The sequence below is a fragment of the Salvia miltiorrhiza genome, chromosome 3 (assembly GCF_028751815.1).
Source record: "Salvia miltiorrhiza cultivar Shanhuang (shh) chromosome 3, IMPLAD_Smil_shh, whole genome shotgun sequence".
Lineage (NCBI taxonomy): Eukaryota > Viridiplantae > Streptophyta > Magnoliopsida > Lamiales > Lamiaceae > Salvia > Salvia miltiorrhiza.
This window is the reverse complement of record NC_080389.1, coordinates 52,645,102-52,704,099: the sequence shown is the minus strand read 5'-3', so window position 1 is coordinate 52,704,099 and position 58,998 is coordinate 52,645,102. Positions and strand designations below refer to the sequence as shown.

General features: G+C 37.9%; 4 protein-coding genes and 1 long non-coding RNA gene across 9 annotated transcripts in view; 1 reads left to right on the top strand and 4 right to left on the bottom strand.

The window, feature by feature from the left end:
• Window positions 1-3,739: 3,739 nt before the first annotated feature.
• On the bottom strand, window positions 3,740-5,470 carry LOC131018981 (uncharacterized). Its single transcript, XM_057947666.1, has 3 exons — window positions 5,240-5,470; window positions 4,866-5,122; window positions 3,740-4,820 (listed from the first exon to the last, which is right to left on the bottom strand). The coding sequence occupies exons 1-3, from the start codon at window positions 5,468-5,470 to the stop codon at window positions 3,740-3,742; spliced, it is 1,569 nt and encodes a 522-aa protein (XP_057803649.1).
• Window positions 5,471-9,612: 4,142 nt separating this feature from the next.
• LOC131014323 (U-box domain-containing protein 40-like) lies at window positions 9,613-10,279 on the top strand. The gene has a single exon (XM_057942256.1). It carries the CDS (start codon window positions 9,711-9,713, stop codon window positions 10,083-10,085), a length of 375 nt encoding a protein of 124 aa, XP_057798239.1. The 5' UTR covers window positions 9,613-9,710; the 3' UTR covers window positions 10,086-10,279.
• A 2,300-nt stretch (window positions 10,280-12,579) lies between these two features.
• LOC131014321 (DNA-directed RNA polymerase III subunit 2-like) lies at window positions 12,580-37,569 on the bottom strand. Of its 5 annotated transcripts, none has more exons than XM_057942252.1 (39): window positions 37,409-37,568; window positions 37,175-37,236; window positions 36,955-37,036; window positions 36,280-36,401; window positions 36,053-36,145; window positions 35,198-35,270; window positions 35,020-35,110; window positions 34,827-34,879; window positions 31,512-31,576; window positions 30,799-30,904; window positions 30,602-30,712; window positions 30,420-30,479; window positions 29,648-29,683; window positions 29,504-29,575; window positions 29,300-29,398; window positions 27,719-27,778; window positions 27,545-27,637; window positions 26,731-26,832; window positions 26,531-26,641; window positions 26,326-26,442; window positions 25,378-25,494; window positions 25,187-25,267; window positions 24,281-24,385; window positions 24,124-24,204; window positions 23,905-24,036; window positions 23,745-23,789; window positions 21,376-21,453; window positions 21,169-21,308; window positions 20,970-21,060; window positions 20,451-20,581; window positions 20,233-20,368; window positions 20,013-20,143; window positions 16,774-16,899; window positions 16,609-16,664; window positions 15,996-16,066; window positions 14,727-14,811; window positions 14,547-14,650; window positions 13,036-13,164; window positions 12,580-12,823 (listed from the first exon to the last, which is right to left on the bottom strand). In XM_057942252.1, exons 2-39 carry the CDS (start codon window positions 37,225-37,227, stop codon window positions 12,770-12,772), a joined length of 3,492 nt encoding a protein of 1,163 aa, XP_057798235.1. In that variant the 5' UTR covers window positions 37,228-37,236; window positions 37,409-37,568; the 3' UTR covers window positions 12,580-12,769. The 5 variants fall into 5 exon arrangements, 4 of the variants coding, with proteins under 4 accessions (XP_057798235.1, XP_057798236.1, XP_057798237.1 ...); XM_057942253.1 differs by having other exon boundaries at window positions 37,175-37,233; window positions 37,409-37,560; XM_057942254.1 differs by having other exon boundaries at window positions 29,504-29,554; window positions 37,175-37,233; window positions 37,409-37,560.
• LOC131014322 (uncharacterized) lies at window positions 17,145-17,981 on the bottom strand. Its single transcript, XR_009098172.1, has 2 exons — window positions 17,632-17,981; window positions 17,145-17,333 (listed from the first exon to the last, which is right to left on the bottom strand). It is a non-coding gene; the product is annotated as an uncharacterized LOC131014322 (long non-coding RNA).
• Window positions 37,570-58,934: 21,365 nt separating the features above from the next.
• LOC131014320 (uncharacterized) overlaps window positions 58,935-58,998 on the bottom strand; it is a 4,431-nt gene continuing 4,367 nt past the window's right edge. The window contains exon 12 of the mRNA XM_057942250.1: window positions 58,935-58,998. This exon is cut by the window's right edge and continues 866 nt beyond it. The gene's annotated coding sequence lies outside the window, so the exon portion shown is untranslated.

The following is a 58,998-nucleotide window of genomic DNA, read 5'->3' as shown; positions in this document are numbered from 1 at the left end:
GTTTACAATCTTCTCACTTATCTCGTTGATTGTTCACAAGCTGGGTGGTTCCTTCGACTGGATGACCAGAGACCAAAGGTCTCGAACTCTATGTGGTGATGATTTCTTCTTTATAGATCCAGGTTGACGTCGTCCGTGCAGGCGAGTCATCATTAGCGGCTTGTATCTCGCAAGCTGGGACATGTAGATTTGAGGTTGGTGGCTGCACTCCGGAGAGTTGCCTACATACCTCTTGCGAAGATCAAGCCAAATGTAGTTCTTGGGCCGGACTGGGCTCCGTAGAGCCATGCTCCGTAGAGTTGCCTACATACCCTTTGACGGGATCAAGTCCGATGTAGTTCCGACTTGGCCTGGGTAAAATTGTTAGTAATAGTGTGGAAAAAATTATAAACTTAACGAAAAAATAAATAATCAAATGGAAAGTTTAGAAATGATAAGACCGAAGATGGATGGCGTTCCAGCTGTTGCTGATGTCGCGCTCATCTTTGTCCTGCAGCTTGTAAGCGCCATTGCCGAACACCTTGGTGATCAAGTATGGACCCTCCCAGGTTGGACCCAGCTTGCCAGCTCCGATCTCCCTGGTGTTTTGGAATACACGTCGGAGTACCCAATCGCCCAGCTTGAACGTTCGAGTGCGAACATGCCGGTTGTAGTGTCTGGCGACACTCTGCTGGTAGGATGCAAGCCGTCGTCTTGTCGTATCTCTCTTTTCATCCAGTGTGTCTAGCTCGTGACATATTGCTTGGTCGTTCTGGCTGTCTAAGGCGATCTCGGTCCTGACTGTGGGCACTTTGCTTTCGGTTGGAATGACTGCCTCCATCCCGTACTGCTAGTGAGAATGGAGTTTCTCCCGTCGGGGTTCTGGTGGTCGTTCGGTATGACCAAAGCACTCCAGGCAGTTCGGCGGCCCATAAGCCTTTGGCTTTTTCGAGCCTTTTCTTCAAGGGTGCTGACTATCGTCTTGTTGGATGATTCAGCTTGGCCGTTCGCCTGGGGATATCTAGGCGTTGAGAAGCTTAGCTTGATGTTCCAAGATTCACAGAAATCTTGAAAATCGTTGCTGATGAACTGGGAGCCGTTGTCGGTGACAATCTCTTTTGGTATTCCGTATCGGCATATCACATTTTTCCATATGAATCCTCTCACCCCTTTATCACGAACTTTGTGGAACGCCTCGGCTTCTATCCACTTGGTGAAATAATCTGTTACGACCAGCATGTACTCCAGTTGTCCAGGTGCCTTGGGTAGCTTTCCCACGATGTCCATCCCCCACTTCATAAAAGGCCACGGCGACGTGACTGAGATCAATGGTTCAAGTGGAAGGTGAGATAATTGGGCGAACCGCTGGCACTTGTCACATCGTTTGGTGTAGTCGGCCGAATCTGACTTCATTGTGGGCCAATAGTACCCACTCGTTAAAGCTCTGTGAGCTAGGCTCCTCCCGCCAGAGTGATTCCCGCATTCTCCATTATGTAGTTCGGCTAAGACCATTTCTGCTTCTGCATGGTTAATACATTTTAAATATGGACCAGAATATGATCGTTTGTACAACTTACCTCGGATGATGGAGAATCGGGCAGACTGAGCCTTTACTCGGCGTGCTTCATTCTTGTCGTCTGGGAGTATGTCTTGCTCCAGGTATTCTAGTATCGGGGTCATCCAGGTACGTCCGTCTGATATGTTTGACACATGTTCTTCTTCTTGCTTCCAGACTGCCGGCCATTGATGGTAGATAACCGGAATGGTTTTGGAGGTGGTAGTCTGGATAGATGAGCCCAGGTTGGCTAAGGCGTCCGCGTGGCTATTATCTTCTCTGGGTACCTGACTGATTGTGAATTCTGCGAAGCCGGACTGCAACTCCTTCACCTTGGTTAGGTAGGCTGTCATCTTGTTGTCCCGAGCCTGGTAGGTTCCTTGCATTTGATTTACTACCAGTTGAGAGTCGCTAAAGACGTTGATCTTCTTGGCTCCTAACTCCTTGGCCAAGGCAAGACCGGCTAGCATTGCTTCATACTCGGCTTCATTGTTGGTTGCTTTAAATCCACATCTGACTGCTTGTTCCATTTTGTCACCTTGGGGTGATGAAAGGACTATCCCGAGTCCACTTCCATGTCTGTTACTCGACCCATCCACGAAGAGCTTCCACGCCCCTAGCGCTTCGTCCTCGGTGAGGCAACAAATCTCTTTGTCTGCCTGTATCGAGAGGTTAGGCGTAAAATCATTTATAAAATCGACCAATACCTGTGATTTTAGTGAAGTGCGCGGCTTGTAAGATATGTCATATTCGCTTAGCTCGACCGTCCACTTGGTTAGTCTGCCGGACAGCTCCGGTCTGTGGAGGATGGCCTTCAAATGATATGTGGTGAGGACCACTATCGGATGGCACTGAAAATATGGACGGAGTTTCCTTGCTGCATGAACGAGTGCTAGGGCTAACTTCTCCAGCAGGCTGTATCTTATCTCTGCATCCAGTAATGACTTGCTAACATAGTAGACTGGTGACTGCTTGCCCTCATCATCACGAACTAGGACCGCGCTGACTGCTGTTTCTGACACGGCTAGATACATGTACAATATTTCACCGTCTTTTGGTTTGGATAGAAGCGGCGGCTTTGTTAAATACTGCTTCAGCTGGCTGAGTGCTTCCTCACATTCCGGTGTCCATTCAAACGTTTTAGATTTCCTCAACGTGTTGAAAAACGGGTGACATCGCTCTGATGACCTTGAGATGAACCGGCTAAGGGCCGCCACCCTTCCAGTAAGTCTTTGCACATCTTTGATACATGTTGGAGATGCAATTCTTTGTACGAAATCGATTTGGGCCGGGTTGGCTTCTATTCCTCTTTGGGTCACCATGTAGCCAAGAAATTTACCTGCAGTCACACCAAATGAACATTTAGTCGGATTAAGTTTCATGTTATACTCACGAAGTATATCGAAAGATTGTCGGAGGTGGTCGATGTGATCTTCTGCTCGTAGGGACTTCACAAGCATGTCGTCTATGTAGACCTCCATTGTCCTTCCCAATAGTTCTTCAAACATCTTATTGACCAAACGTTGGTAGGTTGCTCCAGCATTTCTTCAGTCCGAATGGCATATATTTGTAACAGTAGATGCCTATGTTGGACATAAATGACGTCTTCTCCTGATCGTCTGGATGCATCAGTATCTGGTGGTACCCGGAGTACGCGTCCATGAAGCTAAGTAACTCGTGCCCGGCTGTAGCATCGACAAGCATGTCTATGTGGGGTAGTGGAAAAGAATCTTTAGGGCACGCCTTGTTCAGATCTGTGAAGTCTATGCACACTCGCCATTTCCCGTTCTTTTTCTTTACGACCACCACGTTGGCTAGCCAGTCTGGGTATTGAACCTCTCTGACCAGCCCATTGTCCACAAGTTGCTTGATTTCATCGTTGATAACTTTATTTCTTTCTGGGGCGAATTTTCTTCGCTTTTGCTTTCTTGGAGGGTAGTCGGGATCGACATTCAACCTGTGCACAATAATATTAGGATCAATACCAGTCATGTCTGCATGGGACCAAGCAAAACAATCATAGTGTTCAGAGAGAAATTGAAGGAGTCTCTCTCTGAGAGAGGGTTCCAGCTGTGCTCCAATCCGGACTTTGTTGTCCGGGAAGTCTGGATGAATGGAGATTTCATCTAACTCCACTGCATCAGGTTGGTCAGGCTGGACGGGCTGACTTGGTTGGGGGTCGGATGATTCTTTTCGCTGTAATTGCTATAAGACAGCTTGCTTTGCTTTCATCGTTGTTTGATAGCACGATCTGGAATCCCTTTGGTCTCCTCGAATCTCCCTAACTCCCCACTTTGTCGGGAACCTCAGGACTTGGTGGTAGGTGGACGGTACAGCCCCCATCTCGTGTATCCATGGTCGACCCAAAATGACATTGTAAGCGGATGAAGAATCCACCACTAGGAACCGCGTGCATAGGTTGACCCCTTCAGCATAGACAGGTAGCTCGATTTCACCAAGCGTGCTTTTTTGCTCTCCGCTGAAGCCAACGAGAACGGTCATCTTCCGTATGATCTTAGTTTCGTCGATTCCCATTTCCCTGAGAGTAGACAAAAATAGGACATTGGCAGAACTACCATTGTCGATTAGTACACGCTTGGTTAAACAGTTTGCAATACAAATTGAAATTACTAAAGCATCATGATGGGGATTAAGTAGCCTGGTGGATTCGGATGTGGTGAAAGAGATGGTTTGTGCCGGCTGGATGGTTGCGTTTCTTTCGGCTTTTCCATGTTCAGCTTGTAAATGTCCAACCTGCCTGGTGTGTCTCCTGGCTGCCGAGTGAGTGATTCCACTAACTTCTGATCCGCCAGTTATCACGTTCACCGTTCGATCAGGTTGCGGTGGTCTAGGCGGGGTGACATCCGTGTTGCTTTGCTGACGATCTTGGCCTTGTTGCAAGGTTTGACGTCCATTGTCGGTAAGGAGGTCAGTCAGGTGACCTTGCTTTAGTAAGTGCGACACTTCTAACTTCAATGCGATGCAATCTTCTGTTCGGTGTCCGTGATCAGCGTGGAAATCGCACCACTTTGACTTGTCCCTCTGATCAGCTGGTGTCCTCATCTTTTCTGGCCATTTGACCTTGTCTCCGAGCCCCTTAAGAGCTTCGACCGCCTCGGCTGGTGAGATAGACAAGTTGTATTCTGGTATATTTGCCCTCTCACGTGGTCGTGACTCATAAGGGTGGTCATACTGTCTCCTTTTGTATTCTTGTCGTGGGGATGGGTAAGGCTCAGACCGCCTGTCACTCGTCCGTCTATCCACCCTGGAATCTCTTCTAGCGTGTCTGCTTGGTGAAGATCGGTGATGGCTGTATTAATCTTCCTCCCACTTGATTTGTGCCCACGCCTTGGCGATGACGTCTTCCATTGTTCTACAAGGGTATTTGGTGAGGTCTTTGTAGAGGTCCGAGTCGGGCAGAAGACCCTTTCGAAAGGCGGTGATCGCTGTCTGGGTGCTGCAATTTGTAATGGACACCTTCTCCTTGTTGAATCGACCTATGTAGTCTCGAAGGGACTCGTCACGTCGTTGGATCACGGCGTAAAGATCCTCTGATATCTTTTCAAGTTTCCTGCTACTAGCATATTGCTGCACAAATATATCGGTTAGTTGAGCAAAACTTGAAATAGAATAATTGGGAAGGTTAGTGTACCACTGGAGGGCCGGTCCTGTCAAACTAGAACCGAACCCCTTACACATGCAGGCCTGCCTCAATTCACGAGGAATTGCAGCAGTGAACATCCGTTGCTTGTATTGAGCTATGTGGTCGGTCGGATCCGTTGTTCCATCAAACATTTGCATGATTGGAAAGTTGAACTTGACGGGCATTTCAACTAGAGCAATTTCATCCACAAATGGCGAGTCGGCGTAGCAATTCTCTGAGCTTTTGTGGATGGGTGCCGGGACACCAGGAATTCGTTGGATCAAGGCCTCCATTTCGGCCAACTTTCTTGCCAGGCCCTCGTCTCTGATTGCATACGGGCCGATCGCGGTTGGTTGGGCGAATTCATTCCCAAACAGCTAGTCTTGGGTGATCTCCCTCTGGCTGGGTCCGTCCGCCTGTTGATTGGCTTGGCTTGGCGCGACCGCCAGGTTGGGCCCCAGTATAGTAGGTTGTGTGCCTCCTACGACGGCATTGCTCATTGCTATGCCCGGGGTGGTGAAGTTGGTTCGGGTGAGTTGTCCTCCGATGGTGGTTGTTCCATCCTGTCGGAGTGTTCCTGCATTCAAAGTAGCACGGCCTGGATCAGTCAGGTTACAAACGACATTGCGGTTTCTTACCGAAGATGACGGATCCATCATGAGATGGTTGGATCCATCCTTGTGAGTGATCGATGTATCTCCCAGGGGTTGCATGGAAGATACTTGGGCTCGGAAGCCGGGAGGTTCGATGATCTCGATAGGCTCCATGGCTTCGAGACGGTCATACAAGTTGGCGTTCTCCTTTTCCAACTTCTTGCACCTCTCCCGTTCCTGATTCATCTGTTCAGTCAGTGCGGAAATCTGGGCGGCTAGGTCAGCCTGAGTAGTTTGAGCAACCACGTGGGGTGCGTCAGGAGTTTCAGATCCGTCGCGACCGTCAGACATGATTGATGCTTGTAGAGATCTACGGAAAGTGCGTTGATTTGCTTGATTGCTAGGGCCCCACGGTGGGCGCCAAATTGTAGAGGCTAAAATCTACAATTGAAGTTGACGTCTGCACGTCCGGATGGATTGGGCACTAGCAACCTGTCAACACAAGAACACGTAAGAGCCCTAGGTTGAGCACCGGGTGGGGGTGTCGACCGTAGAGCCTCCGACGCTCAAGTCAGTATCGGAATACCCAAATAGAATGATAAACGAACTGAGATAGAAAGAAAGGCAGGCTGGAGTGTGCGGTTACTCCAGGCTGTAAGCGGCGTCGGAGGGTGGAAACGGTGACAATGTTGTGAAAATAGAATATGGGAGGCGGAGATAGGCCAAGCTGGCTAGGCGGCGGAGTAGAGAGAATTCAAAGGGTAGAGAGCAAGTAGGATTTCCTCTCCCCTTTGATGACCTAGTCGGGTTGTTTATATAGGAGTCATTCAGTCGCTAGGGTTTTTGCAGCCTGGCTCCGTCAAAACCCCCATCTCTCCAGTTGTTGCGATTTGGACGGGATCATGAAGATTACCCTCTGACTGCGTCAGCTTGGCGGAAGACGTCTTTTTAGGGTTTGACGGCTGGGAGACGTTTTCTAGGGTTTTGACGGCTAGGTCTTATAATCTCGTCAATCCAGGTCGGCTATAATCCTTGGGCCGCATGCAATATATCCAGCTTGGTTGTGGATTTAAGTCGATCTATAGCTTTTCGGGCTAGACGGACCAGTCCGTTTGACTAGTTGGGCTTTTTAGGATTGTGCCAAACTGGCAAAATAGCTTGGTGGGCTTAGGCCGAATGCAGCCCGACTGTTTAGACAATTTGGACCTAAAGTGGATAGTCAACCTGGGTCGGTCCAGGTTGATCTTGTGATGAGTATAATTTCACTTATTGGGCCAGATGACAAGTTTTCTTAAGTAATTGGGCCAACCTGTTAATGATCCAAGTTGGTCCAAGGTTTGTCGGGCTGGACTGGCCGGGTTTGTTCGGCTCATTAGTCCAGCTTGGAATGTTAATTGGGCTTGAGCCAAGTTGACGAATTTTGTCCACTACAGTAATAAAAAAAAATACTGTTACAATGAAAAAATTAAATAGAAAAGCAGAAAAAAAAAAAAAGCAAAAACAAAAAAGTTGAAACTAGAAAAAAAGAAATTTTTTTTTTGAAAAAAGCCAAAAAAAAGAGAAACAAAAGAGCAAAAAAATCGTAAAAAAAAGGCACAAAAAAAGAAGAAGAAAATGCAAAAACAAAAAAATCGAAAAAAAAGAAAAAAAAAACGGAAAAGCTAAAAAAAAAACTGAAAAAAGCCAACAAAAAAGAGAAACAAAAGAACAAGAATAAAAAAAAACTGAAAAAAGCCCCCCCCCCCCCCCCCAAAAAAAAGAAACAAAGAATCAATAATTGTTAAAAGGGGGGGGGAAGGGGTTCGAAGTTCGAACGGTCCCCTTAACCTTTGAAAGGATAAAAGTACACTTCGACCACTGCACCAAACAACATTTTTGAATTCAATTACCAAAAGCTATAATATATAGATGTGTGTCCGGGTGGACCGCATACCATGCGCTAGGAATGTCAATTTATCTCGAAATCCGTGGGCTAGCCGATTAACCCGTCATCCGAGAGGGTTAGGGTTGAATATTTTCAACCGGGTGATTCTATTCATAGCCTCAATTTTACTACATATAGCCTCTAATTTAATAAAATATTAAAAATATTAATAAAAATAGCATTTCATCCTTATAGCCTCTAATTAAAAGCTTCTCTCCTTCCAACCCTCCTCTCTCTCCATGCACGCCGCTGCAGATTTCTCTACCGTCATCTCCAACGTCGCCCTCCACTCCAACATCTTCAATTGGTCCGCCGCCACCACCTCGACCCCCCCCCCCCCCGATTCCCCTCAACTTAGACCCTTCCGAAAAAATCGTCGTCAATTGATGCCCTTGTCGCTGTCGCCGCCCCAATTTAACTTGATCGTCGTCGGTCGTCAGCTCGGAGGAGTCGCGGTCGCGGACTCCTCTCCCCCTAATCAACTCGACTCGCCCTTCGTGCTACTCGTTTTCCTCCTCATCCGGCGAAATCGAGATCATGTCGAATCTGATTCTATTAGGAAAGGAAGAATTGTAGAAGAAGCTGTAAAGAAATCAAATCGACGAGCAGGAGGCGGCCGAAATTGACACGAAACAGAGTGGATACCGCATGTAACGCCCCGATTTTCATAAACTTTTCAATTTAAAAACTTGAAGAACTAATAGATAAAATAAAATTTCTTGACTATCAAAGTTTAAACTAATTTATAAAAATCAATTTGCCAAAACTAAAGTAATAACATAAAAAGAACAATCAAATAAAACTTAACAAGTTCAACTTAAATTCTATGAAAATACTAAATCTCTAGTCATTCTCGACTTCCATGGCCACCTCGACTCCAAAAACTGCAAAACTGAAAAAGGTAAGGGGTGAGCATATTGAAAATATACTCAGTGAGAAATCATGCAAATATTCACATACGCTTAAACATGCAAATAATTCACATTATCATACACATATACTGATAATCTGATGGGCGAACTGAGAGCCCCTGAACATGTATTTCAACATGGCTGAATTTCTGAACATGTATTTCTACATGGCTGAACATGTATAATCAAACATGAACTAAGAGCATATAAAAACATACATGAATATAACCACAAGCATAAAATCCCTCACCTTAAACTTGAAACGCCGACGATGTTAAAGGAAAAAGAATAATCCGACAGAATGAAACTCTTGATATGCATTCAACCTCAACCAAAGGAAAATTTAAATATTCTGCTGAAACTTTTTTTTTTGTTCCCCTCGGTTAAACGAATTAACTCTTATTTATACCAATTCTTGGGATTGTTGATTACTATAAAAAAAATATCTGTGTCAATCCTTTTATACTAAAAAGAAACGTGTACCACAACATAAAAAAATACCTAAAAGTATACTTAAACTAAAACATAGTAATTTGATTTAAAAATGTTAAAAATCGTATTCTATTGTAACTAAGCTACTATTTCCAAAGCAATTATGCTAAGATATTAAAATATATATATATATATATATATATATATATATAACCTAATAATTACAAGAGCACTAACTAAATTGTGTTCACTTCAAAATAAAGAAAAAAATAATTAATCTAATTAAATAAAAAAAATCGAACTTTGGAACTAATATATTTTATGTATATCTCCTACTAGGATAAAGAATAAAGATGGTAAAAGAGTTCTAAATTTAATAGGAATCAAATTTATAATAATAATAATAATAATAATAATAATAATAATAATAATAATAATAATAATAATAATAATAATAATCTAGATAAAATTAATGGTGCATATCTATATGTATCATGCAATTATCTAAAAAAAAAATAAGCTACTAATAATTAAACTTATATAATAAACCTAAATATTTGGGGTGTTACACCGCACTTGCACACCGCGGATGCTAACAGCTCTGAAATTGTTGATTGCCTCGAGATACTCAAACCTGCACATAAACGCAGCGACGGCGCTGGAGTAGCAGAACATGGTGAAAATCATGCGGTCAGGAATCGTGCCGCCGCTGATCGACGTTGTGATGGGCGGACATGGTGAGGCGCAGGACCACGCAGCCGGCTCGCTTTTCAGCTTATCCCTGGACGAGCAAAACAAGAACGCGATTGGGGTTTTGGGGGCGTTGTCGCCGCTTCTCCACACGCTGCGGTTGGACTCGGAGCGGACTCGGTACGACTGGGCCCTGGCATTCTACCATCTGTCGCTGGTGCAGAGCAACCAGGTGAAGATGATCAAGGTCGGGGCGGTGCATATTCTGCTAAGGATGGTCAAGTCGGAGCATATGTTGGGTCTGATTATTGGCTTGTGTAATTGGCGGGGAGCGTGGAAGGGAGGGCAGCTATGCTAGACGGCGGAGCGATGGAGTTGTTTGGGGTTGTTGATGAGTGTTTTTCTTTTTTCAAGAGTCATCCTCTAAATTATTTGAACAATTGTTCACCCTCAACCACAATTTTGATGTTTTTTGTTGTCAATCGACGAATTCTTCATTGTTGGAAGAAAGATTGAAGAATTTGTAATTAATCTCGCCTTTATTTCTGTTCATATTTTCAGAGGCTACGGGACGGGACGTTACATGTAAAATAAATTGGGGGTTATAAGGGTGAAATAGTAATTTTATTAATATTTTTAATATTTTATTAAATTGGAGGCTACATAGAGCAAAATGGGGGCTATGAATAGAATCACCCTTTTCAACCCGATAAAAGATACAGCCCGATTAGCCCGTAACCGAATAGTCCGGCACCCGATAGGGTCGGCCCGACTAACTCGATGGGCTAGCCCGAAACCCGAATACTTAATATTAAATATTTAGATATAAAAATAAAAAAATGATAAAATATTATAAAGTTTCATCATTTCACTTTTCTGTATTTTTGAGATGCTTTGATTCTATGAATTCAAACTATTGTTGAATATTTTATTGCTTTTCGTTAATAAAGTTGAACATTTTATTGTTACCAACTTATTTTATATGTTATATAATCTTGATATTTTTTTCAATATCTTATATTTTTGCATTTCATGCTTGCTATATAATTTATATATTTGATTTCTATATATATTTTATACATTATACATTAGATCATTAAAAATAACAAAATACAAATAATTATTTTATTTTTACGCATTTAAGCCGACTAGCCCGATGGGCTAGCTCGAACGTTTAGGATTATGGTTGAAAATTTATAACCCGACAAAACCTCCAACCCGATTAGTCCGCACCCGATTAACCCGAATCCCGGTGGGCTAGCCCAAAAACATCCCTACCATACCCCTGCGGCTGTGTAGGACACTTTACCGACTTTCCAAGCTACACCTTCCTCACCACCATCTTAGAAGCGATCAAAGCTGATAGCCTAACCCTGCCATGCAGATATCACCCTCCCATCCAATCCACTGGATCTTCCTCTCACCCTCCTTAGCTCCCCACAAAAATTTACCCATTCTCATCAAGGATATTGTTTGGGAGTAAGAAACAACTCATCAACTACGTACGAATAGCTTCTAAAACTGCCTTAATCATAATATCCCTCCCAGCTTTTCATAACTGTTTCTCATTCCACCCTTCGCATTTATTCTGCACTTTCTCAAGCTAAACTATGAATTCTAGTATTGGCTTCACGTCTACAATGCTTAATCCGAAAACTAAGAAGTAAGAACCCTTCTCAAAATCCGACAACTTTCAAAAATAACCCAAAACTCGTAGCTATCCGACTCACTAGAAATAACAACTTCAACTCCACCCGACTTAAGCCCCTATGTTTAATACATTGAAAGCACCTCATGCATAATGCATTCCCATCGCCTCCCCCTCATCAACTCTCAAACACCCCAACAACTATAATTAATAACTGCTAGAATTTACTTAATTGATTTAATTAAGGGAAAAGTGGCAATTTAGCCACTATCATAGACACACTTATGACGTTTTGCACCCTATACGGCTATACTTAAGATTTGATCAATTAGACCCTCCATGTTCCACTATCATAGCCACCCTCCGTCGCGCCTTCGACGAAGTTAATACTCAGAAAAATCACCAATTTACAAAGCAAACCTCTCATTTCACTTTTTCAAATTAGACAGTCCCTCAGTAGTTGAAATGGTTGAGTGAAAACTGTTATAAGCGAATTTTTGGTCTAATTTATTTACTCGCAAACTCAAAACTTCACTAATTAACGCTCAAAATCTCGCCAAACATTAACTCGGATTAATTGAACTCCATTATTATATCAAATATGTTGCAATTCGCTCTTTATCTTCAATGCGTCGAATCGCCATTGTCGTAGTTTCTTAAGTAGAATCTGTGCAACTCGAGACCAAATTCAACCATGTTGCATACCTTGCGTCACTTTTATTTGTATCTTTGATTCTTTATGTTGATAAAATTTCAGATCTATTGATTTTGTTTGTGTGCATATATGAATAATTTAACTTATGTTTGTTACTATCTCTATGATTCTAGATTATGTTTGATTTGTCTAATGTTTGTTTTTGTGTGTCGCTGATCACCTCCCTCTCCTCTTAAATTCTAGCAACACAGAGAGAGTGGAAGTGAAGTGCAATAAAAAAAAATACAAACATCATTAGGTCTCCATGTTCTAGTTTGGATGCAATTAAACTCCTCCATGTAACGGCAAATGAAGGGTTTGATTGATCAAATTTTGAGTATAAGGTGTCAAGCGTCATAGGAGTGTTTATGATAAGGACTAAATTGCTACTTTTCCCTTCAATTAATCTTAAGATTGTAGCATCCAAAGACAATTTATAAAAACCTGATACTAATGCCCTGTGGTTATCTAATTCAAACTAACAATGATAAACAAATATTGAAGCATAGCTTAATTGTTAAGACGCTTTCTTTCTAATCATTAAACAACTTGCCAGATCCCTCAACAATTAACACACATAATTTGATTCTACCCTATTTCATAAATTCGGGAAAAAAGAATCATATCTAAGATCCAACACAAGTTATATCTTCAGAACTGTTATATACAGTGGCGCAATACCATCCACCGCACGCCATGTTCACACCTCCTCTGTTAATTTCAAACGAGGAACAATGTTCATCGACTGGAGCTCCTGAGCCACATACAAATCCACGGAGTTTTAAGTTGGATGAAAATCACAATAATGGCTTCATAGATCATCATATTTATAAATGTTAGATTCAAAATCGAATGCAACAGCAAAGTTTCTATCTATGCCTACTATTATTCAGATTATGCCGAGTAAAATATACAAGCCTGCTTAGTGCTTACTATATTCACAGCAAAACCAATAAGCATTATTACCTGTAATAGAAGTTTGCATGCATAGGGCATTTTCATGGTAGATATATTCTCCCCATTCTTGCACATCGAACAGATTCCTGCTTTTAGCTTCTCGTTGTAATACCCCAAGAGCCCACACTTCCGGCATACCTGCATCATAATTTGACAAACAGCGTAGCATAAATATTTTTAACAGAGATTAATAATACAAACAAAATGCCATATAAGCCCAAAAAATTCCAATCAACTTGAGCAATATTTGTCAGCAGCTAGGACAAAGAGCAGAAAATCGACACAGTTGGGTGGGTCGTCAGTTGAAGTGTGAATTCAGATGGACTGAGTCAGGTTAAAGGCAATCATTTGTCATCTAATTATTGATTGGTCCCGTTGCATAAAATAAAAGTAGACCTTATATCTTCAGTGGGAAAGTGGACTATATTTCAGGATGGAAAAATGAAAATCAATCTATTTTAGTCGGGGGGGGGGGGGAGGTAGTCGTGTCTAATATATATGTATATCTGACTATGTTATATACTAATAACTATGAAATATATCCTCTTCAAAAAAAAAAACTATGAAATATAATAGTGGATTAGAAAAACAAAATTGAGTTTCCGACCCGTCCGCACGCTGGTAAACGAGCATGACGAACGCCCTACGCCCCCTCTGCTGTTTCTCGCGGTCATCAAACGCATAAATAAGGTCGTGCAGCTAAGCACCACGGAGCTGCCTGGTACGGACGGCGAGGACGAAGCTTATGGCGTCCATTAAATTAGACTTCCAGGTGCCGTTGGGCCCGATTATAGCCGTGAAGTTGTAGAACTGGCCGATGATTTGGTGGCCTTTGTAGGATTTGAAATTTTCGAGCTCCAGCCGGATTTTTTTCCCGGTAACTTGCAGAGACGACATTGTTGAAAATTCCAGTGGGAATGGAAGCCCTAGAATTTGAAAGATTGGGAGTTCGGTTCGGAGTAAGAATTAGGGTTTTTTTAGGGGAGAATTGCGGAAGTTTCGCGGTGAATATCTCCTTGCCAAGGTAGCTGTTGGGGGTGAGGATCTCGGTGCTGATGACAACGGCGTTGGAGTTGGGGTAGCGTTGGAGGAGATCTTTAGCCAGATCGACGGAGATCAAGCCGGCGCTGCAGCCCATCCCGGAGAGGTTAAAAGCGAAACAACATCGTTTCTCAGCAAAACGCTGTAGTTTAGATGACCACTCTCAAAACGGCATCTTTGTATTGCCACGTCAGCTACAATGACACGTGTTACATACACATGGCATCTACAATGACACGTTAGCTTTCCGGCTGCCAGGACTCAATTTTAAGGAAAAATTGAAACACGCAAAGTTCATGATTAAAATTATAAATTTCAAAGTTCATGTGCAGAATGGAAAAGTGACTAAAATTCGTGTATTTTGATGCAATTAACCCTAGATTAAATATATCTATGAATGCCAGAATGTTGGATAAGCAATAGCCACATTAACATTCTTATGTGCAAAAGGCATGCATGTGTTATTACATAAAGCTTACCTGAACTTCAAAAGGATCACTGGAGATCATCAAACGCTCATATATCAACATACTCGCTCCATATGCAAGTAAGCAATCACGCTCCATTTCCCCCACCCGCAGGCCTGTTAAAGTTCAACAGTCAGACAATAGCATCTGGAAGAACTGATCAACGTAAAATAATTTATCAGACGTTCAGACCTCCATTTTTACTCCTCCCTTCAGTAGGCTGTCTAGTCAACATAACACGCGGCCCATTACCTCGTGCATGCATTTTATCTAGGACCTTTCAAAGCATTTAAAACTATAATTAGCATAATATACATAACCAAGCCTTCGATCAAGTTAAACAATGTAGCATTTATAAGAATAGCCAGATTGAAGGTTGTATGATACTTTTCCCGGCATGGTGTGTGATATGGGCGTCTTTGCAGAAAACCCAAGGGTTGTGTATAGTTTTGAAGCAAGTTTAAATTTATTCTATTCAAGTCCCGAGAAGTCATGCTAAAACACATTGCGAAATCGGAGAGTTATATGCCAAAGTCATTGGCATAATCATGACCTCCACATTTACAAGGAAGAAGTCTCAGGTTCAATTCCCACTTGACCCACCTTCCCCAACTCAATGAAAAATTAAATAAATCATGGCAACCAATAGATACCCAAAAGGACTTGCCTAGTAAGGTAATCTCCAGGAGCATAGCAATAACAATAATAAAATAAGTTATAATATCTTACTTATAATAAAGTAGAAGTTTTTGAGAAGCAAAAGTGGGGAGTTCTGGCAACAATGCTGAAAAGTAGAATAAGCTGAAAAAGGAACTTTGATGATATGCTGCATTGTAGAGTTCCCTTGCTTTTTGCATGTATACAGATCTTGCTTCTGCCATTCTTAAATAAACATGCCAAAAGTTATGCGCAAGTATTCTATATAAAGGAAAAACAAATATGATAATATACGTAATACGTAGATGAGAGTGCACAAGAACAATGAATCTAACAGGCCAATTAAATTATAAGATAAGGCTTCTGTTAAAGCCAAAATACAGAACAAAAATGAAAAACAAAAGCACATTAATTGCTGATTTGAAATCTGTTTGTATAGCAACACTGCATGGTCCAGAAAGGTAGCAAAAGTGCATAATTTCCTCAAGAGGTGGTTTTAACTCTACCAAAGGATCTCTCTGTTCCCTAAGTTCCCTATCTGCCTACTTCGCAGTCCCAATAGCGTTTCATAAAACCCATCATCATGAAACAGTTTTTTGTTTCTTCCCATACATCATTCCCATCACAATAACCCAAATATTCATTCATATATTTTGCACACAACACCACCATTCCTTTTAGAGAAAATAGTCAGCGATTTCTCCTACTATATCACACATTTCAAACTAATAAACAATTTTTCATCTGCTATCTTTGATAATATGGGCGGTATATACACTAATTGAGAAAAGAATCACAGCATACCATGTGTTTCAACTTTTGGTAGTAGATGGGACCCATGAAAATATATGCTTGCAGTGGCTCGCCAGTGATACCTGCAAAAGAAATATAAGATTACCAACAGCATTAAAAGCAATTCAAGAACTAGTGACGTGAAAACTATTATAAATAACACTGAATCCATCAACCTTAATCCAGAAGCGAACTTCTTTCATATTAAAGATATGCTTATTTAAGACCTATGAATACTGAAAATGGCAAGTAGAACATTGATCCTACACTGCGGACAAAATTTTAGTATTTTCTTCTTCTTTAACTTTTTTAAGCTTTCAGTCATGGACATAAGATATTATCAAATGCTAACATATATGTTCACATTAATATTTCATAAACTACAGTAACAATCATTATACAGATCATGCCTTGTAAAGTACGTATTCTTCTGCTTCTGTAGAAGTTGGGAAAATGGGATACAATACATATATTAATTAGCATGTGATGACTATAGGCCATGCATTGTAAAGTACGTATTCTTCTGCCTCCACAGAAGTTGGGAAGTTGGAAAACAATACATATATTAATTAGATAAAGCCATGAGTTGTTCATTCACTTATGTGAACATGTACAATAGAAAAACCTGAGTAGATAAAGTCCTTCCCGTTGTAGCTAAAACCATGCTTCACAAGGGTTTCACTGATAAATTAGAAAAGGTGAGTGAAACGAGAAATAAATGAATGAAAATGCAGAAAAATATCTTAAGATAAGTGAAAGGGAGGTCTTATAAGTAAGCAGCATTTTGCACCTTATAGCCTCAACTTTATCTGCATGACCACTGGGCTCTCCAAATGCACTGCCATAGTGGAACCTACCACAAGAAACGCCAGCTTTGCTACCAAGAAGTTCAATCATCTTCCCGACAGTCATACGGCTGATGATACACAGCATAAGAATGTGAATTGTTACAGGGTTAGAGATACTGATTTTCAATCACCAAGCTATCAACAAAGAGGATAGTCACAATCTAAGAAGCATGGGGACGGATACGTGATACGGATACGATACGGTACGGGGACGTAAATACGTCATTTTTCCAAAAATCAAGATACGATACGTCAAAAATACGTTTTAGTTTTTTTATTTAAAATATATTTTATATATATTATAAATTCATAATTCACCAAGAATATAAGTAAAACACTACTAATTCATCATAACAAAGTTCCAAATAGGAAATAATGAAATAAAACACAATAAAATGTTAGTAGCCCAGATCACTCATCATCGTCTTTCTCCTCCTCCTCCTCTTCCTCTTCCCTCAAATCTTCATCATCATTGAAGACAGACAACTCTCTCCAATTCAGGCTGCCAATTCAAATAAAAAACATAAATCAAACTTCAATTCAAATAAATCAACAGCCCAATTCGAAATTAAACTTCAATCCAACAAAACCCAAAGCTAAATTCGAAATACCCACTGCCCAATTCGAAATTAAACTTCAATCCAACAAAACCCAAAGCTAAATTCGAAATACCCACTGCCCAATTCGAAATTAAACTTCAATCCAACAAAACCCAAAGCTAAATTCGAAATACCCACTGCCCAATTCGATGCCCAAGCCAAATAAAAGAGAGGAGAGTGCGATTAGGGTCAGAGCAATACCTTTACAGCAGCGGGGCGCAGGGCAGCGCGACGGCGGGCTGGCGCAGGGAGGCGCGACGGCGAGCGGCGGGCTGGCGCAGGGAGGCGCGACGGCGAGCGGCGGGTGGGTCAGAGAGGAGAGTGCGAACGTAAATGGTGAGTGAGGGAGGCGCGAATTAGGGTTTTACAAGTTAGAAGTTTTAAAATTTTGACTGAAACGTATTTTTTGCTTCAAATACGTATTTGACCGTCTGGTCAACGTATTTTAAACGTATTTTTTATTTAAAAGTTAATTAAAAAAGGGGAGTTAAAAATACGTCCCCGGGGACGTATTTTTCGCGTATCGTCCCCGGGACGTCCCCGGGACGCGTACGCCCAGCAAAGTGCCGTCCCCATGCTTCATAGGTCACAATATATATAGATGTAGGATTTAGCATCCTCCAGATATTTGCACATGTTATGGTTCTAATAGTAGACCAGTATCTCTTCCAGGAAATCCAACAATTTGGCAGCTATATATATAGAACGGATCAAATGAGAAGGATCCTTAAAGTGAAATATGAGATTAAATCTAGAACGTCAAATATTAAAATCCTAAGGTTGAGACTAATAATGTGAATAGAGATTAACAAACAAGGTAATAAAAAGCAAGAACAAAATTTAATCCAGGGTTTGAATTCTGATGGAGGCAAAATTTTACCAAATTAATTTAATACGGCTGTCCATACATTGTAATTGATTTGTTCGAAGATTTTTATAGACTTGTTCATTGATTTTATTAGCAATATTTGATACATATATTTTTTCGTAGATCTTAGATCTAGACCGTGGATATAATGATACTATGGTCTATAAGTCATCTCATTTCTTAGGATAAGGTATATTCTCACTCTATCTAATCCTTATATATATATATATATATATATATATATATATATAGGGGTGGGCTAAAATAAAAACACATTTTAGAATATATAATAAGAACTATTTTCAGCCCTTGGATCATCAAGATCTACGGTTGATTTATCACCTTGTTGGATGAATTCATGATCCCGAGTTCGAATCCCATAGACAGCAAAAAAATTATTTTTCGCAATTCATACATTTACACAGCGAAGTCATACGTGTTCTATACAAAATTCATACATTTTAGATAGTTCGTATATTATATGTTAAGAAGTGTTTATACTATAGTACTATAGTCGTCCCCTGTATGTATATATATATATATAAGATGTGGTTCCAGTGAGAACTACAATTTTCGTGAGAACCTTTAAAATTAATGCCGCTGCTAAACTTTACTGCACTCAAAAAAATAAAAATTTCACTCCCTCTAGGATTCGAAGCTTAGTGCTGCATTCATCCACCAAGATGATGCATCCGCCGTAGATCTTAATGATTGAAATGCTGAAAATAGTTCTCTATTGTTATTTTATTTAGTGGTTCTTGCCTAAACCTCTCCCTATATATATATATATATATATATATATGGGCTGGTTATTATAAAAACCGCATGTGTCATGAGAACACTGTACGTACAAAAATATTGCATTCTTAGTGAAATTTACTAGACTCAAAAAAATTTGGTGAAAAATGAGAATGAATTTAGAACGTTAAATTTTCAAATTCTATGGCTAATATTTACTTGAAGGGGGCGAAATTTTACTTAGGTTCGAATCCTGGAGGGAGCAAAAAATTTATTAATTAACTTAATATCGTTACTCAACGCTTTATACCGCCTTATTCAACACTATATACTAGCTTATTCATTATTTTCATTTCTCATGATTTATAGCATTCTCACTAGAACCTAATCCTAAATATATATATATATATATATATATGTGTGTGTGTGTGTGTGTGTGTGTGCGCGCGCGCGCACGCGGGGGGCGTGCACATTGTGGAAATGCATGAACTTATAAATACCTCAAATAATGATTTAAGATTTTTGAGTGTAGAAGAAATATTAACTGGCCTGTTAAGAGCACATCCATTTATCTAAAAACGAATTAGGTTAAAAATCTAATCCTACAATAGATTACCATTGTTTCTTCTTCAACAACGGTATTTGTCGTTGGATTACAAAGAAAAAATAATAATTCAAAAAGAATACTCCCTCCATCCCCCAATTTCATGCCCCTTCTATTTTTAGTAAAATTACTCCACATAAACCCATAAAAGTGGGACCCTTATTCCACTTTAATTACTGTGAGATCTTTATTCCACTCACAACACATTCAACCATTTCATTAAAACTCGAGTTATTCTCAAAGGGGAACGAAATTAGGCTTACTTTTTTACCATCTTGACTTTTATTTGAGGATTGAGGTATACAACAACTTCCAACATTCGACACACTTAAGTACAAGATTTAAGAGCTCAAGAAGATAGTAATTTATTACCTTGGAAATCCATGAGGATTCATGATTAAATCAGGACATACTCCGCGTTCAGAAAATGGGAAATCTTCCTGCTGAACAATGGTGCCACAAACTCCTTTTTGCCCATGACGGCTACTAAACTTGTCACCAACCTATGTAAAAGAATTTCTATTTAATGAAGATCTCTGAAGACACTTGAGATTTAAAAGATCATCAGTCTGAAGCCAAACAGTTTTACTACCTCTGGTCTACGAGTATGACGGATCATAAATTTGATACATAAGTTGCTATCCTTGTCAGAGCAGAGTGCCACTCTATCGACGACAGGTGTCTCCCCTTCAGGACCTTTGTATGTTTGTTTGCTTGACTTATATTGACTGATTTTACCAACATGAAAAATAAGTCTGTATGTTTCCACTGAAGAAAATCAAGCCATATATCTGAGAGATAAGAATGAACCTCTCTTTCAGTTTGACAGTGTTGCTGGTACTTGTCCCGCTTTTCGTGTCTATGGGGGACTGCTTGTTGATATAGACATCACGGGGACGAATAATTTCTCCAGGAGCTGCTATTCCATCATCATCTAATATCTGGGCACAGAAGAATATTCAGATGCAAGGTTCTGGATGCCAAATGTAGACAAATTTAAGAAAATGTCTACAATAAGATACTCAACCGGAGTACAGTCATATGAACTGAAGTCGGAAAAACTATTATCAACTGCTACTGAATAAGATTACGATTAAGATAAAGTCCTTCAAGCTCTCAAAACACAGAACAGACTGTGTATGATTAGTTTAATTAATTTGGGACTACCTAATCTTAAAGATCATGCTCAGTTACCTGCTTTTAGACCACATTTACTCAACCTCTCAAATAATCTTTTGAAGGGATGCCAATAAAATACAGAGCATATAGGTCCGTCTCTTTTTCAGATTCAGTTCAGTTCTACAGATGAATCATCAATTGACGTAATACCTGTGTTTGTTCAGCATCAGGTCCGTCTCTTTGGGGTCTAAGAATGCGATCCATTGTGCCGTTTGTATACTTCTGGTTAACAGCTATCATTCTGTTGACCAGAACACATTCCAAGCAAATATCAGAATTGCCAACAGAAAGCACAGGAAAGACACTTTCAACTGATAAATTAAACTTAATTAAGGAAATGAGCATCTACCTTTTCATTACAATGCATCGACCAAAACCATGATCCAAGGATGATTTATTCATTACAATTGCATCCTCTATGTCATATCCACTATAGCTCATAACTGCAACACTAGCATTCTGTCCAGCTCCAAGTTTATCATAGGAGACCTGAGAAGATATCATTAGCCATGTGCTCACTACTTCCATAATATAAAAGGCAATAGGATCCACTAACCAGCTCAATTGTCCGTGTAGTTAGTAACGGTCGTTGTGGATAAACTAAGAGGTAGATTAAACTGTCCATCCTACACAACTGCAAAGACAAACAATCTCAAGATAGATTGGAGAAGAGATTATATATAAATCAGGAAGAGGGTTCACTAAAAATGTACAGAGACTGAGCATAAAACTGAAACATCATATAAATATTAATCAGGAATTCTGACAAACGGTTAAGACTTAGAAATATATATTGTTAAGCAACAGATCATGATGAAGTTTGTGGTCTTAAATGCAAAATTTCAGGATATAAATTAGAAAATTGGACGGAGTCCTTAAGCACAATGAGGATTAGACGTTAGCAGAGCTCCCTTGTTTCCTTGCAATAAACAAATCCAAAAATTTGCAATTGGGCATTAAACCTAAACAATTTCAATCATATATTTATGAAAAACATGTTTGTGAGAGGTTGAAAACAATTTTCTACTTTCTGAGCAAACAAGGAAACTGTCATAAATTTCATAGTAACACTTGTCAAACATATAATAATTGCCATTATCACAGGATCAAAAGAACATGCAAGCAACATTATTTTTAAAATACATATATGATTTTCAACAGTGACGATTAAGATAAAATGCTAACATACCCAACAGACTTTTTCACTCTTCTCAGCAATAGGGGAATAAAGCCCCAAAAAGGTAATGACACAATCACAGCAAGGGGGAAGGAATTTGGAACTCTCAATGTGCTGTTATGAAGGATACACTAATTAACCATCTTATGAGTTATGACAACATTTTACTTGTTTCTTTCCTTTTCACGATACAGGTTGGACAATTGTTTAATCTGGGATAGTATAAATGCCTAGTGACGAAGAATAAGTTGCTTTAAACAAAAATGTCACCTGTAAAACTGACTAGTGAACCAACAACATCCATCATGATCAATGTTGTGAAAAGCTTAAGGCCGGATTGAGGCGAGGCAGTAAGCCTCGAGGCAGTTTGAGGCGTAAGCCTCACACCGAGCAACAAAATAAAAATCGATACTCCCTCCGTCCAATAAGAGTATGCACTTCTTTCCACTTTGGGATGTCCAACAAGAGTGTGCATTTGCCATTTACGGACACTACCCCACCACCATCTCCTTATTTCTTACCCCTACTTTGCAATAAAGTGAACCCGTACTCCCAATACACTCAACTAATATTTATTAACACTGGTGCCACCAACAATCATGCACACTCTTATGAGACAGAGGGAGTAATAACTATAAACATCCAATATCATCACGTAACAATAAAATATATATATATATATATATATATATATATATATATATAGGGAGAGGATCATGTGCGAACTGATGAACAACGATGTTCATGTGCGAACCAATGAACAAATACATGAACAAAAACGCATGAACAACGATGTTCATATGGATAACCATGAACAAATACATAAAATACATGAACATAAGCACATGAACAACGATGTTCATGATAGTAAGTCATGAACACCGTTGTTCATTTGACGCATGAACAGCGATGTTCATGACTTAATGTTGAACAATCATTGTTCATGTCCAAATAAAGAGCTATGATTGGTTCCCCATTTTCACAAAAAGATGTAATTCTCACTTGATCCCATACCTATATATATATATATATATAAATTATTAATTATTAATTGATACCTGAATATATTAATTAATTATTATTGATACTTAAATATATTAATTAGGGCTATATTATAGTGGGTTTGAATGGGCCCATAGAGGAAACAAAATTGCGGCTTACTTTATTCAAGTTATGCAATAAAAAAAAAGATAGTTTAATAAAGATATCATCACGGCCTCATACTAGCCTCTCTAACTGCCTTACTGCCTCACAGCCTTGAAGCAGCGCCTCAATGAAAAAAGGCGTTCAGTATTAAAAAATCATTAAATAAAAGCGCAATTCTGAAGCGAAATGTTTGACGCCTTGCCTTGAGGTGCGCCTCAAAGCGGCCACCTCAAGCGATTTTCACAACATTGATCATGATATCTGGCCATTATGCGCCAAAATATAAACAAAAAGTAAAGCCTATATTCTATGTCATAAACAGTTAAAACACTTTAATACCAAAAAATTATACAAATACTCCCTCCGTCCCTTAAAACTATGCAGGGAATCTCATGGCACGAGTTTTAATCAAAAGTTGTTAAGGATAGTGGAGAAAGGGTCCCACATTGAGGGCAAAATGGTCCAATTATGTTTGGATTAGTGTCCAAATATACAAAGTGCATATATTTGGAGACCGTACCAAAAAGTTAACAAATGCATTATTGACGGAGGGAGCATTATACAGCTTAACATAACAAGACGAGTCATGTTAAGTAACTTGCCTGATTATATGCAATATTGCCCATAGCTTGCTTCCCCATAGCACACTTCAAAATGTTCAATACACAATTATTAGATAACAAAAGTCAGGACTTCCAGTTCAAGGTACACCCCACCCCACCCAAAAGAAAATGAAAGAAAGAAAGAAAGAAAGAAAAGTACCTGATATGTATTTCTTGGTGACTGGTTATGATGAGGATAAGGAATCAACCCGGCACACACACCCAATATGGTAAAAGGCTCTATTTCAATATGGGTCGTTTCTTCTTTAGCATTCTCCTCATATAAGGCAATCTAACAATGATGTATATGGTAAGACATGCTACAATGGGGAATCTAAAAGCTAAAAAAAATCTAATTATAGAAAAAAAAGGTGTGCACCAAAGCATTGTTCTCCTCATTGACATCAAGGTATTCAATCAAGCCTTCTTTCAGGAAACTCTGAAAGGTGCGGACTCCATCCTTCAAGCAAACAAATTTTATCAGCACAGTGATCAAAGTGGATATGAGAAATATACAGAGTATGTGTGGGTGTTACCCTCAGCTCCTTCATATGGTGCTCCTTAATTCTTGATACACCTTTGTCAGCAATTACAAGTGGACGACAAACACGACTACCATCGGAAGCAATGTAAAGACAGCGCTGCAAGACCATACATTCTATTGATGACATAGTAGTAATTATAAAAGTTTAGAACAATTAACACTTTTTCAGAACGATAAAGATTTCTTATGTGATCAATACATAAGAAATCTTCTCCAACACATTTGGGAAAACAATTTAACCTTAGGGTGCGTTTACTTTGGTTGTACAAATTTTTCTGGAAAAGGATGGGTAAGAAAAGATGAGAAAATATTATTTTTCCTACATTTTTATCATGTGTTTACTAGAGATGAAAATATTAGAAAATGTTGGAAAATATTTTCACACCACTACCTAAAGATAATAGTATCCAACATTGGAGAGAAAAGGAGTGAAAATGAGCTGCCCGAGAAAATATTCCAACCTGCCCGGAGAAAAGTTTCTATCACAGTAAACATGTGAAAATGGTGGGAAAATGGCGAAAATATACTTTTTCTCTCCTTTTCCATCAAAGTAAACACACCCTAACAGAATATACTTATTCAGAAGTAATAATCTGCTAAAATAAAAAGTGAAACAATCAGTAGAACTGATCTGAGCATTCACAATTCAGGACTTGAAAAGTCTTTGAGCCACAAACTATATGTATAAATGTGCCTAGGAGCTCTGAAGTATTTCAAAAAAAAAATCCTTTAATTCTATAGAGAAAATTCAAAGATAGAAACCAAGGCTTTAAGCATGAAGATATAAAGATGTACAAGAGTTCAATGATAAATACAATTGACAGCCTAGCATCAGCATCTGGATGGTGAGTTCTCATGTATATTATTATTGACTTGGGTAGGAAAGGATAAGACTAACCTGCTTTTCGTTCACGAAAATGCTTACAAACTCGCCAATTTTCCCAGATCTTCGTAGTTTTCTCATTGAATCGGCAAATTTCTGAAAATAGGGAGTAAATAATACAAACTAGCATAAAAGGCGAGAAAATTTTATGACAATATGCCGGAGTAAACATAACAAAAAAGGACATTTTGCTTGTAGAATCATACTTGTGGCCTCCTGTGCTTGCCAAGGATAAGTCCATTGAATATAATTAAAAACGAATTTGGCATAGGAAGTTCTTCAGCGGAAAGCAATTCCAAGTCTTCCACCCCTAGAGTGTAGCACTACACATGAATATGAATGTGTTATCAAGTTATGGCACCATCAGAATAGTTTGGAACAGAAAGCCAACAATCTCAACTGTCATCCAGTAACAGCAGTACGGAAGTACAGTTGGCTATTGCAGTGAGCTTAGTTTCCAATTTGCAGAATACAAATAGAAGCATATGAAAAAGACATAGATTTGGACTTAACTAATTAGCATGAGACTCTTACTTATCAAATCCTTCAATTTCTTTAACTCAAACTTAAATCAATTTATTCCTTTCTCATTTTACTTTGAAGTTTATTCTAGTTAGAGCAAGATCTTTCTCCACAGCTTAGGAAGTGTGAAGATAAAAAAGAAAATTTGTAGCAAAATAGTTGCATTTTATGTGTTGGCATATTCTGCATGAATTTAAGTAAGTACCTGTAAGTAACAAATATACCAAATTTCAAATCAATAGACTTACGCTTCAAAAATCTGTCTCAGAGACATCTGCCTGATGTATGGCCTAAATAGAATTTCGATTAATGTAAAACAACTTCTAATAACTCTAAGTTCTGTCACCATATAATTTGGTAGCTTTAGGATAGAAGTGCCAGCCTGGGCATCTACAAGCTACATTACAGTAGTTTTCAAAAAAAAATCTCCTCAATTAATGAAAAATTAAGATGCAAGAAAGTCCCTGTAGATATCACTAGTTCCCATAAATTATTTAACATCTAAGGCGCTTAGGGATAATTTATCTGTCATTGTTTAGGTGGGTAACTGGGGTCGTCTGATATGTTGTGATCTTTTGCAACAATAAATTCAAAGCTGAATCACAGGTTAAGTTAAGGCTGAAGCTGAATACCAGAGAAATGAGAGGGCCTTCATCTTCATCAGTTGTAACATGCGTCATCAGTGCCAGATTCTTCACCAATCCACAAGCTTCACCTTCTGGAGTATCACAGGGGCACAACATTCCCCACTGCAGATAAAGTGGTTCAGTGTATCAAACATGATATTAGATGATCAAAATAAAGAATGACCCCACCCTGAGAATGTTAGCAGTTTACCTGGCTGGGCTGTAAAGCTCTAGGGCCACTGACTTTTCTAGATTTTTCAAATTGCGGAGAGATCTTTGTCATGTGCCCTACAGTTCCTATGTATGAGAATCTAGATACAACCTGTAAAAACAAGCAAAAGAAACAAAGAAATCAATATTTATTACAATGACTTGAGAGGAAGAAAGATAAACATGCAATGTCATACGCACCTGTGTCATACCTTTCCTGTTCATCTTGAATCTTTTGAGATCCCAATTTCCAGTAGAAAGGGCTCTTTCTAGTTCATTAGTAATGGGATTGACCACTATATGCTGGAAGCATACGAAACAAATGATCAAATGAATAAAAGAGGATAATGGTTCAAATGTGAACTTTGTTGTAGTAATTGCGGACATACAATATAATTATATTTACGACAAGAAGTTTGCCTTAACAAAAAGAAGCAGAAACAGACATTAGTGGAAAATGGAGCAATTGGAGCGAGAAATCTCCCAAATGGTAAAAGGACAATAGAGAGACAGGAGGTAGAATGCTAAGCCCACCACACAGAAGAAAGTGAAACAGGGAATGCAGAGCACAAGAGAGGGAGAAGAGAAATTCTTTGCATAGATAGTAGTTGGTTATCTATCTTACAGAGACGGAGTTTCTTAGCTTGCAGACTGGGGTTTATTGACCCTTTAAAGTAAACAGACCAAAAGGGAAATGGGATGGAGGAATTAGCTCCAGAAAAGATAAAATTGATCTAACAAAGACTGGGATCATATACATGAATATGGATAATGTTTATCAGATTTCAGCATGCTTTTCCTTCGGTTAATTCTGGGCATGGCTTATCGAATATGAGATAAAGCATATCTGTGCAAATGAAAACCATCAGTTGTCTAGCTCGTGCAGCTTCATGCCTCCTATTAAGGGATGAATGAATATAGATGCATATAATGGTTGGGATTAGAAATTAAGTTTTAATCTTTTCTCACCAACTTGCTACAATGTAATCTTTTAACTAAAGCCATCAGGACAAACCTGAGAAATGTCAAACCGAGAGGAGCGAACTGCCTTACTTAGGATTCTTTCAATGTTTTGATGGGTCAACTCATTCAGTCTCTTGAATGAATCCTAAAATACAAAGCCAAGAAAGAGAATTTACCATACTTATCTTAGAAGTGGAATATTTTTAAATTAGGACCAGTTACATACCTCAAAAAGTAGAGCTAGCAATTGACCAGATAGCTCCAGTCTTTTATTGCCAACATAATCCTAAAATAATAAACAAGTGACAATCCTAACAAATGGCACAAAAGAAACATAGAGTTTCTTCTGAAACAGAACATATTATTGAACAATAATATAAAGGTTACATTCTATGAATAGATTTCCACTCCAACATAACAAAGAAAAACAGAAAAGAAAGATGGCCAGATTCCAGTCTCTAACAATGTGTGATACAAACAACTGAACAAGAAATACAAAAATCTTGATTGCTCCTCTGGGTTAGTCGGTTCACTCTTTCAGACTAGCACAAGAAAACTGCTCAAGGATCGTACGAGAAAAGTTGATGATATGTGCCTAAATATGTTTTGATCTCTCTCGATAATGAAATGTTTGAGCAAAGATAGAATATCCAATCTAGTAAAGAATTTAAGTTAAAATATGATAGCTGAAAACTGAATAATTTGTGTTTCCCCCCTAAACCAGTACAACAGAACACACCAGCATCTTGTTGGCTCCCATGGTTTCTCCTCTTGCTGCCAGGAATTTCATAATGTAAGAGTCTTTGCTAAAGAATAACAAATAAATTACAGGTATAAAAGTGCAAAGGGTGAAGGTAATTGGTGGAGTGCAGCCATGATAGGCACCATATATTGGCCCTTGGCATAAACCTTAGATGGTCAGTGAAGTACGTAAAAGTGTATCTTTACATTGAGCAACAATTATTTAAGGAAGGAAGTTCTGTAGGTGGAGCAACCCTGACTGAGATATTCATGGTTTCTCCCATGCCATCCAACATATGAAAAAGTTACATATTTTAAGAAGAAACAGGGCAGATATCTTGTTCATCCATTTTCACTGTGTTGTAATCACAAAGTTCTTCTTTTAATAGTTATAACTTATAAGGAACAAAAGGAAATACACCAATGAACTTTAGGATTAAACCAAACAAGACTAACTGGAGAGTACTACTGCAAAATTTAATAATAGCAAACACAAGAGATCTCCGATCACTGAAAAAGGTCCACCTTTCCCCTCCTGAACAGTCAAAACCAACTGACGAAGACCACATTTTTAACAGGGTAACATTGAAATTAAAATGCACATGACCTAGAAAACTAGGTTGTGTAAGATGAATGAACATGACGAGAAGTATCACATGAAAATCTGTGAGTTGGTGAGATTCTCAATGAAATTAGCAAGCAAAGAGATCATATCCATTTTGCAAGTTTACTTTTAGCAAACATTAAAGAACATCTTTACGAAACCCTGATGATACATAAGGATTGGGCATGCAGCATTTTGTGAAAGGGAGAAATACTTCTAAGGTAAGGTAAACAAAGAATGTTCTTCGATAAGAAAAGAAATACATTGAAACATGCAGACAAGGAAACTCAGAGTCAGAATTCATGTTCTGGCAAGACCCACTCCTGCGAACAACTAGGATGCAATAACTTTGAATGCACCCAAGCATTGTCTTTCACAACTAATATCGTAATACTGTGTAGACTGATGATGGTCATTACCTGAAGAAATACTAAACTCAATCTGTAGGGAAGAACAGAATACCTTATCATCCATTGTATCCTTGTTTAAGATTGCTTCCATCATGCGTCTCAACATTACAGCAACATATATGCATTTTGGCCTAAAATTGTTTTCATGCACCTGTGAGACGAGATATTTGGTTTTGAGAGGCATGGAGGTGGGTGGGTCTCGTATTAGTAGATTTATAATAAGTCAAATGGCAAAAAAGCCTTCAAATGAACTCACGGGAACGTTGGCAAGAAATGTATCCTGAAGAATTTTTAGAGCACGCCCTTCCTGTATGGCAAAGGAAGAATCCTAGAAGTATTTAAAATTTAAAGAAGAAAAAAATTGTTGGCAAAAGTAGGATTAAGAATTGAGCAAGCCAACCTTCTCTACTGCTGTATGAAATAGGGATTTCTGAGTCTACAACAGGAAACAATAATATCAGAGCTAAAAATCTTAAGAGACAATACTTTTATGGAAGGAGTAATCATTACAGATCATTTACATGGCACGATACATAACAAATAGAAGTAAGCTTCACAGGCACTAATGCCCTAGGGTTTCCCATGTCACACGTTCATGTTTTAACTGTTCAAAACTTTGTTTTGCATGCAATTTATGACTATGAATGTATAATATACATACATGCTTTGGCACTATTTTTCTGTCTTAGCGTCTGGCATTATTAACAATCAATATGATTTATATCTATCTACAACTCTAGAATGACCCACCATGATTAGAATAATTAAGGTGTGTCAAGGCAATTCGCATATTGATATTCATCTTGTTATGTTTCAACCTTTAGTAAATATCCAAACACTCTTCAAAAGGATCTCAAAAAAAGAAAAAGAAAAGGAAAGGCTCTTCAAAACAATAAGGAAATCATTGCATCAGCATAACTTCCAGCATCGCTTCTTGGAGAGGTTATTATGCTGAAATCATAATTTAAATAAATAATCAATATAAAAATTGGCAGTGTCATACTCTGATTCATTCATATAATAAGTGCATCCTCATTTTTATATAGCAATAGCCTATCGTATAATAAGTGCATCTTGATTTTTATATAGTGATAGGCTATCAGTTCAGATTATTCTCTTCTCAGTTTTTTGAGAAAAGTAAAGAAACAAATGAACACTTCAGTGATCAAAACCTTCCGCTCAAGGAATTCCAGGGCCTGATATTGTGTATGTACACCTTCCTTCACACAATCCTGAAATCAAGACATGATACTTATGTAAGTAAAGATTCAGATAATACAAACATTACTGTACATTGGAGTCTTATTCAGTTAAGAAAGACCACAATAACCACAAAAATTACTTCGATCTATACCTCAATTGAAGGCAATAGCAGTTCACTATACCGCGGGTCTCTTCCAATCATCTGGACAACCTCTTGATCACTTTCCATACCCATAGCTTTCAGGACTATCATAATGGGAACCTAGAATTATGAATTAGGAAGTAAAACACACCATAAGATACAGAAATTTCAAATGGTGGCAGGGATGGACAAAGAGCAAAATCAACCTTGGTTGTAAACCCAGTCAACTGGAGATATATCTTCTCTTTCTCAAATCTTATGACAGTCTTACTCTTTTTTGTCTCTGAACTGCTTGTAACAGATGCTTGCACACTGAAATGAAAGGGGGCTAGGAATTCAGTCAGAGAATACAAAAATCACAAGATAGAAATGAAAGTTATTGCAAAGCTCAGTTGTTGTGCTTTTCCCTTTCTTTTCTTAATCCAGCCACCAGTATATGTGGATCTCATTTAACTATTTTTAAGAACATCCAACAATAAATTCCCTATGATAACCAAGGAATGCAAAAACTGTAATTAGTCAATTGTATACAAGCACCAAGATACCATGCTGATTTCTGGAAGCAGCTAAGAGCAGTCCGCTGGTAAGATCTATATCTCTTTCAACCTTGTCCACTTTTGTCTCAAGTATATGATAAAAAGGGTGGAACAAATGGGTATCAAGTTTTATTCCATATATGATTCAATGAATCAGATTTTTCTTGTTCGACTGATAGAATTGAGCATCCTGAACCTTGCAACGAGATCCCGTTCTCCAATATTTAGTGACTCTTCTAGCTATTATCCCAGTACTAATTTGTTAGGGAATCTGAAACTTTATTATTTTTCTGCTTTGAATTACTAAAGTGTGCATTTATAAATTGTTAGCATAAAGTTCACAGGAAGGGTGCTTTAAGAAAGATAACTAACAAACATCTCACCATCCTTTCTTATCAGTATCAATGATTATTCTGTTCTTTGAAAGTTGTTCTTGCATCAAAATCACCTGGAAGAATTGATGGAAAATAAACACAAAGTTCACAAACTAATGATTATGGAAAAATAAGATGTAGGCAGAGATCATGAGAAATGAAAACTACCAAACATGAGCTGAAATAAACTTAAATAAGCAATAAAGATTGTCCAGACTAACAAAACACAACCTGACCACCTAATGAGTATCATAAGAAAATTGTACAGGTGGATAACTCAGAACGGAGAGCCACTCAGTCACTTTGTGTACCTGGGCCCAACTAGACTACTGCAATCAGTCCTTGTCCCACGCCCCACATAGACAACTTCACACATTGTTGTTGGCAACTTACATGGGGCAATCAAACGCTTTGCATTAATGAATTATGACAGCCACTACATCATCAAATGCTAATTGCATATAAAACAATTGGTGTCAACTGTATTTATTTTTGGGGGAATGCATTGTCATAGACAACATGATTAAACCTCTTAGCATAAAAGACTGGCATTGCAGTACCAGCTGGGAAACATTTAGGAACTTTTTTTCTCACATATGGCATAGTATCAAAAAACCAGTTAATGCATAAAATTCTCATGTGTCAAGAAGAAAAGCAATGGTTTTCAGGTCTGAGTGAAATCTGCACAAGTGAACCAAAAACAATGTTGTGAAAATCGCTTGAGGCGGCCGCCTTGAGGTGCGCCTCAAGGCGAGGTGGCAGACAAACCACCCCAAATTTGCCCTTTTATTGATTATTTAATACTAGACGCCTTTTTTGCTTGAGGCGGCACCCCAAGGCTGTAAAGCTGTGAGGCGATGATTGAGGCTTACATGAGGCGGTGCAGAAAAAGCCACAATTGTGTTGCACTTTTATTAAAGTATCTTTTTTTTTTTTCAAAAGGGCAAAGTTAGTCGCAACTTTTATGCTGGGCCATTCAAAATAGGGTTAATAGCCGGAAAATCCATGAGAAATTTTCATTTTCTGGTTCATATCATGACCCTAAAATTTGACTTCCAAATACATCAATTTGTAATTGAGTCGCAATTTTCCCACAAATTACAAACTCGCCCAAATCAAATCTGATTTGGCAGTCGGAACGTCAACGTGGCAGCCGGAATTACCACATCACACACACTCCACTCTTTCTCTCTCTCTCTCTCTCCCCCAAATTCACACACAAACCCACCGCCACTTCTCCAGCCGGTAGCTTCGCCGACCACCGCCCCCAAAATCGACTCATCTCCTTCACCGGAATGCAGATTCACGTTTGACACAGAGCCTCCGCCTCTCTCTGTCTTTCGCTCATCTCCCCCGCACAAAGAGCCTCCGCCTTCGCCGCCCTCCACCACCAACACTCTCCCTCTCCGGACCTCCCCGTCCGCCGCCCTCTCCCACCAACAGAATCGACGCACCAACAGCCTCAAACACAACTCTCCAGTTCTCAAAGTCAATTTCTGATTTTTAGCTGCACCCAAAAGTTTTAGGCATCAAGTAATTTGTGATTTTTGTTTCATTTTTCGAAGAGAACATGTGGAGGAAGGGGGAGAGGCGGAGAGCCCTAGATTCTTTGTTGTTGAGCCCTAGATTCGCCGACCTCCCTCTCCGCCTTCCTCCCACTCCGCCTTCGTTGTTGAGCCCTAGATTCACCGCCTTGATTTCGGGTCTGTGGGGGTGGGGAAAGGGCTGACGGGGGAGGGTCTGCGGCTGTGGGGGAAGTGGCGATGGGGGATGGGGGAAGAGAAAGGTACCGGCGGAGGTGGAGGAAGGGAGAGGGCGATGCGGGTCTGGGGAGGGGGAGGGGGAGGGGGAAGTGGCGGCGCCGAGTGGGGGAAGAGAGAGGGTCCGATGGAGGTGCGGATGAGGGAGATGGCGGCGGTGGCGGAGGATGGGGGAAAGGGAAGCGTCCTGCGGAGGTGGAGGAAGAAGGAGAGGCGGAGAGCCGACAGGGGGTGGGGGAAGAGTGACGTGTAAGGGAGGGTGCCAATTAGGGGTTTTTTAGATTTTTTAATTTATATTTTATCTTAATTATTCTTAATTAAATATAATTTATTTTTAACTCTTAACGAAACGACGTCGTTTTGTCTAATAAATTGACACATCATATTCGATTTTGCCACGTAGGAGACACGTCAGTTTTAATTTGGTCGGAGGTTCTCACCGTGGGAAAAAAGCGACTCAATTACAAATTGATGTATTTGGAAGTAAAATTTTAGGGTCATGGTATAAACCAGAAAATGAAAATATCTCATGGATTTTCTGGCTATTAACCCTTCAAAATAATTATTTCTAACACTAACTAATATATTGAAGTATAAATAATTAATAACTTTGCATAAGGAACGAGAAGCAGTCAGCGCCAACTCCAAAGCATAGTTTACAATTACAAGTAATACAATTCGTCTATAAGGAGATAGTACAGATATAAAAACACATCAATTTGCTTATGCAGATATGATGATCAATAAAAAGTAACAGTTCCTACTATATGTGGTATAAGCAAATTGATGTGTTTTTATATATTTTTTAATTGTCATATGGTGCTATTCATTGTTTATAATTATTTATAATTTTTTTCATTTGCTCGGTGTGAGGCTTACACCTCTAACCGCTTCGAGGCTTACCGCCTCGCCTCGACAAAGCAAAACGCCTCATTCCTGTCTTAAGCTTTTCACAACATTGACCAAGAAGGTAAAAGTAAGTACCAGTCTTATGTTTCGGCTATGTCTTGAAGTGAATGCAAGTAGTAACATTAATTCCAGACAAGAATCAGAAGTTCAATCATCATTACAAATTGTTCAGTATAAACAGTTTCAAATTTGAGGAACTAGTTCAATCCAAATACAGCATGCCTCATGTATTATTGGTTATCACAGTAGTTGACATCAGAGTTTTTACACAAATAATTAAAAGTTCACAACCAAAACAGCCATTAGACACTCAAGAACAAAATAATGCACCAAAAACAAAAGAACAACTATCATTGGAAACTGAACTGGAAAGAAATAATCCAATAGGCGAATAGCAACGCCTCAAACCAAAATGTTCAAAACCTAAATAGTTTGGCTCCTATCATCCTACTCAAGAACCCTAAGACTCTCTAGCATACCAGTCTCAACAAAATAACCGACTCAAGTAAATAAACTCATATAAATAAATAAATCCTTAGCCATGATCACGCAACACTGCTAGACAAAAACCCAAGGATTCGTGTCATTACTGGTCAACTTGTCATAATCAAGAGAGAAGAGCCATGATATATCATATATGTGATAAAAATGTCACCTTCTCTGTCCCTTTAACTATGAAATATCCTCCAGGATCAAGTGGGCATTCACCTAAGAAACAGATGCACTCATTATAATGAGGGGGGTAAAGCACTACCAAAGAAATAAAGAAATAGTTCTTGCTCCGTGATATAATGTGGACATAAATACAAAAGAATTAAATTGCAATTTGCAAAAGCATAGGGATATACCATATCTGGCAAGTTCTTCTTCATCCTTCCCATACAATATGCAACAACAACTCTTTAACATGATAGGCAATCTCCCAATAACGACATCTTTCTGGAAAATTTAGCTGAAATAGTTAGTGCACATATAGTGTTAGTCCACAAAATCACGTTTCTCTACAATTATAAAATGTCAAATCACCTTCATTTGAGTTCGGTTTCCGTCATAGTTTCCATTCGAATATTCTATGTTCACGTATATTGGAGCTGCATAGCTGGAAAGATATGCGTACTTTAATAAGTGTGGTATGCTCTGAAGTCAATTGGCTTCAAAGTCTATGAAAAAGCGTATCAAAAGAATGTGTAAAATCAGCTGATTCAGCTCCTTCATTTATTGAAAGGTGCATGGAAGATGAAATAATGGAGCAAAAGGGAACCTCAGATGCTACAATCAAGGAGCCTATGAGCAGTTAACAGTCTACATGACTATGCTGCAGCAACAAAAAGGTAGCTTCAAGGTGTAATAGTAGTAGTTGAGCTTGTAGCCTAAAACATCATTACAAAAGGATACTTCTACTTATATTCTATACATAATCTTTTAGTGATGAGCTACAAGCTGAATAGCAAAAGGAAGACTGTGATAACTTGTTCTTTGTGACTAATAATAAACAAATCACTTCCATCATTCATAAACCAGCCTCCCATAATTTCCCACAAACTTCATATGGGAATACACCTTCTCTTTTACGTTGCAAGAAAAGACTAAGAAATAACTTTGAGAAGATGAAATTTCCTAACATAGTAACTGATTCATCTTCTACATCAAACTACCTTTTATATGACTATATGAGCACAAAACCTAATGTTATCATATCTTTATATAGAAAATGAGGAACACTTAAAGGCTCATATAGCTATTCAAATGTCATGTAAGAACTTGAAGGTCTCACAGATCTAACGCTTAAAATATATGCAGCAGCTTAGTGACTTTGACAGTTCCCTGCACCAGTTCCAACTTCGAACGCATATGAGATAGAAAAGTGCAACTGGGACTCACGTGATGTCGTAGAGACGGCACTTCTGGGGATTAAGCAAATCAGTAACAGTATCACCCATCATTGATGGTTCACCAATGCGAACATCTTTGTATCTGCAACAAAGTTAATGAAAAAGGACTGTTAAGAAAAAGGTAAAGAAGATCAAATTCTAGTAAATCAATGTACTAATATGCATAGCTCCATGGAGCATAATGCAAATAAAACTACTAAATATGAACTTTTTCACCTCAAATAAATATTTGGGTCTCGACTAGAGGTGACGAGATTATTGGCTTGAACAATCTTTTTTATCCCTGTTCGTACAAAGAAATTAAAGGAGTCCAAATGTTGTTTGACAAGACCTCTCACCTGCATATGCACATAAACCAGCAGTCAAAACTTTAGCGAACACATAAAATGCTTCAAAAGTAATTAAACGAGTCCAAATGTCATTTCAGGAGCCGTCTCACCGGCATATGCACATAAACAAGCATTTTTGGTGAACAAACAGAATCCTTCACCAGGAATTACCAAGCATTTTCCTTGTTATATAGCACCCCATTTCTACTATGTTCTTATGCTCAGCTAGTACTAAATAAGTTCAAAAGAAACAAGTGATACTCTGTGAGTTGCAAGTGCAAGAAAAAGGAAATTCAGAAATATTTTCAACAGGAGGAAAATTAAACAGCAGGTCACTATCAAAATGAAGTTAACGAACACTTCCACCCTTTTTAGGAACCTATAAAATGAGGCGTAAAAGAACAAACAAACAAAACGCACATTCAGCCAAATCATTCATATTTATATAAACCTAGATATCTAACTTCCTCCTATATGAGGGGGGGCGAAGTGCCATTCAATTAGGATAATTGAAAAAGGCACCAACTACAAACATAAACAATGAAAAAAAAATATAGCATACCTTCAAGAATTCAGGGACTAATTGGAACTTGTCAACTGCATTCTTCACAGGGGCCGCAAGAGCTTGTTTGTCAATTTCCAGTCTAATTACACAAATTAAAGTGACAAATATTGAAAAACGTACATCATAATAGACAAAGCATCCGGTGTGGACGAGAAGCATTTGCATCGATATACTCATGGATGAATACATAAGTTAGACACATATACAATAAGCATACCCTTTATCCTGTAAATCATTGAACAAAGCTGGGTCGTCTTCTCTCGCTACCATCTCGTACTTCTTGATACCCAGAGAGAGAGAGGAGGGAGAGGTAGGGGTGAGTATTCGGCTAAGAAGCACGGGGACGAATATGAAATACGAATAAGCGGGAAATAACTAGTAAATTTAAAAGTCTCGGCGGCAGCAAAATCCTCAACCCGCAAGTTAGTATGCTACAGTTTAATGAGTATACCTCTCTTATGGGGGCAGACCCACGCAGAAGCTAGCGGCGCAGTCGCGCTCGAGGCGGCAGAGTTGGAGGCGCAGACCCGACGGCGGCAGCGGCGTGGAGGCGCGGTTGCAGTAGTGAAGAGGAAGAATGAGATGGAAATTAGAAGTGAAAAATATTGTCCGAGTGCAAATATTTATTGCATACAAACTTTAAAAAAGTAGTGTAAAAAATTCAGAAAATAGCATATGGTAATTATGGAATTTTCATCAAAAATAGTGTGGTAATGGATTTATTCTTTCTAAGGGTTTTTTTTTCGACGGAAAAACGGAGATATATTATTGAACACAAGAGCATGGGACGAGGAGATGACCCACCACAGAAGACGGGGGTTCATTCCAAACATGATGTGTATACATATCTCTCGCAACTCTCACTAAACAATGAGCGATAATATTTTGTTCACGTCTAACATGTCGAACTTTGAAATCCTGCAGCTCCAAAAGCTCTTGACGACAAAAGGACGCAATGACACCCAACTCTAAAAGATTATGCTCTCCTGTAATAAGAATGTCACACGCCCTTTTACTATCGCACTCAACCCAACCTTTAGTATAACCAAGCTCCTTAATCCAAGAAAGAGCTTCCTTAATACCAAGCATCTCTGCTTCGACAACGCTGCGATTGCCCGGAAACTTCATAGATTTGCCGATTACAAAACCTCCGCTGTTGTCCCTGATAGCAATGCCGATACCCATGGATTGATCTTCGGCAAAGAAAGCCGCGTCGACATTGCATCTGATGAATCCCTCGGGGATAGGATGCCACCCTGCGCAGGTCACAGCAGCAGATCTGCTCACTTGTTGTGTAGGAAGAGCACGAGCAAGCTTCCAGTCGCTGCGAGCAGAGGCAGCCCGCAGCACCGAGATCGACGGAGTCGGAGAAATATTTTGTCAAACCACTACATTTCTGTCTTTTCATATTTGCCAGAATAACATGCAAATATTAGCCTTCCTCTCAGCATCCGAGTCCTTCAAGATCTTAGAAAGGGCCTGCTCAAAAGAATCACTTTGAGCAGCAATGTTAGAGATAAACAACTGCCAGCCACCAAACCTCCAACAGTCCTCAGCAAACGGGCAAAAAAGAAGTGAATGCCAAAGGTTCTCGAAGCCACCATTGCATATAGGGCACTCGCCTCCCACTGCCACACCACGGGACAATAATCGCTCCTTAGTAGGCAAATTATTCCTACCTGCGTGCCATAAGAAATTTTTGACTTTAGGAGGAACATCCATCTTCCAGAGGCAGCTCCACTGACCGTCGACTCTATAAGTGTCATCCAACGTGAGAGAACTAGCAAGTTTGTAGGCGGTCTTGATCGAGTATTGGCCATTATCAGAAAAATGCCAAATCATCCTATCCTGTCCAGAATTTGGATAGACCGGAATGCTCATAATCTCTTTAAAGTCAGCTTCGTTGACAAGGTTCTTGAGAAGATCAACATTCCAGCCATGCATGCCCGGGTTCATCACTTCTTGGACACGAAAATCTGCAAAGCCAAGAGGGCAACTGGAAGAGACACGGAAGGAGGCCTCATTTCTCAGCCAAGGGTCGCCAAAGAACCTAACACCCATGCCATCCCCGATTCTCCATCTCACACCACGTCGGACCAAATCCTGTGCCGAGCAAATGCTTCTCCAGGAGAAGCTCGGGTTGTGCCCGACCTTAGCAGTAAGGAAATCTCCATTGGGAAAATACTTTGCTTTAAGAACTCGACAAACAAGAGCCTCAGGATCAGTAAGAAGCCTCCAGCCTGTCTTACCCAGCATGGCGACGTTCATAAACTGGAGACTGCGAAAACCCAAACCCCCTAGCTTTTTATCAACACACATCCGCTCCCACTTCATCCAATTTATCCCTTTACATTCACCATTTTTATTACCCCACCAAAAGCTATTAAGAAGGCGCTCCATCTCATCAGTTAAACTCGTGGGAAGGGAGAAAACTCCCATGCAAAAAGAAGGTATAGCCTAAGCTACGCCTTTAATGAGAATCTCCTTCCCGGCCTTAGAGAGTTTCTTGTTATTCCAACCCTGAATCCTATTCCACATACGATCTCGAAGGTATTGAAAGATCTCACGTTTCTTACGACCCACAAGGGAAGGCAAACCAAGGTATCTTCCGGTGTTAAGAGGTTAAGTAACACCCAAAATCTCAGAATCAGCCCCGCGAGTAGCCTCGCTCACATTTAAGCTGAAGTAAATGCCCGATTTCTGGAGATTGATGGCCTAACCCGAGGCAGCTTCATACGTCGCCAAAACACTTTTAAACACGTTACATTCATTGACAGCTGCGCGGCAAAAGAAAATGCAATCATCTGCAAACATGAGATGGGAAATCGACGGGCCTCCCTTACCAATCTGTACACCGTGAATAGCACCACTAGCCATCTCATGACCAATCATAGTAGAGAGTCCTTCTGCGCAAAGAATAAACAGATAAGGGGATAAAGGATCGCCTTGGCGAAGGCCCCATTTTGGAAAAATAGGACCAACAGCTTTACCGTTAATAAGGATGTCATAAGACACAGACCGGACACATAACATCATCCATTCACACCACTTATCACTAAAACCCAAACGACGTAACACAGCATCAAGATAGCGCCAATCCACCCGATCATATGCTTTACTAATATCAATCTTAAAAGCGAAAGAGCCATGCTTTCCCCGAGTTCTCCTTTTCATCGAATGAATGGCTTCAAAAGCGATTAAGATATTATCTTGAATCAATCTTCCTTCCACAAAAGCCGATTGAGCATGGTCGATGAGATTGGGCAACACACCTTTAAGCCTATTGCAAAGAACTTTTGAAACAATCTTATAGAGAACGTTGCAGAGAGCAATCGGCCGGAGATCCTTCATAGTAGTTGGAGTATCCACTTTGGGAATGAGAGAAACCAAAGTGTGATTTAATCCCGGGGGAAACTGCCCCTCATTAAGCCAAGAGCAGCAACTCGCAAAGACATCATTACCCAAAACATGCCAAAATTTCTGATAAAATTTTGGATTCAGTCCATCGGGACCGGGTGACTTGTCCGGATGCATCTGAGTAATAGCAGTCTTAAACTCATCCACACTGAAAGCTCTAGTCAGATCCTCATTCTTTGCATCATCAACACAAGGGGTGAGCCTATCAAGAATGTGGTGAAAATCTGTGTTGTTTCTAGGCTCATCAAAAAGTTTAGTAAAATATTTTATGTTATTCTTATGATAATTATATAAAATAATTTTTTATGTAAATTATTTATATAATTAATTAAATTAAATTAAATTAAATTAGTAATACATTTTAAATTATATTAATCTCAACAACTTTTAGCAATTAAATTATTAATTTTGTTGAGATCATAAAAATACCCATTAGTTTTCATATGAAATTTTATAAAAAGTTGAGGCGTAAGAAAAAAAAAGAGTAGAAATACATATAAATTTGACATAGGTATGATGGAGGATTGATTTGTTGCATTTGTTGTTACAAGATTTATTAATTTTGTTCATTTTTTTTTTTTTTTTGCTTTTTGACCATAATTTTATATGGAGTTTGAAAAATCATAATTGAATTGTGAGTATCATATAATTCCGAACTTCTAAGGGTTGCAAGACCGGTTTCTTTATTTTGTCATTTTCTTTTCATCCATATATACACCAAACTCCATTTTTTTAATGTTATAACAATTAACAAATTCATCTACCTTCAATCACAGAATTAGACAATTAAAATTTTAATGAAAAAGAGGACTCTAATTCTATCATTACTGCAAAAAATCACTTTTTTTTTCAAATTGTATAAATAGTCCGATATTTAGTGACACGACTTTCCATGAATTAGCTCATTTTCTTCAATTTAATTATTCAAAACCTCGTATTTCTTAATTGTCATCATGTCTTACTGTTCATATTGTATCTCAACCTACAAATATTTTAATTAGCCAAACTTCATGTTCGTTTTGCTCCGTGCAGCAATTGGAAGTCAAAGTAATGTTGTCTAATAATTTATGCAATTCATTTCTCTAAAATCATATTTATAATTTAGGGTTAAGTATCAAATAAACCCCTATCATAGTGGTCCTTTTCACGTTTGGCTCCCTATAGTCGAAGTTGGTCCAATTAAACCCTCATACTACCTAAAATCGAACAATTGGGCCCTCTGCCCTAACGGCAACTTAACAGCCGTTAACTATTTTCAATTTAATTTTTTTTTTAATTTCATTGGTGTGCTGCGTAGGCTGCGCTTCACCAAGCTGGCCGGAAACTCGCCGTAAAATCTTCCACAGCCTCTGCCCCTCCATTTCCTTTCCCTCTTCCTCTCTCCCGCACTACGTCTTCTCCCTCCTCCACCGCTCCTCCTCCCCTACCTCCGCCTCTCTCATCGACGTCGCAACCCGCCGCCGCATCCCCCTCTCTCACCTCCCCCACCTCGTCCAATCCCTAGCAAGTTTTGCGGCTCCTTGGCGTTCGTCTGGGAATCGACTGCGATTGGGGGCTGGGTTTGCTCCGGCAAATCTTGGCAGCCCAACCGCCGTGAACAATTCCCAACATAGTTGTCATTGCTGGGGTTGCTGTGAGGTGGCGCGAAGTTCTTAATCGCAGCGTGGGCGACGCGATTTTAGACGTGGGCTTGTCATTTTTCAGACCGGGAGATGGCTGCGATTTTAATCGCGCCTCCTCCTCCTTGCGTGTTTGTCCGGCGGTGAGTTTAGAAGGTGGTCGACGATAGGCGGACGGAGGCTGTGCAGGCAGTTGCGCCGCTCAGTGGCGGCGCAAAACCCTAGGCGGTGATTGCTTTGGCTTCATCCGATGTGTTTCCGGCCAGTTTTCGGCCAATTAACGGCTGTTAAGTCGTCGTTAGGGCAGAGGGCCCAATTGTTCGATTTTAGGTAGTATGAGGGTTTAATTGGACCAACTTCGACTATAGGGAGCCAAACGTGAAAAGGGCCACTATGATAGGGGCTTATTTGATACTTAACCCTATAATTTATTGCAATTCATTTCTGCACTGCACTGCACAATTTCTAATAATTTTTTCCCCTTTGTTTTATATAATAAAATTTCGAACAACTAATAACTTCATCTTTCCCTTTTTTTCCCCCTTTGGACTTTCTTATGCGGCTTTAGACACATGGATAAAAGGCTGATGCATCATATATTTGAAATTTCTCATCGACTTTGCAACCCACGAAGCAGCAATACCAGTATGTGCTTTTTAGTTGGTTTGTAGTGCTCAACTTCATCTCTCTAAAACTACTCAAAGCTAGATTCGTCAGCCCTTTTTGACCATACTGCGTTATCCTCATCTCAGAAAATAGGCTTCTCATCTGCGTCAAGTAAGCAATTTTCATGGTCATGTTGTATTTTTCTTGCTCATTGTGTGAGTACTGATTTATTCCACTGATCAGCATTTTTTTTGTTTATACTTGTAGGACAAGACGTAGAAATACTTCTGGCATCTGGTCAATAGCATTCAGCTTCTCTACTTGCCCTTTCTTCTCCAGGTGGCATTAAATTAACCTCTCTCAATATATGGTTTAGGTTAGTTTTCAAACGTGCATTTCATCCAAAACTTCAACAACCAATCACATCTGCTTTGCAAAATCCACAGACCTCCTTTATGAAATCCGTATATGATTTTGATGTTGGCCTAATTCCCATCTCATCCATACCCTTGAACACTTCCAACACTCCAGAAATTCGATTTTGCCGAATATAACCGTTTCATTGTACAGATCTGAACCTAATGAGTAGCGGTCGACGACAACAACGTGCTAGTGGCCATCAAGCAGGTCAAAGTAGCCATGCTGGTGGTCGTCGAGCTCCTCGAACTAGCCGCAACGATGGTGGCCCAAGAGCATATAGGTGTGCAGAGGTAAAATACAATTATAATGAAACCTCATTTAAGGGAGAAATCGAAGACTGGGACTATCTGCCAATATATGTAGATGTGGGCAAAGAGGATGAGTCTGAAACTGTGACCCAATACCGCAAAGAAGCTCATCACATATGTCATGATAAATTATTTCCCATGATCTTCACCCACAAAAATCGTAGCAGATACAACACTATCTATCAAATGTACACCGTCGATTTAAAGACGCATGTACAACAAGAAGCACAAAAAGGAGTCCCACTTTTCGTGCACTATATTATTCCATCTCATTATCCGCAACATCCATTCCATTATAACTATCTCCATGTGAACTACCATCATTTTATCAAGGGCGTCATTAAATTCATCATCTATCTGCATCATAGGGACTTGTCGCTTGCTTCACTTAGCTTAGAGCATAATTTCGTTGTTCACGAAAATAAGCTAAAACTTTGTCGGAAAATAAACGAAAACTGCCATAAAACTTAAGCCGACAAAGTTTTAGCTTATTTTCGTGAACAACAAAATTATGCTCTAAGCTAAGTGAAGCAAGCGACAAGTCCCTATGCTGCAGATAGATGATGAATTTAATGACGCCCTTGATAAAATGACGGTAGTTCACATGGAGATAGTTATAATGGAATGGATGTTGCGGATAATGAGATGGAATAATATAGTGCACGAAAAATTGGCACTCCTTTTTGTGCTTCTTGTTGTACATGCGTCTTTAAATCGACGGTGTACATTTGATAGATAGTGTTGTATCTGCTACGATTTTCGTGGGTGAAGATCATGGGCAATAATTTATCATGACATATGTGATGAGCTTCTTTGCGGTATTGGGTCACAGTTTCATACTCATCCTCTTCGCCCACATCTACATACATTGGCAGATAGTCCCAGTCTTCGATTTCTCCCTTAAATGAAGTTTCATTATAATTGTATTTTACCTCTGCACACCTATATGCTCTTGGGCCACCATCGTTGCGGCTAGTTCGAGGATCTCGACGACCACCAGCATGGCTACTTTGACCTGCTTGATGGCCACTAGCACGTTGTTGTCGTCGACCGCTACTCATTAGGTTCGGATCTGTACAATGAAACGGTTATATTCGGCAAAATCGAATTTCTGGAGTTTTGGAAGTATTCAAGGGTATGGATGAGATGGGAATTAGGCCAACATCAAAATCATATACGAATTTCATAAAGGAGGTCCATGGAATTTGCAAAGCAGATGTGATTGGTTGTTGAAGTTTTGGATGAAATGCACGTTTGAAAACTAAGTAACCTAAACCATATATTGGGAGAGGTTAATTTAATGTCACCTGGAGAAGAAAGGGCAAGTAGAGAAGCTGAATGCTATTGACCAAATGCCAGAAGTATTTCTACGTCTTGTCCTACAAGTATAAACAAAAAAAAATGCTGATCAGTGGAATCAATCAGTACTCACACAATGAGCAAGAATCATACAACATGACCATGAAAATTGCTTACTTGATGTAGATGAGAAGCCTATTTTCTGAGATGAGGATAACGCAGTGTGGTCAAAAATGGCTGGCGAATCTAAGGGTTGAATACTGATATTGCATACAATTACAAACTTTAAAAAATAGTGTAAAATTTTCAAAAAATTAGCATGGTAATTATGGAATTTTCATCAAAAATAGGACCTTCAGTTACAGATATCTTTCACAATTCCATAATTCAAGCAGCTCAATATCAGCTCATCGGGAATTCTTTTACAATTCAAGTGAAAATAAACTTTAAACTAGTGTGTAACCCGTCGAATTTTGACAGAAAATTTTGTACATTATTTTTCATTATAACATATGAAGTGGTCTTTATATAATTTTTTTTAAAATTTTAATTTTATTTGATTAAAATAAATTGCTTATAAAAAGTTCAAGCTATAATAATTTTAACAATTTTCGTCAATTATATGTTAATTTTTTGTTGAGAGTTAAAATAGATTGTCTTTTTATATAAATCTTTATCTGATGAAATAATATAAAAAGTTGATGTGAGGTTGGAGATTTAAGAAAAATAAGAAGAAAAATATTTAGGTAAATTTAACATAGGATATGATGAAGGATTGACACATCGTATTTTTTGTTAATCGAATATAGGAAAACCATCTTATATATGAGCATTGTCTCATCCGAACCTTATAAAACTTTTTAGCATTGTCTTATCTGTAGCTTGAAATATCACATTTGACTTTTGTACATCAAACTTATAATTATTATCTTATCTGAAGCTTGTTATATGAGAGTTGGCTTATGAGTATCATCTCATCTTCAACTTGAATGATAAAACTTGATTTGTGAGCAACACCTCATTTTGAGCATATTAGGTCAATAATAGTTCATTCGTATTATAGTTGGTCAATTTGAGCATATTAGGTCAATTTTCATAAAACATAATGCATTTTTAAATTATTTACAAATATATCTCTATTTAATTATTTGATTAACTCTAATATGTATTGTCAAATAATAAATATGAGCATATTAGGAAATTAATTACTTGTATAATTTTCTTTTCTAATGATTTTCTTAATCCTTGTGCAGAATTCAATCAACCTATATAATTGGGACGAATGAAGTATTTTGAAAAAAATTTGAGTCGTATAATATGCATCAAATAATAAAAGTTCTAGAAAATCTTTTTTGCTAATATGCATAAAAAAAAATTTAAAAATCTTTCTTGCTTAGTAGAAATTTAAAATAAAAAATAGATGAATATTTTGATGGAAATATGTTGTTAATTGAGATATTGGTCATTGATTTAACTCACATACAACTAGGGCTGTTAAAATGGGCCGAAAATGGCCTGGCCCGCCCTTAGTTTTGGCCGGACTGGGCTAGGATTTCCAAGGCCAAAAAAAAATGGGGCCTCTCTGGCCCGACCCATGTGGCCCGCGGGCCAAAAAGTCCACCGAGCTTTCGGGCCTAAATCGGCCCGTCAGTATATTGGGTGAAAAATTCAAAAAAATTTATCAATCAGCCAATCCCAATGGACCCAACCCAATCCAAGTCCATTTATTCAACTGACGACAATGACGACAATGAATTTTGATGTGATGAATATGCTGTGAATCTACATTGTTAATTAAGTAGCAAGATTTCCATTAATTAAAGCTAATAATAGCAACACATTTTGTGCTCCATTTACTTTATTTTGAGCTTGAAAGATTTATTTGTTTTTGTATTATTATTTTGGTGGTTGTTATTTTATTCCAGTTGATTTGATTATTGTATTAATTAATTTGTGAATAAATCATTTTCAATTTTTGCAATTAGTTTTTGTTTTTTACTTGTATTCATATTATTTACATTTAGTTTTGGTCAATTACGTAATTTAGATGTAGATTTAGTTGCTACTTTAAGGCCCCTTTTGTTTCATCGAATTTGTCTTCAATTTTTTTTATTTAAATTTGATTTAATTTTCAAAAGTTAAAAAAAAAATATTTATTAATTTATCAATTTTTGGCCCGTTTTTACCCGACCTGCCCGGCGGCCCGTATAACGCTGGGCTGGGCTTCATTTTTCGAGGCCCACTGAAATTTTGGGCCGACCCAACCCGATCCAAAAAATTGCCTAGGCCCGCTGGTTGGGTCGGGCTGGCCCGGCCCGCAAGGTTTGACAGCCCTAATCGTAACTTAAGCTTAAGTATAAGAATTTTTTTTCCCCAACAATTAATTCGGATTAGGTTTCTTAAGAAGAATCTTTCTTAAAGAATAGTATAAGGATTTTTTTCCCCAACAATTAATTCAGCTTAGGTTTCTTAAGAATAGGGCTGGGAATCGGGTCGGGATCGGGTACCCGGTCCCAATTAAGACGGGAAATCGATACCCGATCCCGAACCCGAAAAAAAATCGGGTACCCTAATACCCGACTCGGGTATTCGGGTACCCTAATTACCCGGTCAAAATTACATGTTTCAGGTCAAACTGTGTAAAATCGGGTATTTCGGGTATTAGGGTACCCGGTTTTCCCCTAATACCCAAAAATACCAATTTTTTTAAAAAAAAGTTCAAAAATATGTATTAATAAATAATATATAACATCAAATCAAAAATGAAAATTGAAAATTTTGTAGGTAGGGTTACAGTTCAGTAGTTCACTCATTTGATTTGAAAATTGAAATTAAGGAATTAAAATTTAATTAAATAATTTAATATATATTTAATAAAAACCGGGTATTTCGGGTATACCCGATACCCGATTTTTCCCCACCCTAAATACCCGATCCCGAACCCGGTCCCTAATTTTTCGGGTATAGGGTACCCGATATCCGATTTTTTCGGGTCGGGTATTCGGGTACCCTATACCCGAACCCTATCTTCCCACCCCTACTTAAGAAGTACTAATGTGCTAAAATAAAACGTGAAACAAACAGTAGAACTGATCTGAGCATTCACAATTCAGGACTTGGAAAGTCTTTGAGCCACAAACTATGTGTATAAATGTGCCTAGGAGCTCTGAAGTATTTAAAAAAAAATCATTTAATTCTATAAATAAAATTCAAAGATAGAAACCAAGGCAACTCTGAAGTATTTCAAAAAAAAAATCCTTTAATTCTATAAAGAAAATCCAAATCTGGTAACCATTACTACAAGGGCACTTGAAATGGATAGTTGCATACCCCTCTCCACATCTAATCTATTACAGTATTGTTATATCTCAACCTCACCTTACACTGAGGCACCTCTGTTAGCTCCAAAGGTACTGCAGTAAGCATACACAGTCAGTTGAAGGGACGGATCTAAGAATTTAATTAGGACCAGGCGAGATTTCATCGAATGTTTTAATGAATTTTTAGTAAAGAAACAGATCGGGCGACCGTCGAGATTTCATCAAAATATATACATATATATAGGTAATTAAAAAAAATTGACCGGGCGACCGCCGAGGCTGCCCGGCCTCTAGATCCGTCTCTGAGTTGAATGAAACCCATTGGTGCTCCAAATCCATGCACAGTCTACATCCAGAACACCGAATATGAATTCATAATCTATGCAGTGAATTATAAAATGTTGTAGAATGATCTTACAACGAGATAAAACATCGAAAGGTTTCAAACAAGCATATAAAAGCCAAACTACCCCGTTTAAGAAGCTTGCCAAGCAAACTCAAAATGGGAGGAACTGGGGATCTTTCGTCCTTATAACAAGTCCATGTGAATGAATTGATCCTAAAAGAGTAATTGTTTATCGTGAATAAATACTAAAGCATGAATATCGTAACATACACAGATGCGCTTACAATGACGGACAATGGAGATGCATACATTTGTTACCAATCAAGATAAATAATAAATAAATAAATGGCCTGGTTTATGAAAATATGCAAAGCTACAGTATAAAAAAACCAAGACACACCGATGAGGCCTAGCTCAAGTGGCAAAGTTGAGGCAATCAAAAATTCTACTTTATGAGAGGTCTTGGATTCAATCTCGCCTACATGCGGATAGTTTTCCCACTTTTGTGTTTCCACCTTTGTGTGGTAGTGTTCCGCCTGCGTGCGGTTGTTTTTTCCACCTTTATGTGGTGTAGATGTCTCACATGCGTGCGAATTGCTTATTTGATTATATATTAGATGTCTCTTGTAATTCTTAAAAAAAAAAACACAATTATATGTCTCTTGTAATTCTCCAGGAAAAAAAAAAAAACAAGACACGTGTTCACATTTGAATGGGGAACCACACCGCAGTCAACCCCCGCATATCCTCTACCTGACATGATATGTGTGATTGATTCAACATGTTTTATAAAACTAACAGAAAGAGCGTACGTTGTACGCATAATTAATATTATTTTTATTTGATAAAATAAAAAATAAAATATTTATTATATTTAACTTTTTAATTAATAATTTGGCCTATTTAATTCTATTATCTCATACAATAATCTTTTTAGAAAATCTATTAATTAATTGCTTTTACTAAATATAATTTATTGGATAAATATATTTATTATAAGCCTTATCGATAGCTATAAATATATCATATAGATTTAGTGTAATATCTAATGAATAGATATATTATTATAAATATATAATATGTAAAATAACCTTAGAATAAAATATATAATAGGGGTAAAATAGGCAATTCACGTGTTGTGCCTAAGGCTCTTTTTATTTTAGTACTAGCAGTAAGAATGTGCGATGCACGTTTAACACATGTGATTTTATACTATGTAAATAAAAATAAATAGATATTGTTATATAGTTTTGAATATTTTTATTAATTAATTGTATTTATTAAATTGACTTATTCATTTGACTAATTGAAATTTCAAAAAGGAATCAATGAAACTATTAATGAATAAATTTAAATGTAACAAAGTAATATTCATAATATACCTATAAATAAAAATACAAAAAGATCTATGAAAAACATCATAAATTATCTAAGTACGGAGCAAGACGAATTTAAATATTTTCTTGTTTGATTTTGACGATTGAGGACCGTTTATTCTTATTTTTGGTTTGCAACATAATGTTCTTCAGCAGCAGATCGTCGTCACTTGTAATATCAATGTAGTCATCAAACTTTTTTTCTTGGCCACTCTTTTTTTTTCTTTTGCGGTTCGTAGGCTGCAACGTAGATTTTTTCTTTCTAGACGCTATTATTTTCTTTGATTTCTCGAGTGAATATTTCTTTTCTTCCTCTTGAGTTGACTTTTCTTCTATTTCTCCAACATTGATGCTTTCCATTGGTTGCGTCTTTTGGATTGCATTGAGATTCCCCGTTGGTCGACTTTTATAGACTTGAGCATCGTCATAAAGCGCATTTCTGTGTACGCTTGTGTCATTGTGTGCTTAATCCTGTATAGTATATGGAGTTTGTTTCACCCTATGAAAATATATAATTATAGTAAGTGTTTAAGTAAGAACTCTTAATTTACCTCTTTGATTGAAGAAATATATTCATCCACAAAGCATCCTACATATACATCTACCACTTGATCGAACAATGTAACATGTGCATTGCAGTCGTCTTGTATAACATTTATTGTTATTTTGTATCTAGAATTATAAAAATGAAAAAAAATAATATATTTTTGCTATTGTGTCAGTATTTAATTTATATATTTATATAATATTAATAATGACTATTTTAAAAAAATTGATTTTCATTTTTAAAAAAGAAAGAAAAGATGTTTCTACACTATATCCTTTTCAATTGGTAGTAGTTTTAAATTTGATATTTACATGGGCGACGTCTCAAGAACTTTTTATTGTATTTTTTGCATATTGCACTCTCATCATTTTTGGAGAACGATGTATTGCAATTTTTACAAGAATCATACTATATTGTTGCGTTATTTTCAACTTTGTCAATAATTCTCGTAAAGCAATACGAAACACCCTAATATACGACAAAAAATAATATATTATAGAAATAGTCGATTATGTACTTTTGAAATGCGTCGTGAATTTATTGAAATGTAGTACCTGTAATAATAAATGTTGATTGTCTATGACTATAAGATCTTTAAGAGTAACTTCCTTTACTTGTTCTATCTTTTGTCTCTTTGCTAATGCATCATTAACATCGGAACACCTGTATATAATATTAAATGATATGTTATAAGTATTATTTTATAAATATACTCCCTCCGTCCCACTTAAATTGACACTTTTGAGTTGAGCACATAGATTAAGAATAAATGGTTAAGAGTGCAAAGTAGGTAGAGTTCACTTATTTTATGTGTGTAGAGAAAGTAGGGACCACATACTATTTTAGGAAAGTGTCAATTTAAGTGGGACAAACAAAAAGGCAAGTGTGCCAATTTAAGTGGGACGGAAGGAGTATAATTTATTGGGTTGGAATTAAAAGTACCCACTTTCATAACATGTCTTACAAAACTACTCACTCATATAATATGTCTTACAAAACTACCGAAAGCACAATTGATGTTGATAGGTTTGCATGGTTTTTTGTAAAAGTTCTTACATTTTTTCTTACACAAGTACAATTGTGTAAGATAGGTAGTTAAAAAATGTACAAAATCTGATAAATGTGTATTTATTGTAAAGTCACGTCACTTTGTAACTCTACAATGCCTTAAGTTTGAAAAAATGAGGACACGTTTGTGTGTAACAAAACATTAATACGAAGGTTGAAAAATTCAAATTTAAGTATATTGTGAAACCAAAAAAAATGCTGAAGCTAATGGATCAACTAGCCTTCAGTAAACCCTAGCCGCTCACACTAGTTTAAATTTGAATTTTTCAACCTTCGTATTAATGTTTTATTACACACAAACGTGACCTAATTTTGTATTTATTTTTTTTTAAATATATTTTCTAAAAAAGAAGTACATGTGAGAGAAGGAGTTTGACAAAATTTGGTTTATTGTGGGGTAACAAGTCTCAATTTATTGAGTTTATTTAATTGAACATGAAATAATAGCGTAACACATAAAATAATAGCAAATATTTGATAAAAAAAAATTCTAAACTCGTATATTATGAAACAATAAAACATTATAGATCTTACCACACAACTAGCCACCATAATTTATAAGCCGGATTCCCTAGCCGCGGAGAAGAAACCCCGTGCGGCTAGAGCCGACGGCTAAGGTTTACTGACGGGTTGTTTATCCGTTTTATTCATGATATTTTTTTATATCACAATATACATAAATGGGAATTTTTAGCCTTCCTATTATTGTTTTGTTCTATCTTTTTATATTTGAAGACCTAAGTCAAAGACATGGGTGATTGGGCAATTGCAACGGCTATAAGGCAGCTTTATAGGGTGAGAATCTCATGTCTTTGCAGCAAACTTCACGGGTTGGGGGAATTTCACGGCTTGGCAGATTGACTACACGGCTTTTGTGGGATTTATTTGACCAAAAATTGAAATTTTGATAAGTGGTAAAGGGGGTAGGGCCCATTAATTAGAGTTTAGGTTAAATAATGGTTTTGGCTTCTCATAAGCCGCATACATTCAAAAACGGCGACAAGTTGAGAGAGATGAGAGAATTCACGGCATTTGTGTGTGTGTGTGAGAGAGAGAGAGAGAGAGAAGAATTCACGAACTCGAGTTGTCGGGTAGTCCCATTGTTGGTGAGGTAAGCTTACGCTCTTGTTTATTTGCAAATTATTATCGAAAATAATTGTCATGATATACCTTTTTTGCTCTATGAAATTTGCAGTGTTTTGAGAGACAGATAGATAGAAGAATTCACGGCTATTGTTTCTTCTTCAAACCATTCACGGTATGACTTCTTCTTCAAATCAAATAAGTATTCTACCTTTTAATATTGTGATATTGACGAAAATGCGAATTAAATGTTAGTTTGAGGATTTCATGATATTGTTTAATGAGTGGAAATTGTGCGGGTATTTCGATTATAGGGATATTAGTTTGTTGGATTTATTTAGTGTATAGAGACAATTCATGTATTTATTTAAATTTTGTCATTATAATTCGTGGATTTATTTGGTATCGATTATAGGGATATTATTTAGTTTGTTGGATTTATTTGAAGCATCTTAGCAACTTATGAGTTTAAAATATGTTGGTATCGATTATAGGGATATTTAGTTTGTTTGGTGAATTTATTTAAAATTTTATTGGAGACAATTCGTGTATACATATGCATAATTTGAGAGAATTAGTTTAATTAGGTCCTTTATATGTTAATTTGGTAGGGAGATTATAACGAATAAATTGAGGTTTATATTAGTTTTGTGGATTTACTGTATTACGCATAAAATAATTTTTCACGAAATTTAGAATGGAAAAATTGCATAAATATAAATTCAAATTAAACAAGCTTAATTAACCAACTAGTCGCTTAAATTTATTTTTTTAGAGCACTAGCCGCCCACCCTAGAGCACAGGCGGCTAGTGCTCTAAAAAAATAAATTTAGGCGGCTAGTAGGTTATTTATAATTGTTTAATTTTTTAATTATATTTCGAGTGATTTATTAATTAATTATGCATTATTTTTAGTGGGTGTTAGTTAATTAATTATGTTTTGTAAATTGAGCTATTTTTGGTATGTAATAGGAGATTATCTATTATTGGAGGTCCGAGACGATCAATCGTCCAGGTACTCAGATCAGTAGTACTATATGACCTAGTACCTGTCGACAGTAGAGGAGAAACTAAAGGACATTCAGAGTGATGCACTGGAGAACACGTTCAGGCAGGGGTGCTTTGGTATGTTGTTGGATTGGGCGCCGGGCCACAAGTGTAACATGGCATTGCACCATATTATCTCTCGTCATCTTAAGACAAGAGACGACGGCAAGGATGATGACATCTGGTTCTACATCAATGGGAAGAGGGTTTGCTTTTCCGCGAGAGATTTCGCTCTCGTGATAGGATTGACCTTTGAGGAAGATTCTTTTGATCATTTGGTTGAGCACGATCTGAGTGGGGCTGTAGCGTTTAGACGATTTTGCGGCGGGCAGCATATGACAGTCCAAGTGTTAAGAGATAGATTTTTGGACCCGCTCCAGCGAGTGGTGGACTCCGACGGCGGGATATACCTCCGTGTGGCCCACTTGTTGGTGCTACACGCATTTCTTTTTGGGAGTGGACTTGCCACGACCCGTGGAGCCCTGGACTTGGGCTTTAGTGGAGGACTTGACGGTGTTTTCCATATTTCCTTGGAGATCGTACGCGTATAGGTCCTTGAACTACATGATGAAGAAAATTAAAAAAGGCATCAAGTACCACTTCTACGGTCCTTCTTGGGCCCTATTCGTTGGAGGTTGTTCCCGGCTTGGCCTAAGCCGTGGCCATATGTAATGCGGGGAGATACACTAGATGCAAGAAGTGGACGTTCTTGAAGAGCAACACAGAAGAGTTACAGCCTTTATTTGAGACAGAGGTAATAATTTACGTGTTTATTTGTTAATAATATTTTATTTTATGAATATTAATCTTCAACTACATATTTTTTTATTGTAAGCCATCAGGATTTACGAGATGAGGCCCGATGAGTACGAGGCCACGACGCATTACTAGCTATCAATGGCAGGCGTCAATGATGATTTAGGCATCCAATTTTCAATTTCGAGAGTCTTCGACCATAGGTAGGCTCGGCCGCACTACAGTGGTAGGGACCACAACGAGGCTTCTATTAAGCATGATCCACGACGTCGCAGTTCGAGGCAGGTTCTGGCAAGCGCCTGAGATGACTAGTAGTGGACACCTCATCGAGCAACATCCATCACGAGCAGAGCGGCGGAGATCGCCCCGTAGAGTCCGGTTGGAGGTCTCACAGTCACAGAGCCTCGAGGCCCAGGTACGGGGGAGAGAGTAGTGCTCATGCGCCATCACAGTGGAGCGAGCAGGATTGGCAACACATGCAGCACATGATGCGTGAGAGTGAGGGCCGGATAGCGAGGAATGTGGAGGAGAGCCTATTCACGAGGATAAAGAATTGGTTCAAGGAGAAATTGGAGTTTATGCGTTGTCGATGCTCGCATAGCACTGATATTCATGTGCCAGACCTGCTCCACGATCTCACTCAGAGAGGAGATGCGAGCCCACGCCTGAGCCCGACTCTGATCCGGCGACGTGTGCATCCTCGGAGGCCCCATCGCATCACCGATCCCCTGCACACGAGTCCACTGCACGGGAGGCGGGACATCCTATCGGTGATGATGTGCACACCCCACAGTGGCAACATGATCCTTTTGGTGGCCCGACTACTTTTGGGGATGTGCAGACTCCGTGCATGGGTGTCCAACACTTGACGCCATTCAGTGAGTTGAGTTCTTATGCGGGTCCGCGCTACTCGTGGGAGAAGCAGGGCACTAGTTCAGCATACCCGACTGAGCCGCCTCGTTCTTCGATGCCGATTCTTAGAGAGGCCGGATATTATGAGGCAGAAATGCACCAGTATTGGCAATAGTATAGTGGGGTATGTTATCATTATAACTTCATACTATTGTTAGCCCTATACGTTTTAAAGACATCCAAAAATCACACGGATAGCTTACCTTGAAAACTTTTATATGAGATAAGTAATGAAATAAATATCAATTCTATCTTCAATTCTTTAAGATGGTAACATAATCTATATAATATATAAAAAGGCAGTTTAACGGCCATTTTTTCCCACCAAATTTTAAAAACCAGTTTTTTGTAACTACTTCCTATTTTTTAGCAAGTATGCAAAAATTACGTGTTCCACTCATTTTTCTTTCTACTCCACCTTTTTCTTTTATGTTTTGATTTATTTTATGTTCTACATCTTTCTAATCTTTCGATTTTATTTAATTAGCTTTATTTTAATTTTATTTTCAATTTTAATTTCTTTTGTTCATAGCAAATATATGACATCAATTTATATCTATATTTATATAATATACAAAAGGATAATTTTAACAGATACTTTTTAGTGTAATTTTTTTAAAATGGATTTTTTAATACTCCATAATACCTATTTTTTTCACAATTCACACTCAACCCTGCATGTTTTTTTTTTCTTCTTTTTCTCTTTTTTCGTTTCAATTGTAATATAATTTGATTAATGTTAAATATTTAATATACATATCAAATTAAAGATTATGAAAATAGCTTTAATTTGATATAAAAAATGGCTTTTCCCCTCCATTTATTCCCTCTCTCTTTTTTCTCTCTTCTCCCACCAATTTTTCACTATTTTTTTATATTTTAATTCTTTTCTAATCATTATCACATTATTTTATTTTAAAAAAATATGCACATTTTAAATTTAATATAGTAAAAAAAATCATGAAAAATGAAGTTAAAACGATTAAGTTATGAAATAAATTAAAAGTTAAAATATTTTATTTTATCTCTTTGTTAAAATTTTACAATTTTATATATATATTTTTGTATGAAAATACTTATTTATTTATTATGACGTATATACTACTCGATGATAATAATGTCTAATGCTAATTTTTATTATTGATTTTTTTCATTTATTTAATAACTTTAATTATCATTACACTTTATACAGAGTTGAAATTTTATATTTTTAAATTCAGGATTTTATTAAATAATTGACGGGCGTGGATTGTTTTAGTTTATTTATATTAAAAATATATTTTAATTTTATTTAATATTTATATTTATTTATTTAAATATGTTGTTTAGTTTCAATGTTCATCGTGCATCGCACGAATGGTAATACTAGTCATCAATAAAAGATGAGAGGATGATGGAATTAACAAGGTAAGATTGAATCATATGATCCTTCAATTTATCACCCAAAGCAAAAGCCTTGTTAACTTGTCTTAAGTATTATAATTAATTGGGCAAATATCACAAAAACCCCTGAAGTATACTCACTTTATCAAAAATACCCTGAAACTTTCAAAATGTTCTCTAAACCCTCAAACTATCAGATTTTTATCAAATATATCCCGCATTTATTTTTCGATCACCAAAAATGTGATGTGGCTCGCCGGGTGCCACAATGTAAGTTATATTCTGTTTTTTTAAATGCAATGACAAAAACGAGGTCATTTCGTACCATATTATTTTAAAAAAATTCACTATGAAATTTAAAATTGACTCCTATCGTGTTTGAAATTCATACTAATAACCTAGAATTAGGGATAAACACGGTAGAATATGGTACGAAACGAAGTCGTTTTTTCCATGTCATTTAAAAAAAATAGAATATAAATTACATTGTGGCATCCGGCGAGCCACGTCACGTTTTTGGTAACTGAAAAATAAATGCGGGATATATTTGATAAAAACCTGATAGTTTGAGGGTTTAGAGAATATTTCGAAAGTTTCAGAATATTTTTGATAAAATGAGTATAGTTCAGGGGTTTTCATGATATTTACCCTAATTAATTTGTGGCGCCACTTACGTCAAAGGAAAAAAAAGGGGCAAACACGACTAAAAAATCTAACCTCGTTTATTAAACAAAACTACTTCACCAAGAGAAAACACCTTTTTATGAGCATCAAGTTACACATGCACCACCACAACTTACAAATCAAAATATACGAACAAACCAATGAATAAACAAATCACAACCAACAAGTGATCAATTATTCTGGGTTTTCTCGTGGTGGAACTTGACAACGATACAGGTGATATTATCCGCACTACCACGAGCGAAGGTGGTGCATTAAGCCAAAGCCAAAGACGGCTTGAGGTTTTGTTTTTTGTTGGATCAAAAAATTTTGTTGAGCCAATGAAGTGAGCTAAATAAATAACATGCCGATGCACACACTAGATATACAATAGCATGGCATGAAATTAGTACATAGATAAAGCAAAAAAGAGAAGTACAAACCAGAACACGGTGACGGACGATTGCAGACGGACTTCAGAACGTCGCGAGGGAGGTCGATGAGGAAGGTGACACGCAGTGCGAATATGGATGCTCGCAAATCGCCGGCGAGTGGAGTGTCGGAGCTTATAATATGATGTTGTGTGGAGAATGCTTAATTAGGATTTTGATGGTTTCGCCGGCGACCGAAGAGGGTTGCTGCTATAAGATTTTGATGACCGATGAGGATTTTGATTCAGGCACGAGAAGAATGCTTTGAAGATATTGTTTAAGGAAAACGAAAACCAAAGAGGCCTGCTCCTAATAGGATTTGATTTACCCATTATAAAATTAACTTTAAAGGCTAGCTTGCGGATAATATTTCGAATGGCCGTTGGGCAGATGAAATGGAGTTAGACAATTTCCACACCAGCATGGGTTTTCCATACTGCTAGTTGATCTTTTAGCCTTTAGCTTTTTTTGCTTTTTTTTTTCTCTGTTTTTTGACGAGCTCTTTTTTGAGTCTCCGGCTCCTAGTCTGCGTTCTTGTGCTTTCAAGGGTTTTTATTTTCTTTTTTATATAAAACTTCAATTTAATAATACATATAGGTCTCTATGTAACGCATTTAATAAATTTTTGAGCGTGGAACTAATATTCAATTTAAACATCTTAACAAAATATTAAAAAAAAAAAAAACAAAGACCGCATAGGCCTACAACTATAAGGATTTTGATGACCGAAATAAAGTAGAGATATCTTAGAATATAGTAATAGGGGCGCGCTATAGTGAGACCCCCTATTTTTCGTGAGACACTGAGTACAATGAATAAGACGTATATACTAATGAACAAGGGCCACAAGACAATATATATTGATGAATAACGAAATTTTAAAAATTGATAATGAATAAGACATATAAACTGATGAACAAGACAATATATACCGATGAACAATGCAGTATATACTGATGAATAATGAAATTTAAAATATTTCGCTCCCTCCAGGATTCGAACCCTGAGAAAAAAAATTCTCCCTCTAGATACAATATCAGCCATAGCATTGATGAAATAAACGCACGCGATCGTGCCTCAGGTCTCACTAAAAATAGAGGGTCTCATTGGAGCGCTCCCCTATAGTAATATATATCAAATAGATTTATATTTTTTATAAATATATAATATAAAATATGTAACAGGGATAAAATATGCAATCCACAAGTTGTGTATTAGGATGTTTTAGGCTCTTTTTCTATTAATATATAGATTACGTGTTACTTAGATTTGATCTGACATACCACGTGAGTTTTTCAATGCAAAAATTCATGCCTCGTGACATTATTGAAAAAATATTGTAGTGTGTACAACGTTAACAAAAAAAAGTTGTGACATAATTGAAAAAGACATTATGATAATAAGAGAAAAAAGTTGAAACATGAATACGATATGATTAAC

Coding starts and splice junctions, on each gene's coding strand:
- LOC131014323 (XM_057942256.1), top strand. CDS start 9,711: ATGGTGAAAATCATGCGGTCAGGAATCGTGCCGCCGCTGATCGACGTT.
- LOC131018981 (XM_057947666.1), bottom strand. CDS start 5,470: ATGGAGGCCTTGATCCAACGAATTCCTGGTGTCCCGGCACCCATCCAC. Junction 5,123..5,239: donor TTCCTCGTGAATTGAGGCAG/GCCTGCATGTGT, acceptor ATATTTGTGCAG/CAATATGCTAGTAGCAGGAA. Junction 4,821..4,865: donor AAGGCGTGGGCACAAATCAA/GTGGGAGGAAGA, acceptor TTCACCAAGCAG/ACACGCTAGAAGAGATTCCA.
- LOC131014321 (XM_057942252.1), bottom strand. CDS start 37,227: ATGGTAGCGAGAGAAGACGACCCAGCTTTGTTCAATGATTTACAGGAT. Junction 25,268..25,377: donor GCAAGCACAGGAGGCCACAA/GTATGATTCTAC, acceptor CCCTATTTTCAG/AAATTTGCCGATTCAATGAG. Junction 23,790..23,904: donor CACCAAGAAATACATATCAG/GTACTTTTCTTT, acceptor AACATTTTGAAG/TGTGCTATGGGGAAGCAAGC.